The 72089-nt window shown below is 32.6% G+C and overlaps 1 protein-coding gene and 1 pseudogene across 1 annotated transcript; both read left to right on the top strand.

Moving 5' to 3' along the window:
• The first annotated feature begins 21299 nt into the window (after positions 1–21299).
• On the top strand, positions 21300–21947 carry LOC130447118 (uncharacterized; annotated as a pseudogene).
• Positions 21948–27711: 5764 nt separating this feature from the next.
• Positions 27712–57254, top strand: LOC130446340 (luciferin 4-monooxygenase-like). The gene is made up of 7 exons (XM_056782539.1): positions 27712–27868; positions 34302–34579; positions 38102–38365; positions 39678–39989; positions 42058–42412; positions 51721–51886; positions 53921–57254. Exons 1-7 carry the CDS (start codon positions 27752–27754, stop codon positions 54061–54063), a joined length of 1635 nt encoding a protein of 544 aa, XP_056638517.1. The 5' UTR covers positions 27712–27751; the 3' UTR covers positions 54064–57254.
• Positions 57255–72089: the final 14835 nt, after the last annotated feature.

Genomic DNA, 72089 nt, shown 5'->3' with positions numbered 1-72089 from the left:
TTGTGACACCCTCTATATGAGAAAATTTTTTTATCTGAAATAATATGACTAGTTAACTATCTTTTTCATTAGAGCTTCATATTCTCAAATAATAATTGGAAAAATCCTGATTACCAATATTTTATCTAATGTTTTCCCAATCAAATTTCTAAATCAATATCTGCAATCATAGTTATTTAACCATTTCACACCGTATACTATTTGTGAAATGAAAAAAAAATAAATGATTTCTATTTGTTATTTCTTTTTCCGATAAATTTCATTAATGTTTTCATGCGGAGGCGATAATAGCTTCTAGAGTTTGGAATGATGGTAACCAGTTTGATGGTACTTGAAAAAAGTTATCGTCTCATCTCAGAAATCAGGATAATCGTTAGTCCATTAGTGGAAGTACAGCTTTGAGCCCGGCTGTTACAATTTAGTTTGGGGCGAGATTCAACTTTGGCGAAATTATTTCGCACCAATGCATTTTAGGGATTCATCGTATAAATGTTCCGTGGACTGCGATCAGCCGTGAATTCAGCGAGTTGTTGATCGATTTTCATTCAAGATTATTCATTCCGATTAGAGATGGACATAGAGGAATTGAATTTTCAATATTTTGCTCCCATACGGATTTATAGTACAAGTTGAATGTTTAAATTTGTGAAGAGTTCTTTCACTATCTGTCCGAGGTTCATAGAAAATACTTCCAAATTAGCGAACTGGCTTCCAGCAATTGATAAAATTTGAAAAATGAGCAAGTGATTTATAATGAATTCAATGAATATTATTTTTTAAAATGCCCAGGAACGTTTATCGGTAGATATTAAGCGGAAATAAATTTCAGAGATATAGGTCAATATAGTTTAATCAACTTTAATACACTATATTCGAAACTCACAAATAATTGGAGATGAAAACAGAGGTATAGGCATACCTTCAAAAAAACATACCTCAACCTATCACCGATATCGCAAAGTACTATTTGTATTATCTGTATTTTCCCACACATCAAGAGAATGTGGAAAGATTCCTCACGTTTCGAAATCTGGGCGTTACATAATCTACTAAACCTAGTGTCTCGGCTCCTGTAGATTATTCCAACATCTGTTTTTTGTGTTTTTCTATCGATTTCCTATTCTAGTATTTTCTCTATTGTCCTGTAGCCTATTCCACAGAAAGGTTAAGGCCCTATGGTATCATACAAACTTCCAAAGTTTCTTGACGTACATATTCATTCCTGTTCCTTTTTAGACCCAATCTTGTACCATTGGATGATGATTTGATCCAAATTTACTTTTGCAGCTTATTTCTCACTTTCAGAGTTAAGTCTCTAATAACTACCTAACTAACTAATTTTTTTTAAATCTGTAAGTCTATGCTTTTTCTCTAAATTTTGCTCAGTCTGTTCTGTGGCTATATAGCCTAGTTAGTCTTGTATTTTGTACAGTATTGCTCTGTTTGGAAGCAATTATTAGCAAATTCCTTTTACAATCAAAAAGTCTAATAAATCAGGCAGTTTTCTTGAGTCGCTGGGCCAATAGGTAGGTAGACCAGAGCTGAGGTGGTTTGTCGCATTAGTTTCTATAGCTGCGAGTAGTTCTCTACCTCTGGTGTTTGCTACTCTGGAGCTCCACTGGGTATGTTTGGCGTTCCAATCTCCGGCAAATTGCGGAGGCTTGTAAGTTTTCTCTTTTGTATGCTTCGAGTTTGTGATGCTTAAGTTTTTGTTCAATACTCTTAATGGAGTACGATATATAAAGTCTGATAAGGAGAATTAGTACCACAAGTAACTAATTTTTTCTCTAACCCTGTACACATTCACTTAGATTAGAGAAGATGATGCTTGTTGTGAATCCTATTGTGGAAGTTAGTATCTTGATACTGTAGTTGTAGGTATTTGGATAGGTAGAGGGAACCCCTAAATTACACAGCTCTCAATACTGTTATGGATGTACTTGAAAGGTTTTTAGTAATAAAATTGACAAATTTTTTAGTACCAATAAGAAGGAATTTCGTTCAAAATCATTAGAATCCCCATCGCGTTTAGAATATTATAGGATAGTTAGTTCACAAAAACAATCACTTGATCATTTGTCTGTCATTCTTCAAGTTTATTGAATAATCAAATAATAAAGTGTCTTACATAAATATTTTTGACGTATAAACCTAATTTGGTGTTTGAAATTGATAAAACTAATGTAAGCATATGCAAGTAACAAAGTGCAGCCGTCGGCCATATTCCAGAAACGCTCATATTACAGCTGTAGGAAAAAAATACAACGAACTCAAGAAATACGTATTTAGAACTGATGTTTCTCTTATTTATTTATATGATTTATATTTATAGTGTTAATTGATAAACATTGTCTCTTACGTTCTTTATTTATTTACATGCTTTGAACTAAACCAAGTTATAATATAATTCACTTATCACTATTAGTTAACCAACTTAAATAATTTATTTAAATTTTCCGATTACTTTGCTAATTAGGTCTCGACTATTTATAGTAAACTGAACTGAACTACGCTACAGAAACACCTTAAATAACCAAAAATAATTCTTCAAAGATCTAGAAAAATGAAGGAACAAAACAAATAGATAAATAGGCATCCCTAGAAATTATTTGAAAGAAACAATGTAAATAAACCGCTTGCTATAAAAACTGAGCGGCACTTTATATACAATAATCGAATTTTTCATCAAATTCTGCGCATTTTTTATTTAACAAGTGGGTTGGTTCAGGAGCTTTGTTATAAAAAAATGCTTGTAAGTCGGGTTTTTCTTAACCGATTTTCATAACTATATGAATCCTAAGCAATTTGAACAGTAACGTGATTCCTAGAGGGCATTGTTTCAAAGATTTTTGATATTATAATTTATCTATCAAATTTTAAGAGAAGCATAAAAAAGTTGTTTCCAAAGTTAACTTAATAAACATTAAAACTGCATCTTGCTATATGTATTTTACCCTTTAGCAGTCAGCTTTGTAAATAAAAAATAGTCGGAAGGCTCCATATCAAGATATAGTAAGGAAAGAAAAGCAGTGTGTATTGGTTCTTTGCAATGAATCAAGCGTGTACGCCGACTGATTTAGCTGAGCCTTTTTTCAATAATTTTTTAACGCTAGGACCTTATAATTCAGAGTGATATGCCGCGTCTACGATTGAATTGAACGTACCGAAATATCGTACCCATCACTTTTTTGGCACTTTTCAGAACTTCAGCTTCTTGGCACCGGCTCTTCTTTCCTTTGTCACTCCATTGAATCTGAAATGTCGGATCATAGTCAAAGACCATAGTCTCATAACCTGTTATAATTAATCGAATTATTAATCTTCCCAGCAAATCTCTAAAATCTGCACACAGCATATCACTCGAAGCTATTTTTGTTATATTCAAATGTTCATGTAGAAATCTTGGAACACTTGTTCTGGAAATACTAGTATGTGCTGCATTTTTTTTTGTGTCTGGAGTAGTTACAATCACAGGACCTCCCGCACGACGATCATCTTCTAATGAGCACGTGGTTATCTTCTAGTCTTCTATCAGCGAAACAACTGAAACCAATTTTTAATTGTTAAAAATGATCGGCACAAGTCACTATGGAAAGCGTCAATTCTGGTTTTGATTTAATTAAGTTTGAGTTAATCTTCCCTTGATAAAAAAATTGACTGCGTGGTTTATCGAGCTCTACTATAATGAAATTCATAGAAATAGCAAGCTGAAATCTTGTATAAAGCTTGTCACTGACACGTGCATACATATTTTTGCGAAATCTCTCTATTTACTATACGATGCCAAGAACTTCTGGACCGCACTACTCTATAGCGTCAATGTTGAAATGAACATCTATATATGAAGCTTATTACTTATTTTTATATTTAAAGTCTCCTATAAAATTTTCGCTAAATAGAAGTGATTAACCAGAATTAATGACACAAGTACTAGTCGAGTCGATTCCTGATCAAATGTAAGAAATATTTCATTTGGTTAAAGGAGATCTGTTGATTTTGGGACAAATCCTCACGACAATTCATTATGCTAATAGAAATATATTTATAAGAGGTAAACCATTATTATATATTTCTTGACGTTGAGAAAGTTGGCTCATTAAGAAGTTCAATATTTATACTATATTTCATGTTAATATGTAACTTTCCTCAAAAATCGTTCCAGAAGTCTTAGAATGAATAAATCTATTCGCTTTAAACTTTCCAGAAACTTTTTGATCCTCAAGATATATATCTTTTCAAATATAGCCATTGTTTCTATATGACTTCGAAACTGAGAAATATCGAGTCAACGTTTTAATTTAAAGTCTCTGAATGCTTTCAAATACTTTTTGGTCTATTATGTATCATCTGTTTGTAGCTATTACCCGTTGGATTACGAGATCAGTAACTTTTCTAGATGCATTAAGAAGTTGGTTGTTTCGGTTAAATTTAGTTTCGAAAGCTAATGGATTTTATATATTTCGGCTTGTTTGTGTATCAAATTAAAAGCTTTTCATGTAGGCGATTCTAGAAGGAGAAAAAACTGGAAATGTCTATTATCATGAAAGCATATAATTTTAAATCCATTCATTTTTTAGATTTAAAAGTAATACGATTATCTGTGACTTGATTAACCTCGCATAATAGTCTTTCGTTTATGGTATCCTGTATCTTAAATGGGTTACTACAATCTAGGGTAGTTCCGCGATCCTTGCACCCCATATTCAAAACTATGATTAACTACTTATACCATCTAAAAGGTAATAAATTGTTCATAGAAGGTCGGTTGGTCAGCGCTAGAGAATTTTTTATTATTAGTTAAAGGTTTTTTTGAAAAATTCTAGTGCCTTATTCGCGAAAATACAAAGACAGAAAATTACACTTATGCGCGATTAAGTTGCATTCGCTGATAATGAGTCAGCTTAAATGAATATTTGGTCAGTTTAAATCAATAATAAAAAAATAAATAGAAAAGTCATTTTAGTGACGCGGGCCGGTTAATTGTATCAGGGCAGTGAGCACTTAGCACGGCTCTTTACTATGAACCGGCGGAAGTAGGGGAAATGTGTTTTATATTTTTTACAATAGGACATGTACTACTATCAAATATATGTTAATGGAGAGGATAATACGTAAAGGTCCAAGTGTATCCATGGGATTTGGGAAATGATTGTTAACTATATTTCACTGACATGAAAAATAATTATAATTCAATTTTTTCAATCGAATCTATTTCTATAAATACTACTCTATTCTTATCATCTTCATTGGTTCATTTCTCTCAGCTGTATCCCTCTTAACCTTCCATTAGGCGCGCGGGTATTTCTAACGTATTTGGTCGCGTTGTATCTAGCAGATACATATATCAAATAAATTTTTTTATATTAAATTATTTTTTTTTTATTATTATTTTTAATATATTAATACAGCAAATTTTATATGAATACTTCTTTTCTCCACTTTTAATTTAACATTTTTGCAAGTAAAAAAAATAATTATTTTATATGTAAAATGTGTAAAATTTTAATTAGGTTATCGCCAGAACTAGGTTTAAAGTTATATTATTTATTCAAAATATTTTACAAACTTATAATATTAATCGGAGTAACCACCTTTTCAATTTCTTTATTATAACATTTATTACAAATCATATTCGTATGAAGTTTTATACATAAATGATTTCCACATTTTTTACAACAATATGCAGACACTGACGTTTTCTTATTTTCTACATAGCATGGTTCGCATCGCTCTCTTTTACTTGGTCCAGCTGTTGCCTCTTGAACTTCTTGTTGTACTTCCAAGGTTTTGTAATTTTTGAGCAAATATTTGGTTTGTTGTGGAAGACTTTTTATTTGGGCCCTCACTTTTAGTTGTTCGTCTAGCAAGGCTAGTCCTAATTTTTTCAAATATTTTCTTTTTGTGACAAACGTATTTTTGTTTCCAAGAAATATCACCGGCGAGTTGATTCCAGCTACTTTCAGTAAATGGTAAAAAATTACCACATGTCGACCACATCAACACCGGATTTTGTGTCGTTATAAAATGATATTATTTCTGGCTTTTTTGAAGCATCTTCTTCCACTTCGTTCGACGCCACATGCAAACTGGGAATAAGGACTACGGTTTTTCCTTTTTTCGGGACATATGAAACTAACGTTTCATTTTTTGTATATCCATATATCCAAATAAACAAATAAACACTTAAAAACAATAAAATTTTCGTTTGAATAATTACAAAACTTCAAAATGAACGAGAACTTATCCCAACTGAATATAAACTGCCGCTTTTGGTCGCGCTGTATCTAGAAGATACAAATCCGGCGGTCGAACGGGTTTAAGGTGACCAGGGAATGTAAAAGTGAAATCAGCCGATTGTACTTCTAGGAAAGACTTCGAGATACATCTGCCGAGAACTACTGCAAATCTCCATTTTCTAGAGCTATTACATAAATAAATATTTAGCAAAAAGTTAGCCATGTATCTCGTGGATACACGCGCGACTAATGGAAGTTTAATGGGAATTGTAGCTTTCGGGGTAATCGTAGGATCATGTGTGATTCCCACTTCTTCAGTTGATAAATCATTATGGAGCTGCCATTGTTGATTGCTTCTCCTGTAGAAAGCAACAAATAAATTTAAAAATGGTTAACGTTGATAACATTTAGAACATCATTCAATTACCTAAATGTCTTATCATTAACTGACAATTCAATACAATTTTCGAATTCTGATAGTTTGTAGATCATTAATTGACTAGTTCTATTTTCACAATTCCATCCTTTGTAGTTTCTTCTTCAATTGGCTTTGTAAAATCATTATTTTCTTTTTTTTTTCGTTCTGCCAATTGTTTCATGAATTTTATTGTTTTATTTTTACAGATGTAGTCTGTTTGAACTATCGGAGAAACTTCTGCATTACTTTGTTCCAATTGTTTCTCTTCTATTTGAAAATTATTCAGTAATTTAGAGTCCAATCGTACAAATATAAATATATCTCGTTCAGAAAATTCATGTTTATATAAGATAATTATAAACTTAACGATGATTCCCCAAATCCCATTTTGACTTTCACATAGTTGAAAAAAACATTTCTTTCTATACTTCTTGTTCTATTGTATATTATTACATCACTCGAAGAGTCATGTAACTGACAGAGAGATGACAGATGACGTTGTCATTGTCATATTCATATGACGATTATAAAGTACCAGCTTTCAAATGGCTAAGTGTAGAATTTTATCACATTTTGATTAGACAGAAAAAAGTGATAGTCATTTGAGTGAAGCTACTTTTGTTATTTTGAAAAAAAGGATTCGAATCAATTTTGTGTTTTCATTTATTATTGTTTCTTAATGAAAAAAATATTGTACAAGTTCAAAAATAGCTTCAAAGTGTTATTCGACTACATCAAAAAGAACCATTTGTTATTGGTTTGCTGAATTTAAACGTGTTTGTACAGACATCGATGATGGTGAATGTTCTTGTCATCCAATCTGGGTGGTTACTCCAGAAAACATCAAAAAGTCCACAAATCAGTTATATCTTATCGTAAACTGAAATTGAATGAGATAGCTGAGGCCGTGAAGACATAAGCAGTGTGTTTATAATTATGCATGATCATTTGACCATGAGGAAGCTTTTTTCAAAGTGGGTTGTGCGTTTACTTACAGTCGATCAAAAACAACAATGTGTTGATGGTTCGGAGCAGAGCCATGTTTACACATAATAAATTATATTTTTTGAGTCGATTTGAGGCAGATTGAGTCCTTGGAATTATCCCAAAGAGGTGATTTCTTAGGTGGAGTTAGTGAATTGAGACCTCGAAATCGAATCTGAGACTATTTCACGCTTCAAGAAAAAATTTTTTGTCACGTCGTATCCGAGTACGAATACAGATTACCGAATTTCAACAAAAAGTTCCAAATTCGCCGCTACCAAATCGTTAAACAATACCAGAAATTCTTGAAAACGGGCTCTGTTGCCGATATATTTCGTTCTTGATCATTGGTATCTGTAACAAGTAACGAAAATATGGAGATAATTGAGCAGTCGAACCAATATGCAGATCAGCCCTCCAGAGAACTTCAAACAATTGATCGTTCTTTACGAAGAATGCTGAAACACATCCACTATTGAGTTTACCATCCTCGTCTCCTCTACGCACTTCACGAAGATGATTTCGATCGCAGATTAAAATATTGCCAGTGGTACCTTGGATGCAGGATGATCCGCAGTTCCAGCATTTCATTTTGTGGTCGGATGATGCATCTTTTAAACTGTATGTGTGAATGTGAGTGTGGGTAGGTATCCATACGGGAGGTCTTGTGGATTCGTATTTTTCTAATAATCACTTGACGGGCCAAAATTGTCTGGAATAGCTCTAAGATTCTCGCTTAGCTTTCTCAGGCTTTCTCAAGGACCACATTTTTGCAAGAAAGCCACGTACTATTCCTGACCTTGAAACTGCAATTGGAGAAGAATTCGTAACTCGCCTCTCCATTGACAAACGTTGCCGTAAATGCTTTGATCAATATAGACATTAATCCGAACACTTACAGTAACCCCCTTTTTCTATTTCTTTTAATAAATTCATTTTGCGCTGCATTTTTTCTCTTAATGCAAATTTACTGCCGACTTTTGCCGACCTCTATGCTACTTTTGACAGAATGCTTCAGTTTTTATTGATTTTTGTGGCAAATACTCTCCTCTTACGAAATATAACTTCATTTCATGTTCGTTTCGAAATTTGAATGATACGCTTATGTATTATTTTATTTGAACAAACAGTATACATATGGAAAAATAATTGTTTGTCTTGTACATATTTGATTATTTCAGGAATGTCTGTTTTATCTAATCTTTCTCAATGTTGAAATTCACCATTGCTTTAAATCAAAGAAGCTTTGTATAAATGTAAACTTTACAACACTTGGCCCGTATAATTATTCGTTTGCTGCTACTCCATAAAAGGAATTCTTAACTGAATTGTGAATTCCCCGAGACTACATGAGTCAAAGGATTCGAAATGAAATTGAGGCAGACGTAAGTGAACACTTTAAACAAATATTATTGAACTGATAGCTTTGATGCCCCTGGCAACGACGAATGGGGTGACATATTTATTGAAGTTGAATCAATGTGTGTGATAATATTTTCACAGTATTGGGAATTTGTATGATCGTACAAATACTGAGTGAAATTTTGTGTTGCTGGAATTAGCTGAATAGAAATAAGTTATATCAATATTTTATTCCAATTATCGAATTGATTGTCATAACGTAACGTGGAAGTGAAACTTTTATTTCAAGGTAATTATTTTTGAAATTCATTCATTTTCATGTTTATATTGATTCGAATAACAATCTTATCTAAGGACGGAATTAATTGGGTAGGCAACCATCCTCACATATACAACCCCTTATAACTTTTCGTATCTTACAACTGCGCATGGTTCCAGAAGAGTGCTCTTCTCTACTCGAATAAACGAAAATTCAAAATTCACTATTCTGTATGGACAGTTATTCTAATTAATTACGTGATAAAAATTATCAAGGTGTAGTGCACAAAATTAAGTCATCGTTCACATAACGTGTACTCTTTATATATTTCAACGAAATAAGATTTAAATACAAAGCAATTTGCGTTTTAATCAAACTACCCTTATAACGTTAAATTTTAACTCTCACACCACAAATTTTTTTGGCGTTTACCTCTAAGTAGCTTTCTATTTTGTTTTATTTCAAGTGGCAAATCAATAGTAATAATACAAGATATTCATATCTTGAATTATATGTATTTCGATGTCTTTGAGGCTTCGTATGTAAACGTCACAAAGCTTGGAAGTCATTATGGCTAGTTCCCTTACAAATATTTACTTCAATGACCCATTTCAAAAAAATTACAACGCAATGGATTAACAATATAAAAGACAAAAGCATTCATATTGAAGATGAATGAAATGTATATCTAGAAAATATGCATGATTCAGAGGTGTTGGTAGTTCCGGAGTTAATTTGTGAAAATGAGGATGGAACTAAAAATAGAATGGAATGTAGACTCTGAAGATGATGTGAACAGTGAAGAGGACGTAGAAGACGCAAATGTGGTAGGAGAATATTATACATGAGAGAAGAAGGAGAATTATTTTTATAGAAAACTGGGGCTACACGAAGTTTTCGCATTCCAGCTTCTAACATTTTACGTCTATGATTAACAAATTCAACTGTTGATGAAGATAATAATCCTTTAAAGTTATTTTTATTGAAGATGAGTTATTTCATAAAGAAATGGAGAAACAAAATACTGGAAGTGATGCGAAGAAACTATCAATGGGGAAACAAACCACTAGAATTTACAGATATCATCATAGAATTGCAAAGTCTTGTAGGAATACTACTATTCGATGAACGTTTCTTGCCAGATCTTCATAAAATAGTAGATCTTAAAGTATTATTTCTGAATTGAAAAACCTTTTTTTAATGGTTTTGAAAATATCACAAATTAAAATTGAGATATGCATAAGTTTTGATTTAAAAATAGTCGGAAATCACGAAATATCGTGTTTTTAGGATACAATCCGCAACTTAAGACGTGGAATTAATTAAACGGAATTGGATCTAATTATTTTTTTGGATGCATTAAGGACACTTTCAAAAACACTTTTTGCACTATAAGATAAGATTAGATTTATTGGTTAGGTTAGGTTAGATCTTCTGTGCGATTTCCGCGCTATTAGAATTGTATTGCAGAAAAAATGTGTTTTCTATCTACCCTAATATACACCCGATATATTCATTATATTTATACAAATGCTATTTCGTACAAAAATACTAAAGGTATAACTTGAAAAAATACTTCAATTGTCTACTAGTGATACGCCTATGGATTATGAATGTTTCATCATTTTATTACTCTTCAGATTTTCAACTAAATGAGACTCTCAACTTGACAGTTGTGAGTTTAAAACCTACATTGGGCTGGCTAACACAGAAGTGATTACTGCGCTACAATAATTTATTAACGAAATAGGAGACGCATTATCAACAAATAATCAAAAGGCTAGAAAGATATATAATACCCCAAAATTAAATTATATAGCATAAAGAAATCAAATTTATTGGAGTTTAATCAGAATCAATCAATTGTTCAGTTTTGGAAGAATCAAATATATGCCTAAATGTATTAACGTCCTTTTTTTATCTTTGCTAAAGATATTTCAGTATTGCCCGGAAATTACTGACCGGTAAATGACTAGTTCGAGACGGGCAACTTAATAACGAGAATAGAGAAGGTTGTGGTGAAATAAATGTCCATCCAGCTTGGGAGTTTCTACTAATTACCCCAGTAACTCATCCTCTGAGCTCATGGTCATGAATATATATATCTACTAATGTGAATCTACGGGCTCAAGATGATTACTTTGATCGAAACATATTTGTCGATTTTCAATCGAAGCGAGAACTGCAGTAATTTGTCAATATCAATTAATTGAATTAATCTTTACTAATTACCATCGTTTAACCCCCATGAAAACACATATATTCAAGAAGTGGTTAACTGTGATAAAAAATTATTGAGTATTTGATATTATCGACAAAAAAAAATATCTACAGGGTATAACTGTTTGACAAGATAAGATCATTATACAGAGCGTATCAGCAATGGCTTCCTCTAACTCTTCTTATGCTAGGCTATCGTCTTAGTCCAAGCAAATAGCTTGAAATCGAAATAATATGTGACAAAATATGATTTTGGTTTTGTTGAGGTGTCGTTTGTGTATAAGTACGTTATCATGAACAGTTGCGGAATTTATATTTTTCTCTTTGTAATATCATACATATGAAATTTGTTTCTAAAATCATTTCAATGTTCCAGCATGGCTGTTTTTCCAGGTATATACATTTGTTGCTAAGATTTCCAACCTTTCCACATTGGGCGTGTACGTACGTCCTCGTCTGATCAAAATCTCTCACCTGAAAGTGAAAATCTTACCTTAGGGTGTAATAAAAAGTTTCTGGAAGCCAGATCAGATGAATACGATAATTCGAGTGAGAGAACGTGCGTTGTTCTAACGGAAAAGCAATTATTTTTCTTCAAATGCTTGCAGGTTCTCTTTCCACCTTGTCAAGCAATGCTGGGTAATAATCCATAATTATTGTTCCACATTTTTGAGGAAAATGTATGAACATGTTCCCGCGAATGAAACCGTCTTTCCTATTCTTAGGAGCTAGTTCGCCCTTCTCAATCCACAGTTTTCACTGTTTTCCGTTTCGTATTTAGTTGTGGCTCCAGGTTCCATGTACAGTTAAAAATCGATATAAAAATCTTTCCCCATTCGGCATGAACCGCGTTAGTAAGGCCTGGGAAATATTTATTTGAATACGTTTTTAGTACAATGTTATCGTGGATAGCCTACGTATGCTTTATTCTGTAGTCTACTACTACTTCTAACTTCAATTTCACAGTCGATTATATTGCTATTTGTTGCAGTTTTTTTAGTCTTCAAATTAGTAGATCGACATTCATTAGGTACTTCCTAGGATACATAGAATATAAGGCTCATAATTTTTCGTATAATAAATTGAGCTTCTGAAATAAGAGCCTGAGACATTAATATAGTGTATTCATCACACATTTTGAATCTGAAATTAACGTTAGACATGATTAATAAAATTCGACTTAGTTTCTAAATCGATATTTTCTATGAATTATTCCTCTCTTTTTACCTACTATCATTTCATCAATATTGTCACCTGCAATGTAGCTTTGACCTTAGAAATTTTAGACTTTGTAAATACCGCTGCAAGGTTCACGTAAGGGACTACAGGACTACACACTGTTCCCTTTAAAATTTACTGTAATGTAACTTTGAATTTGTTCGAGAGATCATATTATACTCTAATTATATTGGTACCCTGTATAACAAATTGTATTTCATTTTTATAAATGAAATAGTAATTATGAATTACATAATAAATATCAGTATCAACTAAATTGTCCATGAAAGAGATAGTATGGAATTTTTAGGTTAATTGACTCTTAACTCTTACAAAATTAATAACTGAGATAAGTAATAAGAAATATTATATTATCAAAATCACGTTTCCTTTCTATATGATCAGGAATACTCGTTTCCTTCGATATATGGAATATAATGACCATATGAACGTTCTGCTGATAATGATATACAAGGCGAGATATTTAAATTAGGGATTGTATACTTGAAAAAACTATTTCTCGCAGCTATTCTCCAGTTTTTCTATATCATATTCCTTCAATAATATGGTAGAAAACTGATGTTTATATGTCTTTATATGCGTTGAAAATAGACAGAAAAATAACTTATCAATTTTCCAACTAAAATATAAAAGGGTTTAGAGATGAAAATCATTTTATAAGAAACAACTATATTCATGAAAAGAGTTTTACTATATGATTCCCTGTTTTTATTATACATTTTTCCTACCATTATCGACATTTTTACATTTCTTTTGCATGTTTCTGCTTGATGTTGCCTCCACGTAATACTTTGAGAGGTTCAACAATGTGACAATCACAAAATAGTAAGTGTGAACTGTAAAGTGGTTGATCAAGTGTGTTGTAGTTCCTTTTGATCAGTTTCATTTGAGTTGCAGATGCTAAAGATGTTAAAGGCCTGGAATTGTGGAGGAGCAATACCTCACGGATAGGCCTACTTTGTCAACAATGAAGCTTAAGTCGATCCAAGGGACCGCAGTGGTACGTTACTTTGATAATTTGACATCCTTGTATGAAATCTATACCCAACACTTTCCCTGAAGACATGTGAGCTTTTATTTTTACGCGGTTCTTTTCGCCTTTTCCCTCCAATACTAGCGTGGGTGTTTTGGTGCACCCATGCATCAAAACAGGTGAAAATTCCATACAAAAAGCGTCTTTTTCAAAACTTGAGAGATATGTCCTCTGTGCGGGTTTTTAATCATCATCAAGCAATCTCAAAATTCATGATATTAGGATTTTTCTAGAGTCCAACAGAATTCTAATAATTATTCAGCTGATACCATGCTTTTCTGACCTTTCTTGGACAGAAAATCATCGGTCCAATTCGATGAGTGTGAGAACGACGGGAATGCCATTAATTTGCAACACGGTCGTGCTTGAATTCGTTGAACCAAATCATCACTCTTAACCATAAGAAGGTAGCTGTTACAAACTATATAATTTTGTACTTTCCTTGCTTGTGAAATTTTTTCTTGTGTTCAATTACTGTAATCTGAATAAGCACAATACCCAAAGGAATATCAAATAGCCACTGGGATAGAGAGAGAGGGAGAGAGTGAGAAATGCTTTATTGTCAAAAAATTGTTGCAATTTGTTATCCAAAGCTAAAAACCAAACAATCACACATGAAAATAACTAAATAAAAGAAAATTTCAATAAATAGAAGAAAACTACAATGAGTAACACAATTATAGGTAATAGTAATAGGTAATAATTAGTATATATATAGCAAAAATTAAACCAATTATGCAGCATCCCCGGAATTAAATATTATTATTAGAATAGAACTCGTTTACAGAGTAGAAGGCACTTTCCAGTAAATATGCCCTCAAATTATGGCGAGAAAAGATGATATCGATTCGATTTCAATTGGCAAGCGATTATGCATTTTTTTTGCATTGTAAAATATTGAGCCCTTAACTAATTCTGAACTTGAAGTAGGTGGGTAAAGGTCGTGCTCCGCGTTCCAAAGTGGATAGCCGTGCAACGATCTTTCTGAAATCGAGAAACGTGCTTACGAATTAAGCAAACGGATTCAATGATGAAAATTTAGGGTGAGATTGTTTTAATTTTGTTCTAGCATTGTCCAAGAGAGATGTTGTTTTTCATATGTCTTCAATTTGTTTCGCTACAGTTTCAGGTACTCCAACAACTAATGGATTTAAAAAATAGTTTCAATGATTGAAATACTGTTATACAAACAAAGAACGAAGAAACACTAAACCGAAAACTCGAATTGCGCAATCAAATAATAAAAAATACACCATGAACATAAACATAGATATAAGCAAGACGATGATCATATGCACAGAAACAAAGACACACGAAATAAGAATAGACAAATAGAACAAATTGGAACAAATATCTTGGTTAAATGATAACAGGAGATAGAGAATTACAGAAAGAAAGAACAGAAAAACCATTAAACGCGGGAAAACTATTTAACGAAACAATGAAATGTCTGAGGGAATAAGAGTTGGAATTTATAGAAGAGCTGTTATACTCATATGGACAACGACCAAAAGACACAGATCATGAAAATGAGATTACTCCAGAATAGTTGCACCAAATCAAAAACGACAAATATTAAAAACAAAACCTGCAGAAAAATATATAGAAGAAAATAAACCAAGATGATTTGGACATGTGAAAAGGGTGAGAGAGGAAAGGCTTACAAGAAGTACACTCAAAACCCGTATGAGCTAGAAACAAATTAAGACCAAGGAAGACCTGAATGGATGGAATCAACAAAGCGATTGAGAACAGAGGGAAGAACCTACATGAGATACTACCACGAACAAAACACCGCAGACATGGAAATAATCTTGGAAGAAAGACCCTTTGAAAAAAGAGACTCAATACCACATCTTACACTCGTAAGTGTATATATACATAATAATGAAGTGAGTGAGTAAGTATAACAACCAACTACATTTAACATTTTCATCAATATACACATTATTTTGACGTTCAGCTGCTCCATATTTACTCTGTACTTTGTTTTTACAGTCACCTCGGCAACACCGCCTGTAAATAGATCCGAAATTAGTGATCCTGATGTACATTTGTTGACTTTTTTGTTTCATTGTTTTTAAGATTCGTGCATCCGATTTTGCTCTCCGTTAAGCGTGCCAATTAAACATTTTTAATTGTAAATTAGCCGTATAAGTTTCTTTGGGCTGTATTCTGTTGATAGTATAGAAAGCGTAATGTGCAAAATGTTAAATAGACAAAAACAACTCACACCCTCTAATATAATCAACACATCGTTGCCAAGTATTTATTTCATAGGTCTCCATCTTTTCCACAAAAGTGGTTTTTAAAATTTCAACAACAGAAAAATAAACTCGATTACAATATCGATCTACTGAGACTGTTTAATTTATACAGTGTGTTTATGAAGTGACGGTATACAATTCACAGTTCAATTTGATAATTGTTTTTTGTCTTGTACATAATACTTCATAGGTATCTTTATAAAATGAGATTGAAAAGGAAAGATTGAACGGGAAGTCAGCACATCCTCAATTCATGTTAGCAGTGTATTGAACTGTTCATAGGTTAATTCGTTTGAAGGGTAGTTTAACGGATCTCACGCCAGCCCTCTACAGGCCGCCAAAGTGTGGTGACCGTAGTGGCCTCTAAAAAAGAGTCTTTGGTGAGTTCAGACACTAGCTTTAAATAGATAGGGCGATATGCAAATCAAACAAAAAGAGAGATATAACATTAAGATATACACCCGCGACCTTTTCTGTCCTTTATGAGGAAAGGGGCATAATAGTCAACACCTGTAGTGTAAAACGGAGAAACATGACTAACTCGATGCTTTGGGAAGATTCCAATTTTGGCTCTTTGGTTTTGGATTTTGTTCTAAAACACTTTACGTATTGGTGAACAGCTTTTCTGGATGAATTATCACAAAGTATACAAGCAGTTAGCTGTAATTTTGTGCTTTCCTTGTTTGTGAAATCTTTATTGTGATCAATTACTATAATCCAAACAGGCATAATACACAAATGAAGATCAAATAGCAACTGTGAGATTGTTTTAGCATTATCCAAGGGGGGTATTTTTGTTGATATATCTTTAATTTGCTTCGCTAAAGTTTCAGCTACTCCAACAACTGATGGATTGAGAAAATAGTTTCATCGATTGAAATGCTGTTATATAAACAAAGAATGAAGAAACTCTGAACAAAAATTTCGAATTGCGCAAACAAAAATAAAAAATACAGTATGAACATAAACATAAATAAAAGCAACACTATGATCAAATCCATGGAAACAAAGGCACACGAAATAAAAACAGACAAATAGAACAAATTGAAATTTTACGAAAATATTGGCTTGATCATTGCAAGATATTGAAAATAATTGAATAAAAGCAAACCCATGAAAAACGGCTTTCCCACGAAACTATGAAATGCTTGAGAAAATAAGAGCTGGAATGTTTAAAAGAGTAGTTAGACTCATACTGACATATGTTCCCGGAATATGGACAACGACCAAAAGACACAGGAATAAGATACAGATGACGAAAAAGAGATAACTCCAGAATATTCCAGACAAGAATAGGCCAGACTCCATCAAAAACAAAGAATACAGAAAAATATTAGAAGTATACATAGAAGAAAATCAATTAAGATGGTTTGGACATGTGAAAAGGATGAGTCTTCAAGAAGAATATTAAAATCCAGTATAAAATAGAAACAGATAAAGACCTGAATGGACGAAATTAATTGAGCGATTTAGAACGGGGGGAAGAACGTATGTAAAATACTACCACAAACAAAGCACCGGAAGACATGGCAAGAATCTTGGAAGAAAGACCCCTTGAAAAAAGAGACTCTAAATGGATGTCGCGAGCTGCAAAATCAACAAAGAGAGAGATATACCTTTCAAATATTCTACACCCGCGATATTTTCTATCTTTTGTGAGGAGAGTGGCACAATAGTCAACACCTGTAGTAGAAATGGAGAAACAGGACTAACTCGAAGATTTGGTAAATTTTCAATTGTTGGCTCTGTGGTTCTGGGTTGTGTTAGGATAATTTTTCTAAATAAATCACGAGCTGATGATGGCCAATAGCTTTCGCGAATTGAATATGAAGTTGCATATAACAGTCTAACGCGTATACTGAAATCTTAGTGATGCATTTCCATATTGACAGTAAGTGTGATTATAATAAAAAGAAAGTACAAAAAAAACAACAAATTTGTTGAATAGTTATCCCACTTCTGATTCTTAGGATCATCACAAGTTCCTTTACCATTACCGTAATTTATTAGTATCAGAAATATCATTATTTACTATTCGGTGAACATATTTAAATTTGAAAAAACATAAATGACAATTAGGAGTAATTTATTCAGTTATTCACTCATCCTATATCAAAGGTTATTTTGATAATTCAGTTGTTGTATGAAGAATATAAAATATATACAGGGTAGACTATTTAGAATTATAATAATTTAATTCATATGAACTGTGTAGCCTGTACATTCTCTGCTTGATAAATAGCGAAATTATAATATTTATTCGACTTACCACGTACGTAAATCATTACATTGAAAATATTTCCAAATATAACGTAAAAAATTGTAATTCCATCAGTTCCAATAAACCAGTTCACATTTTGACTAGATATATACTCTCTAGCTGCCCGTTTTATTTGTTCGAAATATTTTACTTTCAAATCCTAGCATAATTTCATGAGAATCCATCCCGAATATTTCATTTAACAACGAATGATTCAATTGAAGATTATGTGCAATTTCCCAGATACCAGAATTTGGTTCATTTCCATCATACGTCAATATATTAACAACATTTTCTTGATGTAACTCGACGTATTTTCCATTGCAACAGGTTGAACATTGCCAGAATCTCGCAATCTGCACGCCAATCTTGTGAATATTCATTTTCGACAATTCCTACATTTTGTAGACTCCGAAATACACAGTGAGTATATCAAACGCTTCTTCATTTGAATAATAAAGCCCTAGAAATGAGTGAGTTTGCATTCGAAAACGATCGCAAGCATTCAGAATATCCACTCAAATTTATTGCGCTGATGTTTTTACCTTTCTGAATTTGCGTTGTTTCAACATTCTTTTTATAAAAACGTTTTTATTTTTTAGTCGCATTATCAAAAATATTGAGGGTCAAATAATAAAAGAACAGTGACCTATTGAAATACTTGAGATAACCTTAAAAAACTGGATAAACGTAACAATTTCCAAAATGAATGTTTTGAACGAAACGCTGATTCAAACTAAGAGGTTTAGTGAAAAACCAGAATATACGAAGCAAAAAATATATAGAAAATAGAAGGCAGAAGGAAGTCCAGTGGATGATTGAACAAAATCAACAAAAGGATAAGCTGTGGCAAGTGATAAAATGACAATATTTTTTAGACTTTTCGACATTCGTAGAGGAAATGCCCACATATTCTATGAATCTATTAAGAAAACGAAGCAATTAGAGAACTTAAAGTCCATGAAATTATTATCTTATTGGTTACAATCACAATGATTAACTGGAAAGGAAAAAATATATCTAAGGATCACATTGAGAATATACGGAGCTAGATCACCATGAATCTATAAGAATGTGAATTTAAGCCAGAAGGTTTCCTATTTTACCAATACATAAAAATATAAGCATCTTGATTTGGAAGCACAACTTAAAGAATTGCTGTTTCTCAAATATGCGGTTCTATTCTTTGCTAATTTGAATATTCTATTATAAAGGAATAAGTAGAATTTGAATGACACGCACGAAACAGTTATGAAAAATTGTGTTAAATTTCCATAAGACAGAAACGCTTCGTACGTCATTGAGGACTCCCTGCTTGAATCAGATAAGAAAGTCTTCAGAAGAACCGATGTTGAGATGAATCTCTTATGGCAAGTCACGTACGTAGGTAAGGTTGAGTCAAAAAACACGATTGCAAGGGAACAGAAATTGATGAGCACATTAAATTACTTGACATATTAATTGTTAATTTCAACATACTATGACCTTACTACATGTAATTAGAGAATATTTTAAAAACTGGAGTTGATAATTTTTATGTCATTTTTAATACCGATACTCTAGCATTGAAGTTGAAACACTTGTAGAGAAATTAACGTTATAAAATGAAAGATAATTTTGTGATAAGTGGTCCGCCGCCAGTAGAACCTCTGCAAAACAAAACCTTGGGACAGGTGTTCCTGGAAATACTGTCGAAAAATGATCTTGCTTATGGAATTATGGTATGTCAACTCAAATAACATATTTAGCTTTTTATAGATAAAATCATCCAGAGACTCTATTTCAAATCAGTGCTGACTGATTTTTGATACATTTTTTCTGAGATTTTTGTACAAGAGTTTTAAGCAAATATTTATACAGAACTGCAAAACAACTACAACTTTGGTAATGATGGTTGTAACTTGTTCTAAAACCGTTGCAGCCTTTAATGCTTTCAATTGGTAGCTGTACTCCATAGCTCTATTCCGTAACCGAATATTAGCTTTAATGCAGCTTTGTAAATCGGCAGCTTATTTTCCAGATTAAATTGGGCTTGTATCCCAATTAACCAATAGTATTGTCTTAGTTTCCTCTTTAACTGTTCCTTTTTCTAAAATAAGCGAGTTTTTCGTGTTTTTCTTCGATCTAAGAGCATTACAATATATTTCATTTTTCCGTTCGAGGGTTTGATTGTTGTACATGAATCTTTCTTTAGGGAGAAAAGTACATTTACATTTTCACATTTTGTTGAATTGAAAAAAAAAATAATGCCATTTTTTTATGTTAAGCTTATCAAACTAGAAAAAATGACGTAGATGATGTAGTCAGCATTTTTTGGGCTAAGTTTAAAGATACAAACAGTGTAAACCTAATGGAAGGAACTATTTGATACACGCAATTTGATATTTCTAGCAGTAAATTTTAATAGTTTTAATGCTAAACAGGAGCTTATATTATAGTTTTATCTCATTTTCGAAAACTCCCATTTAGTCGAGTCCATACTTTCGTGACAATAAAAATAGGAAACATTATTAAAAAGAGTTATCTTTTCCATAATAATAATAACATAATAAGTGATGCATTCATTCCCTAAGATACCGAAAGCGATAAATTCTCGTTCCATTTTCACTTTTTTTGAACTTTTGAATCATATCGAAACGTACCCTTCATCAGTGTCAAACTAGTATGTAAGCGTTTGGTATATCATTTTTTTAAAATAAGCCAAGCATCAAGTTTCATAATGGCTACATGCCAGTTACTGTTTAATATATTGTGTTCGAAACTTCATTACTCACTATAGACACAACAACTTCACATGTGTCAAGAAAATAAGTTCTCTGGATAACTTAAACGTTAACGTTTCAATAACGTAGTGAAATCAATCGAGAGTGTAAGAAAGTGGTTCATCTTTTGGAACATTTATGATATATTTTACTTACTTTGTATATGTTACAGACCATATATAAAATCAGATCGTATATATATGGCCTAGGTCGTATAAATACGGTCTAAATTGGGCAGACCGTATGTAAAAAATATGATATGCTCAATGGCAGTGTTTCCAAGCTCGTGGATAGTTTACCGCTTTTTTGCTGTTGTTTACAAAGTATTTTATCTGAAAATAACCCCAGCAAATCAAAAATTGGATTAAAAACTTCAAATATTTCATTAGAAGCTATAGATTGTGTAACAACTGAAGAAGACTTGGAAAATGTGATTAATTCCATTCATGCTGACATTTCTGGCAATACAGGAATCGAGCAATCGCATCAATCGGAGATAGAAATTGTTATAGAAACAGAAGAGGTCATAGAAGAGCAGCTGGAAGGAGTATTAGCGGAAAATCCTGATAATGGTCAAGAAATTTCATGTCCGATATGCAGTACTTGTTTCAATCCCGTGAATAAAGAAGGTTTCATTGCTGGAAACCCGTGTTCGGAATATATTTGCAGTTTTTGCACTAGAAACAGAAACATAGCAATGATAAGAAAAGCTGGTAACGATGGATTACAGCTACAGGCAAAACGAATGAAAGTAATATCAGATAGCACCCATCCAAAACCGAAAATCGGATCAACTGTAATAATTCCCGTTCCAGACGTCGATCGAGGCAGATGAGATTCTAGGTCAGTTTCAGTTGTAGTTCTGGAAGCCACAGAAGATGGGTTTTACCGATTAGGAACAAACTGAAATCTCCTGATTTGTATTCTTTGCGTATGTATTTTTATGTATAACTCATTTCTATAATAAATAAATAAAAAATTGTGTTTAAATATCTTGGAAATATACATATGGCGTAGGTACAGCTAGGCCGTATATAAATAGACTAGACCCGTGACGCCCAAAGTGGTCCAGGTGAAACGCCAGGTGTCCTCGAGAGACTTGACAAACAATGGGGGTCCAACAATCGTAACTGGCGTCCATGAAATTTTATTTGGTTTCGATAGTGAAGAACTAAAATGATATCTTGACTTGTGGTGTATGTGCGTGAACTTGTTTGATTCTTCACAAGATATTCTGTCGATATAACTACCACCATGGATCATGAATCTATTTGATGAAACGGAAGTGGAGGACTTACGCGAGCTTAGCACTAATAAGGAGCTGATAGTGATACTTAAAAGAGTGTATCAAAAATTTTGGCTGTCGGTAGAAATAGCCGTAAATATCCTGAACTGTGGGAAACTGTGCAAAACTTCATATATTGTCGAAAAAAGCTTTAGTGCCATTTCAAACTTAGTAACAAAAAAAAGAGCAGATTGAATATCACGCAACGGGGAGGTTATTCCTTACAAAACTTAAACTAAATATTGACAATTTGCTGTCAATCCATCAAGTACATCTTTCTCATTAAAATTATTTTTTTTTGTTATTACCAATGTAGAAGTAATTCATATATTTGAATAAATACCTGCAACACAAAAAAAATTACTATATCGCTTTCTACTACTCCGAATTGGAAGTTTTCTAAATAAAATTTGTGAGAATTAATTTACTCTTATGCAGTGTCACTGTAGACTTTAAAAAAGGAAAGTTGGATGGAGTCGCTTTTTCGATTGGCCAATTTTCCTTTATTAATATTCACTCACAGCACAATCAATTAACATTGAATCAAAAATTTGTTTAGTTGAATTTTTTATCAAATAATTAACCCTATCAAGCAATCAAACTTTTTTTTTTTCGAAAAATCGTCGTTCAAACTGAGCCACAACGCAAGTTTCCATCGATAGATCTAATCTTCACTTTGATTTGAAAATTGGTAGTAATGCTGCAGGTTATCCAATGGATCCAGCCAAATTTTGAAAGTGGTCTATGAAACAAAAAAGTTTGGGAACCAATGGACTAGACCTTTCACAAACGGACTGGGCAATTCATTAAAAGACAAGCTTTACACATATAGACTAATATCTTCAGTCCTTTTTTATACGGACTAGTATCTTTATATATGGTGTATTTTTCATAAAGAGTCTGTAACATATATAGTGGTCTGTGGACACTTATTATGGACAGAAGTAATCTTGCAGTTGAAGTTCTTATTGTAAATGATTCGAAACAACTTATGAAATTTTGTTGGAAAAATACTAATAACGGTAGTAAATGGAACACACAAATTTTTTACCTGTAATAGAACCCCGACATAATTCTATAGAGTTTTCGAAAACTATCAAATTATGTCTCTCGTCAAATGTTCATTTGAGAAAATTGTCGTGCTATAAGTTATCCCTATCAATTTGCAAAAACCTAATGGTTTTATCTGAAAAATACCTGATTTAGTCTTCAAAAGTTATTCAAGAGCCCTCATTGAAGGTGTCTCATAAAAAAGTAGGTTTCCAATATCCACTTTTTTATTAAATAATCATGAAAAAAGAGGGTCATGATATTCAAAGTGTAGCCTGTTGTATTCTATGGTTTTAGACAAAAGGTTATCAAGCATTTTGAGACCATTCTTTGGGCTAAGATCCAAACAAATTGTCACACTGCATTTTCAACATAACATTTGGATTTTGCCCCAATCTGACTAGATGGTAATCTGACATTGCAAGATTCAGAATAAATGCTGGATGTGGAGGGAGCTCAGTAACAATATAAAAAGCTACTGATTTTGAGTTTTATCACTCTTGGATGGTAATAGTTCAAGCGAAATAAGACGTGTATCTTATTTACTTGATTAACACCCTTCATGGATCAAGCTTTAACTAAAGAAAAGGAAATATCTTTCACTATCTATTTCATTGACGAAGTAAAACTATTATGAAAATAGAGTGATATCAAGTGATATGAATATTATTAGTATAATTAGTCATCATCAACTAAAATAGAAGTGGAAAAGTGCGTTAATACACCTTTTCCACAATTGATTTGATTTTTTAACTTACTTTCTAACTTATATTTAAATAAAGAAGTGAGGATGGTTATTTTGGTTACTTCTCTTAAATGAACTGTGAGTTCTACATGACTAAACAGATTTAAACGAACTTGATCCATAACGCTAAATCCCGATTTAGCTTCCACTCTATTACAAGGAGAAAGCTTATGTAGAGATTCTGTCTGTCCGTCCGTTTGCGTTTTGTATAACATTAACAGTGTAAGCTACAAGTCGTAGAAACAAGATAATCATATATTCGTAAGGAAAATAAAAAAACTGACTTAGAAAAAAAATTAGTTTTGGTTATAAAAACTTCCGGTACCTGATTTGAGGTTTAAGCTGATAGAGGATGTTTATTGGGTTCTTGATATCATTACTGTGAATTCTTTCCTTATTTTTTTGTTATATACAAATTTGGAGGATATACTATTGCACTAGTATAATGCATATTGCAATTTAAAACAAAATTGGTCAGCTACATGATTTTTATAAAAAAAATTTTTCCGATTCTATTTTTCATTATTTTAGCTCCTTGACACCTTCCATAATTTCTACCTACAATTAGTGGAATATGTATTTCCGCTTCTAAATATTTATGAGATATGAATATGTATTTGATAATTATTTTCCGATAATCATGTAATTATCATGGTTGATAAGAAATATAGTTTTGAATTTATTACTGTTGTAGGGAAAATAACACGATTAACTACGATTATTTTGGGGCAATTAGAACGGAATTTCAAATAGTAAGGAAATATTTTCCTTATCAGTATAGAATAAAGAAGTAAGAAGAAAAACTTCGATGCAAATGCTCGTACTTACTTCTATTAACGGAAAACAATGAAGATATATCTGTAAATACATAAAAAGAAACAGAAAGTAGGAGCTTTCTTGTATTAGAGTCAAAATATAGTCATCCAGAATGCTCTCATTATTTTGCACTCGATATTGTTGCTCAAAGTTCACCATATAACTTCCTCAAAACGTTCTCCTTGCTCTTCTGAATATCTCTACACTTTCTACAATGCTTATCAAGCATATTAGAAGTAAACTTTTTATAATTTGCAGTTTTTGTATCGCCAACGGAACCATGGATCATCGCTTCAAGGCTAAGCCATATTTGTTTTTCGTGAGCGTTCAGTAGCCCTGGAAATTCTCCAATCGACATTTTTCTTCAGCTAGGCTGAAAAATTAGAAAAGATACTTTTCACAGAATTTGCTAGGAATCTTCACAAACTACTGCTTGAGGCTTAATTTTATGTGTAACGGAAGCATCGAAATTTTATCACTTTTCGGAATCGGTTTATTCTCGACATTATGATTACCTATCTAAAACTTGAGCATTCCTGTAGGTGCATCATCGCTAGGTGGACGTAGTTACTAATGCTGCTGACACAAACCACAGCAGTAGTATGGTACATTTTTTTGGACATTGTAATTCCAGTCTCATCCATATTGTAGATCATTTACCTTCTGAGTTGTTTGTTCCAATTCTTGCTACTTTGCTACATCTTCTTTGTTGAAAGCTCTTGTTAGCGTTACTGATGTTGCATCTGGTACTCATAGTGTTAAGGTTGGATTTCTTGATATAAAAGTACGAAACTATCCATCTTTTTCTCTTTGCTAAATTGATGAGGCATACAACTGCAATTGAAAAATTCATGGGCAATGGTGCGGGCTTCAACTTGCGTCAAACCAAAACATTTCGTCACTTAGTCATCTTCTCAATCTTCCTAGGCTCTTTATTCCTTGATGAGCTGGTACGTTCTTATTTTGGCAGTGCCTTCGTAAGATTGGTTGAGGAACGTTAAATTCCTTTGAGGCTCTTAACCAGCCCAGTAGTCTTTTCGAAACTGCCTCTATTGCTTTTTGCACATCAGCCGTTGACCACGATTGGCGATTGGTCAACGGATTGTTGGATACCATTCTGAAATGAAGAGGTAATATAAAAAATACCTTGAGAAGACGGGGGCCAAACGATAATATTTTGCCTTACACAGATTTATGTCATTTTTCCTCTTAGTATCAATTTGCGATATTTTTTGTTTATATTTGAAAAAACAAAATACTTTTGCAGCTTCAGAACTTCAGAATAGTGAACTGAATTCCTTAATAGTTACAAAACTGCATTAAATGTGAATCTTTTAGTTCATAAATGACCTAAAAATACATAGAATCAATCAAATACCTTGATCTTGGACGTCGATATCGACATGTGGTGATAATAAGTTTCTCTCATGAGCACTAGTTCACCCTTTATTGACTCTACCATTCACTGAGGCTATTAGCACCTGTATAAACTTAAATACTATGCGTACCACGTTGACAGATTTATTTGAAATTCTATGTAATTTTGTCTCACCTTCTCTTAGTTAACAAAAAACACAATTTCAATTCATGTCGCAGATTTTTTTAAATATTTTATGATTATTCGATCATCACTAGTTGTTTAACTTCCTTTCTCTTCAGTTCTCGACAGATGTTCATGTGGAAAATTCGAAATTGGCGAAATTTGTCTTCTGCACGCTGGACATTAGTTAAAGCTTTAGGCCGCTCAATTTTTCGGAGATTTAAACATAGTATTTCTTGTTCACATTCACATTGTTTTATAAAAGTGTTTTGTCAACATCTACACTACATATGTACGTCAGAACTGGATCAAAATTTGAGAAATATTGAAATAAAATATGAAAATTTCATTACATTTTAAAATCCGTGCTTTCTATAGTAACTAGATACTTAGTTATTAAAATTTAATTGAGGGGACAAGATATTTGTTTAGAAAGCTTTTATTATAAACGTTTTACGTACTTGAACATAGTTGATAATTTTCTTAGAATTGTTCTGTTAACAATTTGTGATATTTTGGAAATTGAGGTACTTCACATTCAAGCAAAATACTCTTTTTAACATAACTCCTATATGAGTGAGAATACGAATATAGAGTACGATAACTAATAGCTACGATTTTGGTATTACACTATGAAGAACGTTTTATAAAGTTCAATTTTCTACCTTATGATAATAAAAAAATTCCTTATATATGTCTATATTGTACATAAAAAAATCAAATCAAGAATCTGCCTTCTATGCATTGTAAATTGAATTTATGCGTTATTTAAACAACAAAGAATCCCAATATAATTTTAACACCCTGTATAAGATCGACGAACATATTGCCAACGAATTTTGAGCTTTTCTAGGTTAGAAAAAAAATAAATTTTCCATCTTTACCAACAACAACGGTTATATTAGTAAAGTTGAATTCTTTACAGTTATTTCAATCACACTATAATTATTAGCTTGTTTCTTTTATTATAACATTAAAATGAATCGAAATTTGACCAAAAATAGAATGCAGCTTTTGGTATTATTTGTTAATGAAACTTATTTCAAAGACGATACAATAAATTTTTATGTGGTACATCGTAAACTAATTAAGAATATAATCTACGTTGAAAATTAATATCTGATTCAATTTTACTCCAATTTTGAACCCATCGTGACCTTATTACATTCAAATAAAAATGATAATTACTTATTTGATAATGCTTGTGTCAAATCGAAATTAGAAGCTGTAGAGTTGACATTGACTAACAACTGGCCGTGAACTTAACACCATATAATGGAAGACGATTTCGTGATTAACGGTCCGCCACCAACTGAACCTTTGCAGGATAGAACTCTAGGGCAAGTTTTTATGAAAATTCTCTTGGAAAATGAACCTGATACAAAAGTTATGGTATGTTTAATTTGTTGCTTTCTTATTAATCAATCAATTGGTCAATTTATTTAATATCTTTACACATTTTATTTTTAATATATAATTTTTGTAAGATTAGATTATAAAGTTAATTGAAAAATTGAATTTATAGAGTCAGAATATTAGAATATTGAATTGATATAATATAATTTTTTTAATAGGCAAATACGATTGATATGAAATTAAATTTGTCATATAAGTACGAAGCCTTACTAGAAAAAATATTTTTTGACAAATAATTTCATTGCATCACTCATTTTTATCCTCAAATTTCAAATAGATTGTTGTTTGTGTTATGAAAAGAAAATTCACTTAGAAAATTACATTTTTCCCGTTTTGTACATGACCAATGAAATTTTATGAAATGAAATTTTAAAATTCAATTTTGACCATGAGAGACCTCTACAATTTAAACAAAATGATAAAATTATTCTCTTGATGTCTCATTTCATAAAATCAACAATAATATGAAAACAGAATAGTATATAGAACCGAGCTAGCCCTAAAGATATTTAGTCAATTCATGTTATTTCATGACACAAAAAAGATCACTGATTAGTATGGCTGATAGAGCTATTCAACTATCAGAGTTTAAAGACGCATAATTAGCTAAGAAACAATAACAGTATTGAGAAAAAACAATTACTCTACAGAATGATAAATAACATATTTAAGAGAAGGATAAACAAATACTTTATTTAATTGGAGAACAAAACAGAACCTAACCATCAAAGTGTTGGACTAGTTTTTTAACTAAATGTACAAGGAGACTTCCAATATTGAAAACAGTTGTTGTCACTCAAATTTTTAATATCTCTTTAAAAATAATGTTTCGTTACAAAAAGCAAGGACGAAAACGAAATGACACCAGCAACAATCCTGAAATTTTCTTCTACATAAATGAATGTGAGTTCTGTTGTTAGCCTATTTTTATCCAAAGTCAGTTAATATTATACTCCTACAACTGATTACTCTAATTCTTGAATTATATTTTCCATTTGGTTGTAAATCTTTTCTATTTTCCAAATTTGACAAATACCGTTTTACTCTAACTGTTCTGTTCTTGATTTTGGAAATATTGAGAATTTATTATGTATAATTTTATTAATAATTGTCAACCGAAAGAAAAGTTCATAATTTAACTAAGTCAATACGCACTGGAAGGTTTCATGTTAAATGTTTATATGAGGTCATCAAAACCTGTAAGTCAATAAATTCCTTTCTTGATTTGTGAACAGTTCACTTTTCTTCAATGGAAAATTCACCACAAGCCACAGTACAAAAAAATATCTACCAACAAGCTGCAATTGCAAGAGCTGTTTAAGTACGTGGACGCCAATACCAATATCACCAATACAAACCATTTTAGATTTAAATTAACAGCTTTTTTCATAGTAAATACTGAAAAATTGTTGTTAGGCATGCTAAACATGTCAATTTTACGATAGTTAAGATGATGAAAACCACTATTATGATTCTTATTGTTTGTATATAACCTGCAAGATTATGTAGTTTCATTGTCCAATAAAATACATGAGGAACTTTAGCTTTCCAATACTCTAAACATTTGATGTATGTTGATTACTAGCAACTAAATTTTTAGCTTTTCTCGATATATGGGAATATATTTTTGGACACCTGTCTGGTATGTCGGACTCGTTTCCCCTACCAAGAAAAAAATTCTTCCTCTCTCTTCGACCTATGTTTCTCTCGCGGCACTGTCTTTAGGTATTTCTTCGTGGAGAAAGAACAGCGGAGTTTTTTGAGGACCTCAGTCGCGAAAGAGTTTGTCTCTTCCCAGTCTCCAAAAAAAGCAGGGTGCTCACCATGGTCTCTACTTTAACACAGTTTCCCAAATACTGCAGAATGACTCAGAATGCTAGAACGCAAAAAATACATGCTCAGCATCTTCGTTTACACCAGCGCAAGACAGACACTCGGGAGACGTGTCGTCTTTAAAACGGTACAGATATTCCCGGAAGCCCCCATGTCCTGATCTCATCTGCATCAAGTAAACATTGATCTCTCCATGGTCAGGGTTCACCCGGGTGTCTATTTGTGAGATAAGTCGGTAAGTCTATCAGCCATTTTCCGAGAATATCCACTGTTTTTGCCCATCGTTATAGGCTGTTTTCCCTTCCCTTCCCTTTCCTCTTCATCTAGAAGCTCTGCTTGGGTTGATTCTGTGGAAGCTTTTCTTCACCAAATAATCTAATAGGTAGCATTGTGACACCGTGCGGAAAGCGCTTGCCTCTCTTAAGGCACTTATTCGATATACTGCCATTACTTTCCTCCGTGATTCCTCAAATCGGAATGACATAAATGAGTACAGAGATCACTATTACTATAGATGATAGTAGTTTCCTCTTTTTTTGCTTTGTACGTTCTACGTTAAGTATTAGCCATGCTAAGGTCGCTCGGACCAGCCGCTATGTCGCTCAAGTGAAATTATTTTAATTATTATTTAATTATTATATACAATTAAATATTTTTAGTGTACTCACATACTGAAATTATCCCAAATTATGAAGAGTCATGGTGACTCATACCTACGTCATAAAGTCAATGTCGAGGTCATTTAACTCTTTGCCAATTCTGGGTTAAGAAGAAGACTTAGATCAGCTAATTACTTAAGTTTCTTTAGTGCAAAAGTAGAGCTTGTGAATGTATGTTAAACGTGCAATCCATACTATACAACCTAACGTACTCTGATTAGTATACCTCAACTTTAGTTTCGATTTCCAAATTTTATTAAGTTGAGTCAAAATTTAATTCCTCATTGGTCACTGTTGACCAGATTGTGATATGCTAAATTCATCCAATATCGGAAATGAAGCTGTTAATAAATGAAGTGGTGACTGCTAATTCCACCCCTATATTATGTAATAGGGATGTTAAAAAATAAGGAACTTACAAAATTTAAACTCTCTGCCTTCGATTGAATTTGCAGTAAGGAAAGAATTGAAAACCAATTCTATTCACCTCGTAAGAGTGATATATCCGAATAGAATGAGTGAGAGAGTTTAGTTATGAAAACAAGTTTTGTATATATCATATTCCAATATAAATCCAAGCTTATAAGGTGATCTTACAGGTCACCTGAAATTATTCGTCAGTTAAACAGATTACTCACTTATCGGATAACATTGTTGAGTTAAATTAGTTTTAAACCCCTGGCAATATGCCTTTTACGTTAGAAATCATTGTATAAGCCAAATTCAACGATTTCGATATATGAATTTGCTTTTGATTACGTTATTCCAATAAACTAAAGGGAATTGATTACAAGTCGAATCATGTACGTTGTGGAATAAATTAACTTGTGTTTAGATTTATAATGATATATCACATGAATAAATCACTCTATAAATCCCAATTATGGGAGGAAAAACTCATTGAACGATAGAGTTTCGAAGCCTTCCTACACATTTTGAAAACACATTTAGGAAACGTTATCTTAATCAAATGCAACCACTGAAAAACACCGATGTGAACATGTCGAATCCGACATTGCCAAATGAAGTTTGACATTTTTGATGATGAACGAACTCAGAACGAGTGCTATTTGAATTGTTTACAAATACTTCATACATTTATCTTTGTCAAAAAATGGAATTTAATCGCGAACATTTTCGTGCGATGATTTTCTATGAGTTTCGTGGATTAGACCAACAGTAGTGTGCCGCCGATCAACACTCTTCGACTTTTGGTGATGAAGCACCATCTCGAGCCACCGTTTTTCGCGTGTTTTTCGTGGTCGCACTTCGCTACAGGATGGATTTCATAAAGATCGTCCAAAATCGGTTGTTGTGCAGAAAACATAGATGATGTCGTGAACTGACATACCGTGTTGAGTTGAAGCAAATTTATTTCCTGTGGCCAACATTCAATATAGCATGAACATCGACTGTCAAAAAGGTTTGCTCGCGTTGGATAAAGCATAATTTGAAAATCTCTCATAAAAACCTCGTGTAGATTGGTACAAATAAATATTGAAAAACTTCTATCAGATCGTGAGAAATGACGATTCATGTATCTATGCATATGAATCGGAAACAAAACAACAATCGACGGTATTCCGAAACAAGCCAAATCCATAAAAAGTTATTCGCGCACGAAGCACTTAGCAGCAAATGGTCGCCTGGTTGTTTGCCAAAAATGTTCGACAAAATCAGAGAAATCAATCACAGACGACAAATTATTGTCCAACACGATAATGCGTGTTCTCACACATCAGTCCAACAAAAACGTTTTCCAACGATCAAAATATCGAATTAATGGGTCATCGCTGTCCTTGGTTGGCACCCAATTAATTCTTCTTATTCTTGTAGATAAAAAATAAATTGTCTAAGCCTGAAGAAGTGGTTGATGCGTTCAAATCACATATTTTGGAGGTACCTTAATCGGAATGGGAAAAATGTATACAGTGTTTCTCAGAATAATAGAATTAATTTCTTATGTTTCTAAAAACATTGCATGGTTGGGAGTTATCTCATGAAATAAAATCCCCTTGTATTCAATAACTAATTTTTCTACGCGCCACTGAAAATTTTCACTTTTTGTCTGTAGTTTTCTCTTTATTACCACAATTTATTCACTTAAACTGTTCATAAGAAATTTTCTGATCAAATTTCCAAAAACCTTCCATCAATTTCTTAACTTGATATTTTGTATATCAATAAGATGATTTCAAATGAAGTCATGAAACTATATTAATAAGATATTTCCCATTTTCTCACAAAAACAAATATTCAGGAGAAAAATTATGAAATCGGATTATGTTTCGATTTTCTGGAGCTTAAAACTAGAGTAACAATTTGAATCAGACTGGAATAGCATCTGAAATAGATCGTCAAATGAAAAATCGATCATCAGAACGCTTGGAAAAAGAAGTGAACGTGGATTATTGTATTTAAACAATAGGCGTGAAATAAGGGAACCTAAATTCCTCTATTAGGAAAGTTAAAAGCACGCGTAATAGTAATTTGTTAACAAATCTCCGAATTATAATCAATAAAGGCGATATTTGAGATCGATTACTATCGAATTTGGCTGAGTCTTGAAAATTAATTCACAAAACTGAGATTGCAAAAAACGTTAATATATATCAAGTTATCCCTTTAAGGGACATTACAATTACGATCTGATCAAAATAGATCAATGAGTAATTCGATTCTAACTTAATTTAAAACTTGCAAACTTAACTAAGGTCTGTGTCTTTAGCAATCCTTAGGTTCTAGCAATTATTAACACTAATTTTATCGTGTACTCTAGCCGAAGCATGCTTCGCTTTTCCACTGACACTATACACTAAACTAGCTCGAAAGGTTTGATCTTGTTGAGTCTTCTGTTCAAGTTCACATTGTCCAGAAGCTGGATTGCCTCATCGTTGTTGTGGTGTAGAAGTAGTTGTTTGTGGCTTCTGCGAATCTTTTGATGGTTCCACTAACAGTTTCTAATTCCAAGTCCCTGTGGAAATCACTGTTTCTGTAGAACCAAGGGGCGTTAACTATGCTCCTTCATTCATTCATTCTGGAAGCTCCGTATTATGTTCTTTTTGGCACATCCCCAAAGTTGTAAGCTATATTTCCAAATTGGCTTATATATTTGTACAAGAGCACTTTATTGTATATGGTCAGAGCAGAGTTACGTCCGAGTAGCCGATACATTTTTCTAAATTTTATATCCAGTTCTTCTCTTTTCTTCTTGACCTGAGGCAGATATTTTGCTGCGTTGGATTGGGGTATTTGGGTAGTATTTAAGCTGATGGGAATTTGTTGATTCTATATTTGTGAAGTTCCCATGGGTAGATTTTGCTTCGTTCAGTTTTATTCCCCACTGTTTTGTTCATTCCTTAATTTTGTGAACAGGGGCTTGCAGGTTTCTTGCCACTTCATTATGGTCATTATCTACTGCTGTAAAGTGTAAAGTAGGTACAGGACAGGTCCCAGTACACTTCCTTGTGGTATCCCCACATCAATTTCTTTTAATTCAGAGTAAGCGTCTTCTTGTTATTCTAAACACTCTGTGTGTGATATAAATATGAAATTCTCTGTCAAATCCCTACCTTACATACCTAACCTAACCAAAAAACACGTTAAAAAAATTTAGCTGCCTCTAGAATCATTATTATGGAGCCCGATGAAAAAAAATGTACAAAAAACGTTTATGGGTTATATCTATCATATCTCTAAACAAGACGGTAACTTTATTTGTCTTCCTTTTTATATATACTAGCCCTTGGAAGGGAAAAAGTTGTGAGATAAACAATTTTGGGAATAGCACGATTTGCAATAGAACTGAGAGTGAAGTAGCTAAACATTGTTTAGTTATGTCGCGATGAGGATCTCATTACATTTGATCTCAAATACCGTACACTATAACACTTTCAAATAATGATTTTTCTTTTTAGGTCGATTCCAATACAGGAGAAATCCTAACTTCCAAACAACTCCTGGAAGAATCTTTTAAGTTAGCTCAAGCTCTAATACAGTACGGCTGTAGTTCGAACACGACAATTTCTATCGGAAGTGAGAATAATTTACAATTTTTCATTCCTGTCATGGGCTCAATTTTCGCTGGCACGATAATGGCACCTTTGAATTGCAACTATACAGAAAAGGAACTTGAACACACCCTCAATATTACGATGCCGAAAATTGTTTTTTGTTCGAAAGCTCTTGCTTGCAAGTAAGATATTTACCTATGAGAGTTTGGTGCTTTATTCGACAACCCATTTTACAGTTTTTTGTTTAGTTTGATAACACATTTCATTATAAATAGACTCAAACCAGAGCAAAGACTTTCATCAAAATAAGTTTATGTTTGTCAAACTTAGTGCACTTTTTCTGTTTTATGACGTACATCGTTCTTCAAAGCAAATAATTCTTATAATTCGGACAAAGTTCACTGTTAATGTGAATTTGGTAAACAGTACTCTAAATAAGCTGTAGCCGCTGTAAAGGAAAGTAATGAAGAATATCAAAATAATCAATTTGTCACAGTTCTTAGATATGAGGTTGTACTATTCCATTTTATGGAAGAATCTATGAAAGAATACGGAAATCAAATCTTTCAAAAGTCAATTTGTACATGAATCGAACATTATATGCGATGCTAATTCGGCTAATAGGCTGAAGTATGAATTGATATTGATATCCAATCATCATCAAAATTTCTGTTTACGTGGTTATTCAAATAAACAGAGCAGATACCTTTCAAGTGAGGATGATATACAAGCTTTCCTTAAAACACCATCAAATCCATAGAGCTTTATTATTTAGTATGCTTTATGGGTAGAATGTTAGAATGTTAGTAGAATGCTACTATTATTTGTGGTATTTGAGATATTATTCCATACCTCAATTAGCTCCAATTATTTTCCTTGCATTTTGTTCAAACAGACCCTAGCCACCACGCGTTAAAAATTAGATTATTTTTTCTACTTCGTGTTATATTAAGTCACATGTCGCCGTCGTTAAGAATTCGAAGTGGTATAGGCGGGATACGGCCGCATACTGTGCTGCAAAAAGTTTATGAAAATTGATGTTGAAGATTGCTTGTGCATGCCAGCTATAGTTTTCTATCCAATGAAACCTGTTTTATTGTTATTAGGCACAGGGTGTTTCTAAGTTCATGCGATAAAATTTAGGAGGTGATTGCTAGTATAAAATTCAGATGGGTCTTTTTCATAACAAAGATCAGCTCACCCTATTGCAAAGTATTATTCTCAAAGAGTGGTGAATGAAATTGATCTAAATTTTCAGTGAAGCTAGAAACTTGAATTTGTTCAACTTTCCTTCACTCACCAAATACTAACCACCAAAGTTCTATGAAATGAAATTAAAAGTTAAAAACCTCGATTTTATTTTGAAATATTTCTTATATCTGAATTTGTTCCCAAAACCAGTAGCTGCAGAGAAAAAAAATAAGCACAATCAATCCTTTTTTTTAAATTGAGTTGAAAATATTAAATATGTGAAATGAAACAAAGATTTAAGTTATAATTTTATTTCATAAAACTCCATCTTGAAAAAGTTTTGATATGAAAATATCCTTGGTTAGTACTTTGCGAATGCACGAAAATAGCAGAGTATAGAATTACTGAAATTACTGAAATTAAGAAAAAACAATTAGAAACACAATTTCAGTAACCAAATTTAAGGGTGATATTTCGGAAAGGGGTGGGACGAGGAAATATTGTTACAGGAAAGACACCTACTTGCAGCTGCAAAAAACACGCCTTTCTTTACACTACTAATTGTATATGTAGTGATTTATGATTGATTGCTCTGATCTAAGGGTTGGCGACAAAGTAATTTCGGTTTTGTAGTATAAAATAGAACCAATTTTTCCTAAAAAAGAATAGTTTTTAATCAATTATATATTTTTCATTATAATCAATGCCCTTCTGCCATCTCTCCTTCAGCTTCATAATTCCGCGCTTATAAAATTTCTGACCCTTATCAACAAAAAAACTGAACCAGGTATGATTGAAGGTTATAGTCATTTGTGAAAGTTTGTCCATACAGAAAATTCTGCAAACTTCGAAATATATGGTTATCAGATAGAGCCAGATCAGAGCTGTATAGGAGATGTAGCGTCCTTTCCAGCCAAGCTCCAATAGTTTCTCACGAGTTGCCAAAAATGTATGAGGCATTTCATTATCATAGTGGAACAATAAACCTTTCCGATTTGACAATTCTGGCCGTTTTTCTTTGATTACTTCATCCAGTTTCATTAATTGTGACAGTAAACATCAGAATTGGTCGTTTAGTTTCTTGGAAGCAGCTCAAAAAGCACCTTTTTAATCTCACCTCACTGACAGCATCAGCGTTTTTTGTTGTTTTTCAGCTTTCGTGATTTGTGCTGGTTCATTGTGTTTGCTCCATGATCGTTTTTGGACAATGTTACTGTACATGACCCATTTTTCATCACCAATGCTGATTCTTCTCAAGAAGGGGTCGTTTTCATTTAGGTGCATATTGCAAATGTTGATTCTTTTTGTTAAATGAATTTCTTTTAATTCGTGGGGTACCTAAGACATTTTGAGTATTTTTCTATTGTTGTATGCGATACATACAATACGATACAACCTCGCGCAAAAGTTATATGACGATCCTCTTCAATTATGACTTTGATTTGGTCATCATCAACTTCAGTAGGCCGATCAAAACGCTTCACATCTTTGAGGGAAGAATCTCCGGAACGGAATTTTTTATACCAATCTTGACACGTCTGTTAAGCAATCGGCACCATGAACTTCACATATTTCTTTGTGATCTGCAACAGCTTTCTTTTCTTTACCGAAATAAAATTAACCCACAACTAATAGCTTTATTAAAAATCACACATTACTTGCTTCTAAAGTTACATAAATATGATCTGTATCACATGACAAATAGCAAAGTACAGCACTAACATAACTTATTAAAAAAATGAAGAAGGATCCTATCAGTAAAAAGCGAATATATTTAGTGGCTAACCTTTATATAATTGTAAATATCTTAGAATCCACACTGGCTGGATAGAAGAAGTTTCTTATATAATTTCAGTTCTAGAATTCTAAGAATTTGTAAGTTTTCAAACAAGCTATTCTACTCTCGAGTGAAATGTCTTTTATGCAGCAAAAATAACAAAAAGTTATTGAAATAAAATGTTCAGAATCAATAATCGGATCCCCGCAACAAACTTCGAAGTCATAGGTCAACTATAATTCTCATTTTTTTTTAAATTTACCTCTTAAATCATTATGAACAAATATTTCTCAAAGTGCTTGCCGTGGAAAATAAAGTTGTATCCACAAGAATATTAATTCTTTAAAATGAACTGTCAAACTCAAACTGCTTTTCAATACAATGTTGAGATCAGAGGGTGAAGTGAAGAAAAATTATAACCATATAAAAGAATGGAGTAGGGGAGTTTGAGCAATTCATAAGATATAATGGTATCAGCGAAAAGCTATAGCTAGCTAGATAAAAATATGTCCAATAAAAAAGAAATAGAGAATGAAGAAATTATTGAGGGTAGAGAGAAAACAGAGTTGAAAGGAATGAAACATTCCGTTTAAGTACTAAGAGAGTTTCATTTATGATATATTCTGAATATATGTTCACATAATTATATTGTAATTTATTGATGTGATACGACTTGTGATATCTTTGGTCAAATTCTTTTTTTTTTGTAGTGAAGCTAATTTTTTCCATATTTCAGGTATTTGAAACTTAAAAATAAGTTGACGTTTATTGAACAAATAGTTGTCATTGATTCTAATGAAGAAATTACTGGAACAAAAAGTATTAATAAGTTTGTAAGCGATATTTTGAAAGGAAAAACGCTTTCGAATCACTCGTTACCATTTGATGGAGATCCCAAGGAAAGTATTGCATTTATTTTGTCCTCTTCTGGTACTACAGGACTACCAAAAGGAGTGATGTTGACTCATTTTAATCTTGTTACAAGAATGCTTCAATCAAGGTAATTCATTGTTCAATTTAATAATAATTTAAGTTTCTTCTTCAAAGAAATACAACCATGTTTAATGCAGCTCTTCAGGGAATCTAAGTGCAATTTTTATTGTTCTTGATCATTTTCATTCTGTGCCGTCTCTTCTCACCTTACCGTTTTGAAACCAAGAAGTTTTTCATCATTATTTCTCTCAAAAGTCCACCATTATGCCCGTACAAACATTGGATTTAAAATGTATGGTCAAATTATTATTGATTATAGTACTGAGAATCTATAATGTAAAGAAATAGTTAGTTATGAATCATATAAACAATATTTTGCCCAATATGAACGATTGATTTTTGTAATGAAGCAAAATTAAGACCCAAACAAATGTAATGGAAACTTCGTTAATTTATAATGCTGCTGCTTTTTACTACAACTTTTAGGCATCGGGAAAACCTATTTATGCAGATTCTTGCATCTTTTTTTGGGATTATGCTATGATAAATTTCCAGGTTCTGATGTCAGGGAAACTTTCCGGCCAGTGATGTTGTTGTAAGGTCGAAAAGCAGTTATAATATAGTCATAATTTCGGCAAACATTTTTTTATAGATCAGCTACTTGTCTGTTTCCCAAACTATACCAAAAGTAGTGGTATTCCCATCACATTTCCTCATCTGATCCGCTTCCAGAGGCTTGTTTTTCTAAATTTTTTCTCAAGTCTTTCAAAGACACACTTCGAAATACAAGCAATACTTGCTATTTCTCAATGTGAATGTGTGGAATGAAAATGTAATGATTATATTTCCCTACATTTTCTTGAAAATGTGTCTGAAATCTTACCTATTATAAATAAAAACAGTTGATTTCACCTCAAGAGCCTTCAAATATATGTAATTTAGTCCTCATAGTTGGAAAAGTAATCTGTTAACAAACTGAAATGAAACAAAATCTCACTCATTTCATAACTGACGCAGACTGTCAGTGATACCACTCATCAACAATAAAAATAATACTGATACAAACATCAATACTGAGTAAAACAACACCAAGAAAGTAGATTTATTCACTCAAAAAAGTATTCACATGAGAAAATACATAAATTGAATTATTGTCTCTTATATTTTCATTTTTATAAAACATTATTGAGTTGTTCAATTTGTTACTAACTAATAAACTATACCTTTATTTTCATATTCTTTTCATCAATATCAAGCACTATTAACTTTTACGTGCTTTCTGTGAATCTGCATAACGCTTTTTTAGTGTAGAGCACTGATACAAGAGCTGTTGAATATTCATTAAGTTGTTTATCCAAATAAATTTTCACGTGTTTCAGATATCCAGATTATCTCTCACACCATTCGACAGTTTTGGGTTTAATGCCATTCTCTCTTTCGTATGGCCTATTTTTTGGACTCACTTCAATTTTCAATCGGCATTTAACTGTTATGATGAACAAATTCACAGAAGATTCATTCCTAAAAACGATACAAGATTACAAAGTTTCCGTAGTTCGACTAGCACCACCTCTAGCAATTTTTTTAGCAAAAAGTTCTAAAGTCAATGATTACAATTTGTCATGTATTGCAGAAGTATTTTCCGCCGGAGCTCCGCTTAGTGGAAAAACAGAGGAAACTTTGAAAGCAAGGTAATAAAATTGAGAATGAAATATTAATTGATGCTTTTGTACTTTTATTTTGTTAAGTTGAAGTAGCAAACTCTAAAAGAAGATCAATCATTATTTTTATTTTGTATAATCAATTATAATGAATTAATGAGAAAGTCTTTGTACTAAGAAATGATGAAAAAACAGGAAATATCGTAACTATCGGATATTTTTTAAAAATTGAGGCCATCTGGATAAGTGACATGGAAGTATAGTGTATGCAAGATAAACCATTAACATATTTTTTGTATGCAACACACTGTATATACTTCCACTTTTTCATAATATCTTAAATTTTGAATTTAACTGTCAAAGACCCCATAATTCTTTATTTATCCCACAGTTATGAGAAGACATAATTTACGCTTATCTTAAAAAAATAATCAAACCACAAACATTAATCTCATTTTATTAGATATCGAAACTGTCTTAATTTTTCTATTTGACAGTATCTAAGTCTTTTTTTAAAAGCTGATATGGAATTACGCAATTGTCGATTTGTTTTTTGACGAACTGTTATCAATATTCTAAGTATCATTTCACATTATTTCTAAATATTCTCAGAAAAAAAGTCTAGAGGTTATGAAGTGGGCCATCTTAATGTGATTGTTTCTGAAATACAATATTATTCACAATGTTTAGCAGATAATACAAAAAAAATGTTTTAATACGAATACAGAAGATCTAATTAACCACTCTATTCCATTTTTTGTTCAAGTAATTAAGAACAGCAACACTAATTTGTAGGGATGCAACTTCTTCGTAAAAGTTATCGTTAGAATTATTATCTATTGCATTAATTGTTGTAGAAATACTTTGGTTCAGTCAAATTGTTCTCTCATCAATCTGCATCTACTTTTTCATTTTTTGGTCTTGTTCCTTAGATAACTATTCTATAGTTAATATATTTGAAGCCTATATAGCAAATATAATAGGCCAAAAAATGCATCTATTTTGATTTTATTAGTCTATTAGACTATTAGACTGGTAGTGATAAGGATCTTGCTTTGTATGCTTCTTCAACGTTATATACTGTTCTTTCATGATCCTAATTTTTTCATTTGTGTGCAAAATAATCTTTTCAATTATAGAGTCTATGCTAACAAGCCTATAAGATTCTAGCTCTGATAAGGGAGGACTCTAACGAGCAGGACCTTCTAAGTCCGGAAGTATTCTATTAATATTAAATTTTCTCATTTTTCCTCCAGCTGAGGAAAGCTGACTGATTAGAATTATCCTTTCATACTATGATATTCTTCATCTTTCTCATTATTTTCACTGCCTGATGATGACTCCAATTAGTCGAGTTGTGTTTTCTCAGGTGAATTTTTTTATCGGTGTCGTGTACACTACACTATATTCTTGTATACTACACTATATTCTTCAGAGTAAATTTCGTTCTTATAGCTCTTGTCTCCCTCATTGAAAATAAGCTCAAATGCATCACGTCTGTCGTCAATATGATTTGTGCTGGTGGTGGGTGGTTCATTCCAAGTGAATCAAGTTTTTCCAGGCTAGTTTCTAGACTCCAGAGCTTCCTATGAAGAATTATCTTCCACTATTTGTAATAATTTGGTACCAGAGAGTATTATTTTTGCCATAATCTGATAACAAAATAGAATATACAAATATTATACAGAGACTTATGAAAAATATCATCAACAAACGTTCATCCATGGGTCGATTTGACCCACAACTATAAACGCAGCTACTGAGACACTTCATATTCCTGTGTTCGCCATAGCGCTCCCCTAGAACACCAGATACAGCACAAGTGAATGTGCCTTGGGTCATTTTGACCAGTTTGTAGTAGTTAAGTGCTAATGAGATTACTAATCCTAAAAAAACAATTTTCAATCTCCCCAATTTCAAAGCGACTGTAATTTTGGAAGTTCTGTGAGAAAAATGAAGAAATTTTCACTTTTGTATTAGCATTTTGATATATTACAACGAACTGTTTGAAGAAAAAACTTCAAGAAGTTATTAATAAGTACAACATTTTTTCTGTTAAGCGATAAATCAACTTATGAACATACTGTACATATTTCAGACTCAAAATAGAAGCAGTCCATCAAGCTTACGGTTGCACTGAAGGTACACTTGCATTAACAATAATGAATAAAGACCAGTATAGGCCTGGTTCATGTGGAAAAGTGATAACTTATATGCAGTGTAAAGTAAGAGATCCTGATACTGGAAAATCGTTAGGACCAAATACGGTCGGTGAACTTTGTTTCAAAGGTCCCACTATCATGAAAGGTTATTGCAACAATCCTGATGCTACCAAGGAATCTTTCACGGAAGATGGTTGGCTGAGGACTGGTGATCTTGGGTATTATGACGATGAGCAGTATTTCTATATTGTTGATAGGTTGAAGGAATTGATTAAATACAACGGATATCAGGTACGCAACATTTACTTTTCTTGTACTGGTGATTATATTATAATATGATTCATGCATAATTTTTATTAGTTGAGGATAAACAATTTTGAATTCAGAGCATGTTGTTTTGAAAAGTTATTAAAAAATGTAATTTATAAACAGTCATTTACAATCCAGACAAAACTTATCCGAGGGACAGTGACTGAACTGAAATCGAATTCTCTTCTTCTTTAAAAGCTGCTCTCACCATCGTAGAAACAAACCAAAGGCTAACTCTATTATTAACCAGGTATTTTTCAATAGACTCCATGTACGAAGAATATTCTTATTATGGATAACGATGAAGATAAAGTTGATATAGTCCAGTGAACAATGGTAAAAATATGGTATCACCTCTGAATTCCATCAAGACACATGGGTTTGCGTGAAATTTTAGAGTTAGGTGCTATTTACTATCCACTTCAAAATCTACCCTATGATAATATGTGTGAGGGGTAAAAACTACCCCGTACTTTCAATATTCAATAAAATAAAGTTAAGATATTTGGAAACTTAAAAAAACATTTGTAGAATTGAAATAGAGATAGCATGATATTTTAGGATACTATTGAAGTTTTTCAACCTTCAATCGATGTATTATATCCATGTATATGTAGAAAGTCTCCTTCCACCGAAGCAGACGTTTCCAAAGCCAAATCCGTTTTTTTCATCATGTTTATACACATACTCCAAAATTTTTTTGCCCTGAAATTGGAAAAAATGTATTAGTTTGTTTAAGGTATAATTTTTTCAATTTCTAGGCTAGGTAGTCAGTTAAAAAAAACATTTTGTAGGAAAATTCTTGATCTATTAGGCTGAAAAGGTTTGGAATATATTGAATCTTCCATTTTAAAAGTAAAATATTCAAACGGCTCCAAAACGCTACCACTCACATGCTAATGTGAACTTTTGTCCACAAATTTTAACAATTTATTGACAATAAAGCATTTCTCTCTCTCTCTCTCTCTCTTTCTTTGAAAGACTATACCTCGGTTAAGTTGAAAAAAAAATTGTTCTCTAGCAATTTTAACATATCTTGCAGTTTTTTAAGTTATTTCTAATAAAAGACAATTCTTTAAAAGAATTAAAAAACACTTTCACCATTGTAAGTTTTTTCATAGTCGAGTTCTCCAAACCATTCTTCTTCTTCTTCTTGATCCTATTCAATTGGAGTGATTTGCAAATTTATAACATTTTATTTCAATTAGAGAGGCAATATCAAGGGTAGACATTTCGTTTCTTTTCATGAAATTAATGGATTCTATCTTATTTTCGTCATAACTTCCTTATTTTATGTATGACAAATTCTTATAGTCTTATTTCACACAGGGATTTTCAAAAAGTTCGATACTTTGTTTATGATAAGTATCGTCACGCTCCTCGAAATAGCCATTAACTTACGACACCACCTCCTTATTGTTGGAAAATCTTTGACAACCGAGCCATTTTTCCAAGTCTGAGAACAGACAATAATCCGATGGAGCTAAATAGAATAGATGAATTCAAGTTTTAATTCATTAATATTGGTCATTGAAATATTGAATTTGTGAGCTGGTGTATTGTCTTGATAAAACAACACTCTATTTTTAACCAAATGCGTCCATTTATGCTTGATTTGTTCGCTGCAATATTGCAATAAGTTCGCATAATACTAGCCGTTAATAGTTTCTCCACGCGCATTTCAAAAAACCCCATGACCTTACCTGCATATGGAGTAGTCTTTGCCTTCTTTAGAGCCAGTTCTCCGTTTTCAATCCATTGTTTTGATTGTTCTTTTGTTTCGGGTGTGAAGTGATGGACCCACATTTCATTTATAGTTATGAAACAGTGCAAAATTCCTCTTCATTTTTGTGAAACATCGCCAAACACTCGATGGAAACATCTTCACGACCTGTTTTTATTCCATTGTGAGCATCCGCGGCACCCATCTTGCGCACAGCTCTCTCATGTCCAAATACCCTATTGATGGCTGCCCAACAAATATTAAACAAGGTTTGTATCAAATATAACAAAGAAAAAAACATTCCTTACATTTTTTTAAGCTTCATTGAACCTCCTCACAGTTTGTCCGATAAAATCTAAGCCAATGAGTTTTTGGTGAAAAATCGATTGAAAAAAAGGCGTTTATTTTGTAAAAAAATTCAAAACTTCATTCACGAAATGTCAAGAAGTATTGACTTCTCGAAAATAACTCCATAGAGTAATATGTTCTTAGATTGCTTCTTATATTGATTTCTACCTACGGTTTGTTTTAACAAAAAAATTAGCACCCACTAGTTAGGGTGGTATCAACCTCCACAGTAAAAGCACATATTGGCACCGGCTGGACCTTTTTGTTTTGTTTTTGTTTTTGTTTTTGAAGGTATTTACTATCTACTGTTGAAATTTCCACCAAATCGATGCGTTTCGATGGACATCTGAAGTGAAAACCATTGTTCACTGGACTAATAAGAAGTAATTAGCTAAATATCATTTTATCAAGTCTATTTTTAAACGAATTTTTGGAAAATGTAGAACAATTTGACATTGAATCAAGTCGAATCGTCTATTTTATACAAAAAATCACATGATAAATATTTCTAGTGTTCCAAATACCAACATCTATGATCTCTTGCCATGAAACCTCCCATAATGGTGCAGTCCTCCTCATATTATTTAAACAAATCATAGCCATAACAATTTTTATTCTATGATTCTGAAATGAAAAACAGCCAAAATATCTTGAATGAGTAACTCAATGTGCAAACAGGGATGATTTACCTTTACCTTGAAGGTCAAACCATTAATTTAGCTGACTACTTATGTTTTCGCTAAAATTCATAGATGATAAAAAAACGATCAAATTGGGTGAGGATCAGCCATGGTAATCACACTCAGAAAATGCGTCGACTTATTCCTCATTATCTGTCAAGAGGTTTCTAGCCAAATTCATCTTTCCACTTTAGATGCTGGATCTTGCACCGTTAGATTTATATCTGTTTCTTGAGGTGAAATTTGTATTTGAAGAAAGGTCCATTGAAGCTGTGAAAGAGAAAATGTCGCGTGTTCTGAAAATTTGATTGGAGTAATATCCAGCACTGTTTGAAATATGTTGTTGAAGGTGTAGAGAGTAAGTTAAAATATACGATTTGAAATAAATTAATTCACAGCACCAGCCCCGTTATTGAATAACCACACCTCGTATCATTATAAAATGTATTTTGATATCTGGGGGTTATTAGGTATCCACATTATCAGCTAAGTTCGAGGGAAGTTAAGTTGGCCATTCTCTAAAGGAGAGATCAAAAGGAATCCGTATAGCTTTTCTTGGAGCTATTTTCAATAGGATTTTGTAGCTAGCGAGGATACCATTTTAACCGAATTTATTTCATAATACGTTTCAGATAAATATTGAACAAACTATAAAACGATTGAAACGTGACTTTCCAAAAGCACCCCTGAATAATATACAGTCTCGAGTTGACGTGCTTACACACAAATTTGATGATTGTTCACGATCACTTCTATAAAGTATGGCATCGGTTTCTATCGATTTGAATCACCTGAATACTTCCTTACCAGAGATGGAAACAATTCAAATTAATAAACTGGTGTGAGCAAAATATGTATAACAAAAGTAAATGAAACAGAATTTTCCCGAAAAGTGGAACGGGATAAAAATAAAAGTAATAGGGTTATTAAGAAATTTTAACGATTCTTTTCTAAAACATAAATTCTGTCCAGAAAAACATTGATCCTTATGCGTATATTGTTTAATTAAGTATGCTCAACGGTTTTTATTCGTAAAGTTATATCATCTTTTATCTTCTATTTTAGGAGCAACCCACTGTATATTATCAGTTTTTTGATACTTCAGATAATTTAAGACATAATCCATCTACAATCTTCTGAAACTATTGAAGTTAACATTACAAAAAGAAAATGATTCAATTTCTCAATTGGCTACATTACGCTAAAAACATAATAAGAATCATTTTTCAATAATGTGAAAAAAATGAAAAAACATCAATGTCATTATTAGATATGTTCAAAATGTTCGCCGCGAACGTCTTGGAAACCGTTATATTCAACATCTCAGGAGTGATCTAATGGCATCCGCTATTCGTCTTTTAGAATTATCTAAATGGAGTTGCTTAGTTTTGTATACAAGACGTATATTAATAGACTAATAAAAACTTTTTTTGTACTTATTCAAACTTCAAATTAGTGAAAAGAAACGCTGAAACACACATGTGAGAGTGATAAGTCCTGTCTCTCTTAGAATCCACTCCCGGATAAATACGCCAGTGGATACGAAGAAGAACCTCCCAACACCTCGTTATTTTGACAGGTTCTCAACCTCATCCACGTCGCAGTATCACGCGTAGACTCCTTCCTCTCCCCGGACTTCTATGGGAGATTCTTGTAACTTTTATTTTTTTTTTAAGAGTTGGCCTGTTGGCTATACACTCTTGTCTTTTTGGTCTGGACGTCTTAATGTGTGTGTGTTTTAGCTGCCTCCGGTAAACCCTTTCCAGCCTTCTTCGTAAATCTGAGTGGTCCTTCGCCTTCTCTACAACTGTATCCGATGTATAGCTCGGCACTTGGTTATGAAATGTTATGTTTTTTGTATATTTTGTGTTTTTCTTAGTTTTTAGAACCGCGGATATACTTACTTTCTCAATATCAAGAGCTAAATGGGAAATAAATATTTAGTGTGATGCATCACTTGTATACTTTTTTCAAACAATATATAAAAATTCAAATCGACGTGTCCAACTATTTTGCCTAGTATACTCTACTTCGTTTATTAACGAGTTTATTCAATTTGGCTGAGAATGGGATGTCCAATGGAAACATATGCAAACAGATGTTTGTATATGGTGCGTTGAATGGAAGTTAGCTTTACCAGTTTGCGAAGTTTGCAACAAAAGTATAGAGAGATTGATGGTGAATGATATCTTTGGTGTAACCATGTAACCATGGTGACCATCGAAAGCACAAGTATCGTCCTATCAATGCGAAAAGAAATTTTTGATCCTAAGTTAAGAGTTTGGAAAATAAAAATTAATAGCATTTAGCTTGTTACGGGATAGATAATGTGATGAAGTCATCTTATACAAATGTGTATGAAATTGCTACTGATTTCATGAAGGTATATCCAAATAAATTTTTTGAAATTTAGGTGTCTGTTGTGAAACACATAGTAACAGTTTATAAAATTCTGGCAATCCTAGTAACAAAGTGCTAAAAGGGTTAACTTTTTTCAAAATTTCTGCTTAGTAATACTTTGAAAACGGGCAAATAAATAATATTATAATTGTTAACGATATGGAAGTGAATCAAATAAAAATTTGGAGGAATTAAAATCAATACGAAAAAACTATATAAATTGTTGATAACCATAACGACTAATGATTTTGATATCAGTTCAGTTTATTTGATGGATTTGATGTTATTTTATATCGCTAACCAAAATAATGTTATCATTAGGTTTCAATGATATATGAATAGAATTTCTGATTATGCATTGCTAATAATAAACCAAATTAGTGTCTGAATTATAAACTTATAAAATCATTTGTTTGTTTCTGTTGATAAAAGTATATCATTTAACGAGCGGTGATGTAGGTCATAACTAAAATCTACTATCTTCGTCGCCTGATATTTTTTATCAGCAGGTTCGTTGATGAAATTATCAAGTTGTTATGGCGAAAATATTTAGCGTTTTTGGTTATATGAACTCCATGGAAAAGATGCTTAATATTGATGATTTTTGTTTACATCTTGGTTTTTGGATTTAACATGTTTAATGTTAAATTTTTGCGCGTCTTGTATCTATTTGCTTACGTCCATTTACAGGGTTTATCTCTGCACCAATACGATGCATAATACGATGAATAATATTATTTTGATGAGGTTTACTAGTTGTCACTTAATCTGCTTCAATTAAGAATTAAACTCTTTCCATGTAACCATGGACTTAGGTCCTACCTACTTGATCTTTTACACAAATAGAGTGGACAAAAACAGAACAATTTTTCCTCGTTACAGGTCGGACTGAGTAGTTTTATCAGATACAATAATTATTTTTCCAGTACTTCACTCTCGCTTCCTCAATGAGTTATTATAAGCTTCTGCACTCCTGCTGTTGGTGGTTGGAAACTTATCGATGAACCTTCTGAAAGGTTATAGCCGCTCCATGCCCAATTTTTGTGAATATTTCAATTTTAATAGAATATTTCGATGTTCAGTTATCATTTTTTGTTTAGTTCAACAATATTGACGTAACCTCAACTTCTTTTGTAAAATAATATACAATTTTTGAATTATTAGAAACATTCTCAAATTATTTACCTAGCCTTGAATAGATTTTAGTTAGGTATACATCGAAGGTCGCTAGAAACCTTTTCAGATATATTAGCAATGTGCGCAGCAATATCTTGGAACTCGGAAGGAGTGATTTCATCCAGAGAATTCTTTCTACTAGAAAATTGACTGGGTTTGGTGAAATTCATTATTCAAGAAGTTGAGGCATAGAAAATGAAGACCTTGCAAAATTCCGAAAATGACGTACCTACAATTACTTGCTGTTTTGTGATCTTCGTCATCAAAAGCATATTTATTCACTGGATGAATACCAAATCTTTCAATAACAACGTAAGACTAGCTGATTTCATGGTTTTCGTGGTTCTATGATAGAAGAAGTATATTTTTTTCAAAGATAAGTCGAGCAGCCACAAAAAATTGGCAATGATTTAGAGTACAGATTTCCTTAGTCCCGGGAAGTGTACCATCAAGAACTTTCAAAGATGGGAGTAATGAACCAGCGATATTACAGCGATCAATGACATTTCTTAATTGACTATATTGTAGATTGGTAATTATGACCAGACGTGTCTTTTTTATTAGGTACTGATAACATTTTAGAAGGCTTGTTGGTAGTTGTAGATATACAACAACAATATTCCCCAACATTAAGAACAAAAATTCTGGAAAACTGATCAATAATCATTTACGAAAACACAAATCAAAATTCTGTGTAGGGCACGCGACGTGGCTTCTGTTCTACTTTTTGACATATACTAAACCAAAGTAACTGAATATTAGAAGATGGAGTATCGAATGACAAACTAATAATTGAGGTGTATAAGGGAATATTCGCTTCTCCCGTTCTTCTCCAATTCGATGATTTTTCTTATGATGTGACATAAAGAAATTTAAATAATAATTATCATCTTTTTCATATACTCTAGGAAAACTTGTATAACTTTAGTGGAAAGCAGCAACAAATATCAGAATAATGATAAAATATGTGTAGATCAGTTAATTTTAACACATCAGCTGTTATAATTTCATTTCAGTTTATTGAGTTTCAATTTGTCCTCAAAATTCATTTCTTTCATTTTTGTATATTCATAAACATTCAATTTTCGTATATTCTGTTTCTGTCTCTACCGAATGCGTTGAAGTGGATTTTGAAAAGATATTCTTAACGAATATAAAATTTTGATTGATCAATGCGACCACTAAGTTAATAACTTGTTTTGTTCGTTAGTAACACACTGGATTAGAAAAAAAGGGAGGTCATAGCGATCACATTGCGATAATTGGTAATTTCAAACATTTTATTTTTCTGTAATGTTCAAAATGACCTTAAACGGCTCTTACTGGTTGCTATGAGGTTAATAAAAGAATCAGATGTGGCAAACGATACACAATTTTCTTCTTATTACTTCAGATAAGTCACTTGTAGCTTATAAAAAAGATAATTTGTAATGATCAAAATAAGAAGTTCATGCGTTATTTAAAATGATTGTAATGATCAAAATAAGAAGTTCATGCGTTATTTAAAAAACCCATCTAATTGTTGCAGTTAATTGAGACTACTACGGAAATTATATAGAATACTACAGGGTTTTATAATAATTAGGTTTCGTATACCAATTTTAATTCTATAATGTTCTAAAATCGCAGTAAATCTGCTGCATAAGGCAAATGTGCAAAATTAAATAAGAGAGAGAGAGAAAGAGAGAAAGCGAGAAAGAAAGAGAGAGGGAGAAAGAGAGAGAAAGCGAGAAAGAAAGAGAGAGGGAGAAAGAGAGAGAAAGCGAGAAGGAAAGAGAGAGGGAGAAAGAGAGAGAAAGCGAGAAAGAAAGAGAGAAATATGATTCATTCAAGTTGTAGACAAAAGCTTGTAAAAAACTAAGAAAGAAACACATAAATAACTGAATAAAGACACATAGAAAATACAGGAAGTAACGATAATTGGACATTGAAAATGTTTATATGTAATATACATTGCGTGTATACATTGTGAAAACAAAACAGATGAAATGATGTAAATAAAACAGATAACAAAATTGAATATACAGCAATCCCAGAATATGTGATAATTTGAAATCAATATTAGCTGCTTTCGAATTTATTGAGCACATTGTACACGAAACCCATGATCAATCAATCATTTGGTAAAAAGTTGTGTGTCGAGTGTCCAATTGAATATAAAATACTAATACCATGGAAGCATTTGTTTGAAACTCTACTTTTTACTATATATACCTTTTCAGAAACTCTTATAGACTTTTTTATTAAGTATTAATACATATTCTTGATTTCTCTCTGAACCCAATAATATAAGAAAATTTTGTACCAAGTAAATGCAAATGTAAATTTGAATATATTGGAATAAATTTGAAATAAATAACGTCAATTATACAGTTTGTATTTAAAACACAATTTTGAAGCTCACGGAGCCCAAAAATTTAAATCGGCTTATTCATTGCAATTTTTTTTGCACCAATGTGCAGAAATGATGTTTTACCTTATCACTTATTACTTAGTAGACATATTCCAAAAACTGATATCAAAGAATATTCAAACTGTCTCATTAGGTCAGCGCCCCAATCACCCCTTTTCTTTGAAGTGCTCTATCCATTTACTGAATGACAACAATTTTGATGAGGTGGTTCGGGGTTTATTCTATTTCTTTTGTTTTTCAGACAACATTTCTGAATAAATTACATTAGTAACTTTCCTTCTTTGCTCAAGTATGTTCAGTAGTTCTCTTTGTCTCCTTATCTGGTTTAATACCTTAGTGTTGAACATCTATATCTCGAAGGTATCAAGGTTGTTCATCATATTGCACTTCATCGTTCAAGTCTTCTCTTTCATGTAGCAGTCCTAGGTAAATGTAGAAAAAAGTTATCGTGTTGTTGAAATTAATCTTTTTCCACTAGAGAACTTGAAGATATAGTGAACAGTATTACTGTTTAGCGCTTTAAGTATCCCATTCAATTTGGATATTTTAGGTAGCTCCAGCAGAATTAGAAGCTATTCTGGTCAATCATCCAAAAGTATTCGAAGCAGCTGTTGTTGGTATGCCAAACGAAAAATCTGGAGAGCTGCCTCTAGCGTTTGTTGTTAAAGAATTTGGACAGCATGTGACCGAAAAAGAACTTCAAGATTATGTTGCAGGTAATAATCTTACTTAGGTAATAATGAAAATATATAGAAAAACATTACAACAATGTGATGTAGCTTTGTATTTGCTCTTGGTAACTTGAGCAATTTTTTTTCCAAAAATTGAGTATGCTTGACAGGTCTCCTTCATTCTACGTTTATAATCACATCCCTTAACACGCCGGGTCAGCTAATGGCTATATAAAACTTACTACAAAAAAAATTCTCAAAACAAAATTATTAATAATACCCTGTAAGTATTTTGTCAATTATCTCATCATAATTCGACAACAGACAAATCGAAAATGTTAACTATTCCTAAATTCGTTCCCTTATTACTTAAAACGCAGATAAAAATGCGAAAATGTATATACTGAGATCAATCAGAAAAAATAAGCATCCTGAAAACTACAAATGGTAAAGAAAGAAGAAAACGAAATATCAGACAGATAAAAAGAACACTTACTAACAGCGAGACATAAAGAAGCAGAAGAGACGAATAACAATCAGAAATGGAAGTCGGATATACAACAGCAATAACCTGTGCAGAGCCAGGACCAGAAAAGGTACAGAATTATTATACAGAATGTTATTGGTAGCATGGAATACACAAGCAGTACTAGAGGAGTGGAGAATATCAATTAAAGCACCCCATCCACAAAAAAGGAAGTTATAACGATTTCTTAAATTATAGAAGGATATCTTTTCTCTGTACTACTTACAAGCTCTTAAACTTATAACTGAAAACAGACTAGGAGAGAAGATAGAAAATACATTAAATGACACACAGGCAACGTTGAAAACCAATAGATCTACGCAAGATTGGTATGCTCTTTGAGGCAAATAAAAGAAAAATTAACAGATGCAGACCATGGGATTCATGTTGCAACAGTTGATATAGACGAAAACTTCGATATTATAAACAAAGAAAATATATGGTAAGTAATGAAGAATATGAAAGTTAGTAAATAACTAATAAACATAGTTAAGAAAACAGAGAATGTGGTACGAGTTAGCGAGAAGATGACAAGCATTTTTGTAACCTTTGGATAAGTGAGATGAAGAGTCATTTCAAGCCTGTTATTGATTCTCTAGTCATGGACGAACTAGCTGAGGAAGCGAGAAAATAATAAAAGGTAACACATATAACATACAACAGATTGACAGATTGAGACCAATATACACAAAGTAATATATGGGGACGACCTACTAAGGAAAACAAACGAAGAGCTGCAAAATCGAATTCAGAAGTGAAGTAATGAAAGGGAAGAAAACGGACTGCAGAAACATTCAAAAGACATAAGTAATAAAAATGTCGTACAAAACAGAAGAAATTGCTGTGCAAATATAAGAACTAGAAAATAACAGCGTTGACAGGGGGTGAAAAGATAAGGAACGACTTAATTACATGCTAATTAAACGTGATTATTGCACTGCAAAAAATCGAAAAACAATAATTGAGATAGTTTGGACACATAGTGAGAATGAAGGAAGACAGAACAGTAAAAGTGATATGGGAAACCGAAAGAAAGAAAAAGAATGGAAAAATAGAAAGAAGAGGACTGGATTGGAGATGAGCTAAGCAGGAAGCAAAGATATAATTAAATGGAGAAGAAATATCACTTCTACACTTTTGATAGGAGAAGCTGCGGATAAATAAGTAAGTAAGCATTGGAGCAGTTTCAACTACTGTTGCATTTTGGGTCGTGACCTCGATACGTTAGAGCAGAGGTGCTTTACTTACTAATTTTTTCCAATTATACGCACTTTTTATGCAGACAAAAGTATGAATTTTGTACATACACATTAATTTTGCTGTTTCTTCTTATGACTCTTACACGGCATCCTTATTTTTATCAGATTCCGCACGCCACTGCGGACTAAATGGCATACTAACAAATTCAGTACACAAAACTTTGAAACTTTCTCATTACTTTCTCGTCTAAAGTCAATAATAGTATAATAAGACTGAGTAATCCAGTAAATTGCCCTGTATATTTTAATAATGCGGAAGATTGTGGCTTTTTTGTTAACAGAATAAATTTTCAGAGAGAGTTTCGCACCCCAAAAAATTGAGAGGAGGAGTTATATTTGTAAAGGATATTCCTAAAACTCAAAGTGGAAAAATTATGAGAAAACAATTGAGGAATAAATTGAAGGAATATCAAAAAGTGGTGCAATCGAAGTTGTAGAAACGACGAGTCCATCTACTAGCCGAAATTAGAAAAATTTAAATAGATAAATAATATCATTGTAAGTTTAAAGCTGGCTAAATTAACTTAGATTAGACTCTATATTTGTTCAATAGCTTTCTTCTTCTTCTAGCTTTAATCAGTTAATTTTTGAATTGTGCACAAAAAACATTTTTTTGTGTGTATTATTGTGTTATTATTGTAATAAATACAATATTTCTCCATTAGCCTCTAATGAAATTTCTGGAGCCGTTTATGATATTTATACTGAACATACTGTTCACACTGACTGACGCGTTTCGATAACTAAGTTATCGTCGTCAACGACTGAAGGTGAATTGAAACCTATTAATTTGACCTACCTATTTCATTATAAATTTTCAATGAGCTTCCTCCGGAAGAAAATTGCAGGAAAACTTCTTCGGCGGAACATTTCACATCCATTCCTCAGCTGCTACATATTTTTATTTTGGAAATAAGAATGAAAACTGGGGAAAGTTTGTTCTGGTACCTTCAAATTCTGTTTATACAAATGGATGGGAACGAATTTTCACCTGAGATGGTTTGAAATTGGTTTATAAATCCAACAATACATTAAAACAACCCCAAAGATAAAATGCAAGATTTGGAAAGGATTGGTGTATATGAAATTAACTGTACTGTGACGCCAAGTATAGCGGACAGACTAAGAGATCAGTTAATGTCCGGTTTAAAGAGCACATAGCCCATTGAAAATATGGACGGACCGAAAAATTGATATTGCCGATCACGATGTTAGTCATAATCTTAAGATGAATATAAATAGTGTAAAATTGTTTTGGAGGCACTGAGATCGTTAAATGTAAGAATAGTTTAAAAAGAGGACAAAAGGCTTATTCCTTCTCAGCTAACCATATTCTCTCTCTTCGTATTTGGGAGTGAATTTTTTTCCCAGGAATTTATTTTTTGCAACAGAAAGTTCATTGGTCAGAAAATTTAGTTTGAAATAGGTAAGTCAAGTAAATTGGTTTTAGTTTACCTTTAGTCCCTGAAGATAATAACTTGGTTATGGAAACGCGCGCTTCAGACAGTATAATTGTGAGTGTGGAAGTAATAGTAGAGTAAATAGTGTGTTCCGCATTCTCCCTCACCCTAATACTTAATTTCTTTCTCGTGTCGCCTTTACTTGTAAAATCTCCTTACAAATCCTGATTGCCCGCTTCGTGAGTATTTGTTTTATTATAATTTTATGTTATGTCAATATTTTTTTTATCTAATATTATCAGTGTTTCTCTTCAATCCCGATTATTTCAGCTCTGCTAATTCCCACTGCATAATATTTTTTTAGATGATTATCACTTTGAGCGTGGACTCTCGTTTATTGTTCTCCCCCAAATTTTCGGTGTTTTTCTCTTACTATCATTATTTTGAGTTATATAAATATATATGTTGACTGGGAACTTTGTAGTCTAGTCCTATTTCTATACTGTACTTCATATTTTGTCTTGAGTTCAAAATACAATTTATTTTATGCTGATTTTTTGAGTTTTTGTTTGTGTCTTGTATATTGTATATATTGTTATGACGCAATAAGAAAAATAAGCTAATGTAATGAGTTGTCCGTTAATCCTATCGTCTGTGTGGGTTTTGTAACTTTTTTTGTTGACTGTATCACTGTCTCAGTAACTACTGTCTAGAATCTCCTTCTTCGATCTCATCTTTCCTTTCCATATAACAACTTCCAGTTTTATATTGTCAGCCCTTGATTTGGTTATATCTCTATCATCGTGATTTTTTTCTTTAGTACAATCATTTGCTCCGTTACATTCAATAAACGGTTTTATAAGTCTGGTTCAAAAATCCCATTTCATTCAGAACCTGACTTGGACCACCGAAAACTTTGATTTTGATTTAGTTCAATTCGGAATGGCATCTAGAACAAACTCTCAAAATTCCATGAGGAGCTGAACAAAAACAAATGCAAAAGTTACAGACAATGATGTGAGATGAAAAATGAGGATTTGGCTTTTTTAAATGTTTCACCTCTTAAAACTGTACCAATAATGCTCATAATTTCAATTAAGCTATTGAGATAAGGGTAAAACCGCTTGGTTTGGTAAAATAATATAAATCACATAATAAATAATGATTTTTAAAGAAATGGTTCCGTTATAGTAATATTTAATAATTGAGAGAAGTACTTTTTATATTAAAATTATTTTTTTTGAACGATTTTCTTAACTATTATTTTCATCAAGGATAAAATTCAAAAAGAAGAAAATTTCAAATATCTTATGAACAATTTATTTATTTATAACAATTATTTGAATGAAGTTAAAAGTGAAAAAAATATTGTTTCATGTATTTCATTATAAAAAATCTAAATATTGAGAACAATTTCCTGATGGCTTTACTCATATAAATAGTTTTTTAATATATTCGATTGTAAATAATGAAGTGAAAAATCTAAATTTTTTGAATTAGTTTAACTAGGATTTTTCTGAACCCTTTTAATATCAACTTCATAAAATAAAAAAATTCTAGATTTCCAGTTTTGAATTAATCAGCTTTTTCAAATGGTGACAATGAACTAATAATCAAAAGCATATTAATAAAAAAATTGTAATCGAAATTTTTCACGGATTATTGTTTCATAATATTGCTACTTGGTACTTAAATTTTTTTATTTTCTAAAATTAATATTCAATCAGTTAAATTAATTTTTTTAGTGCATTGGGGCGATGCACTCGCCAACTTAACCACGCGTTTTCACCTTTACTGTCGCCGCTAAATTAAAATTATAAGCATTTTCGGTGCAGTTCCAGGAGAAAAGACTTTTTCTAGGAAATTTTCTGTTCTTCAAGGATATTTTTTCAAAATTTGATTATGGAATAGTTGTTCAATATCCAAACCCTTATTTGTATTTCACTTTATATTTAATAACTTATGTACTTTTTTCGTTCATTCTTTCTTGGCATTTTGATAGTTTGTTCTAGATGCCATAGTTTATTCTAGATGTTCTATATCATTCCGAATCGAATCATTTTCGGTAGGCTCAATTCCGTATATATTAAGGGTTGAAAACATGACTCCATGGTTTGAAGAAATATAATTTATTAATTTATATTTTCTTATTAGATTTAGTCAGCTAATTACTATTTATTTCTTTATTCACTCTATTCTAATTCACGAAATAAAAATGTTGAAGTATATCTTGTATTTTATTCTGTTTCCTATGAAAGATGTGATTTTTCCTGTTCATTGGTAAGCCCTGTAAAAATTAATCTAACGCGACACCTCCTATTCTTATTTATGTTTTAAATTTTTTGAGTATTGATGGAGGATGGTCCATGTATTCTCAACATATGTTCTTGTTAATCAAAATAACAAATTTCAGTTTATAAAAATCTGTGCAATGCTCTTATTCAAAGTGAATATAATACAGCTGATTTGAATGTAATATTCAAAATATATTTCTCTATTCCATTATTTTGAATGTTGACTTGACTATTATCACTAACCATAATACAAAAAGTGATGATGGTGAAACTGCTTCAATCATCTTAAACCAAGATGTGAATGTTCCTGCTCTATGTTTAGGATAATATAAATATAATTGGTCAAATATATTTCGATTAAATCATGATATGACAACTCATACTCCTCAGAATTTATTGCAGATTTGATGCTAAAAATATGTATGAAAAAAATTCAATGATTGAAAACCTTCCTGTGAAAAGAAACTTTCTGATTCAATCCGCAAGTATGCAAAAAAACTTTTTTTAATTATATGGATGTAATTGAGCTAGAAGCGTACTTTAAATTATTCTAGTTACCAGTTCCAAATCAAAACTTTTATTTTCTTTTAAACTGTTTTCTCTTGATGAACGATAACGGTCAATTCTTGCAAATGTACTATCGAATCAGTTTACGGTTAAAATCGTCATTCAATAAAAGGATGCGTTGATACGTTAACTCATGCAAATGGATTTTATTCACCCCTTCAAATAACTATTATTTTCGAAACTGTGATTCAGTCATTTAGATTACTTCCGAGAATTAAATACCGTCCAAATTCACAGTTAATCGCTTCATATCAACTGGAATCAATAATTGGTTAAATACAACACTGATATGACTTGCTATAATTTACACAGTGGAATTGTAGATGTATTCCCTGCTAGTGGTCACATAGTAACTCCCAGATCCATAAATAATGTCAATATGGTTTATCAACGATATTATTTGCAACCTTAAAGTGAAATTTTCTCTTTTAAAAATTTAAAAGTACCAATAATAATGATGACTGAAAATGGAAGAGATACACTTTGAAGACATCATAACCGCTAGAAATTGATTTTGGTACTATCTATATAATAATAGGAAAATTGATAACATATCAGACAGGAAGTTTTATATTAGACAGTACGGAGGTAAGGCTTCTGAAGAAACATGACTAACCGCCATCCAAACATCAGGGAACGGCTATTCTATTTAATCCTGGATCAAATAAGACGTACTCGGACATAATACGGAAGATACTCGCAACTGTAGACCCAACGAAGAATGAAGTGCAGGTGATGACTCTCAGAACAAAAACGGATTCTGCCTCTTGAAAATTCGGACAAACACAGAAGAAGGAAGAGACGATTTCCAATGCGCAGTTCAAAATCGCCGTTGGTAATGCTGGTAATGTCAGGACCGTGTCATAATCGTGAAATATATCAAATAGACATTAAAATAGGTAACGGGACGAGGCAGGGACTATAACATCCAGATTTTCGGTCTTAAGCGCGCCGAACAGTACATGGCGATATACGAATTCGAGTCAGGAGTCAAGAGGCTGCCACGTCCGAAAGCGACTGACACTGTCGAAGTGTCACAGGTGCCTGGAATTCGGTCACGTCAAGGCAAACTGTAACAATATAGACCGGATAAAAATCTGTAGAAAATGCGGCGAAACTAGACAGATTGTGAAAACGAGGCAACCTGTCCCCTGTGCGCCGATGCCGGGCATGGCGACGTGACACACCTTGCGGGTATCGAAGGGTGTGCAGTTCTCCGGACAGTGCTGGAGGAGCGCAGGAGATAGGCGGGATGATGGTCCAGATAATTCAAAGAAATTTGAATTTTATTTATTCTAATTTATCACATTTCTAATAATGTGGTTGGAAGATCGGCAAAACTCAAAGATCTTGGTGTTACCGTTAATAGTAGATTGAACTGCAATGAGCATATTACTATTATCATTGCCAACTGCATACTGGATCGTAACTGGGAAGAAAGAGTGATACTAGAAAGAATATTACAATTTATGCTCTTAAAAAAAACTGCCTAGACAGTAATGATAACCGATTGGGAAGGGGGCAAGGACTTGGCAACGGAAGAAATAGGAAAGGGGAGAGAAATGGTGCTGACTGAAAAGTCAGCAAGGGCATCACATCAGGCCTAAGGCCTCCGAGTGGATCTCGGCTGAAAAGTGGAGATCACTCTGTTAACCTAACCTAACGATCACCGCAGAGGTATTGCGAAACTTTTCTCTATAGAGAAAAAAAGGAGGGAGCAGCAAAAAAAGAGGAGAGAAAAAAATAAAACGGAAGATATGTGAAAAAGAAGATCCTTCACCTGCGAAGTAGTACCCTCCGGGGCTTCCGCGAAGCGAATAGAGGACGTGGATAAATGAGGTTATTTAGTCGGTATGGAAAATGTACTTTGTCCGATATATCAGGTAGAACACTAATTCTTCAGAACATTTAAAAGTATTCTCCACCCAAAAAATATGGTAAAGAATCTGGCGTTTTTATTAAGAGTTCAGGAATTGGGATTACACGTTATTTTTCTTAGCTTTTGTAATGTTATCACTGAATATTTTGTATATTACATGTAGAATAATTGTTTGTTGGTACATAAAAATTGGATGACACTAACTTCAATTCTTTCGGTTGAAAAATTACGCGACGATATCAGTTTCATTCTCAAAAATGACGAATAGTTGAGGTATCACAATATGAATAATTACATTAATATTCATATAATTGTGTGGAGTCAAAAAATTGAGTGCGAAATGAGATTTTAGAGAAAAGCGAGGAGGACAGACAGAAAGATACTTAGCGGCTAATTCTCGTGATTAAAAAAAATAGTATAACGATTCGTTCCCATGATGACTGTTGAACTATTCATCATTCTCAGCATATTGCTCCACTGTCTCCCCATTTTCGAATGTCGAAGGTCACCCAAACTTTTCTTGTTGTTAACGAACTTATTTCCACTTTCAAGTTACTCATATATTTTTATACTGAAGTTGTCCTGCAATAGAACACAAAAAACTTTCTGTTCAAATATGATTCGAGAATTTGTCAGTGTTACCACAACATAAAAAAAATTTAAACTTTCAAAAAATGTATTCAACTTCTTTTTCACAAACAACTATTTATCTGCCACTATTCGTAGCCGAGTAACTCCACTCGACAATAATTCGTATAATAAACTTATTTTGTTAATGGAAGTTAAATCGTCCAAACGAATTAAAGTTTGATTGAGTAAATTGCTACTATTCCCTCCATCGTTTTGGCGAAATGATAAAATGAACCATTTCACTAAAGCGGAAAATTCAATTAGATGATTAAATGAACTTACATTCATAAATTATACTTGTGTTCTAATACTGTTGATTGCAAGAGCCATCTTGTTATACAGCGTGTGAGCGAGGAATATACACAGTTCATAATTGTAACTAGTATGAGTTCTGAATCCGTTTGAAATAATTAAGAAAACTGATCATATGAAATCTTTGAAAATTATATTCCAAAGTTTAATTAATTCATTTTGGCGTATAAGCACGTGATAATAGATACTCACATTTCTTGTGTTGCTTGGTTTCTCATCAATTCTGCCTATATTTGTACAGTTAGCTACAGGGAAGATTATTTATAAACTTCATTGAAAATTGATGAAAAATTTTTACAAGCAAAATAATCATTAAGACGTTTGAATATAATTTCATATTCTTTGTAATTTGTTAGTTGAGATGAAATTTTCTCAAAAATTTACCGAAGATTGTGCCTTCGATTCAACGTTGCGAATCAATTGTTTATGCCGATTCACTGCAAACGAATGTTTTTGGACATTCGGATATATTAGAGGAAGGAAAAAATACTAAAATTTTATTATTTTATTGAGCACAAAGAAAAAAGGTAACCTAAAATTCACATTTCTTCCACCTCTTAGAACTTCTTGATAAATCGTTTTGATTTTAGTTCCATTTCAATTGAAATTGAGTTACTTAAACCAATTTCCAATCAGAAGATTATTGAAATCCAAAAAATTCGATTCAATCTTTAAAGTACTGCCGTTCCAACCAGAAGAGACTAAACGATTTACCAACAAAAAAATTTATCTTTGGCTACTAACCGTGGCTAGCAATGTACTTAGCCCAAGCTTCTTTCGAAATTTCCCTATTCTGCTTTGTTGTGGCCTTCTTATTGTCAATGTTTGATTTTCAATTCAAGGCAGACGGAAAGACAGACAGGTAAGGCCTTATGATTCAAAAAAAATGTGTCTCCCGATACATTAGCAAAGAGAACACCCAAACTGTTATCGTTATTAACTGACCCATTTCCACTTCCAATCTGCTCATACTTTTGAAATAAATATAAAATTTTGTTCAACTTGAAATGAAATTTAATGTTAATGGATTCTACAAGATTCTTCAATTTAACAAGTTTTTTCGACAGAGCTCGATATTCAACTGAATCACTCAATATCAAAAAAAAAAACATTGCTGTTTAAATCGTAATGAAATATAATGAACAAGATAATTATTGTTCTTCTAGAATATCTGTTCTAAATATGGGATTACTTTAGATTTCTAAGTTATTTCTAGGAAGTAGTATACACCTAATTCTAAAAAGACCCAATAACATAAAACCTATCTACAAGCCGAGTAGCTTACAATACGATCGAGCAGTTTGAATGTGATTTGGAAGTATAGACGCTAGCAAATATGCTATAAGTGGTTGGGGTATGTATTTTTTATTAAGCTGTTGAATGGTTGAAACGAGTCATCAATAGGTATATTATCCTCATTAAAAAAATTTTCTATTTTTCTGAAAACTACACTTTTTTCAGAATTTTTGTTCATCCACGTCCCTATTGAAATCCAATCTACCATATATAGAATTGTGAGTTGCGCTAAAGAACCATCGACTAATACACTATGTTCAACCCCAAAATTTCCCGTTTCAATTGGGCAAACAACAAATATTCTTCATTCTAGACATGTCAATCAAGTTCACGTGACCATTTTTGGGATAATATATGTCTGAAACATTCTTAACCAGACCAATCCTGTGAGAAGCCGCCTATCTGGGAGTGAAATTCACTTACAGGCGGCCGATCTGAATGATATCCTATACAGAGTACCTACGAAGGCGAGTCTGTCGCATCAAGTCGCTCGGAGGAGAATTTGGACGTACCCACCCTTCACCTCACTTCATACGTACAAAACAAAAATCGAATATACAGCAAACACCTACAGCAGCTTATGCGATCATCTCCTAAAAAACTCCTGACCTGTGAGCAATATAGACATAACCCTCATCCGAAGCCGTCTAAATGACTTCCAAGACTGCTATGTGAGTGGAACCATGGAATCAAACAACTCCGCTGCAAAAGAAACCCTTCTTATCCCCTGGGTCCCCGATAGACGGCCCCTCGCCCCAAAGCCCAAATGGAAACTCTCTTATCCGCCCCTCAGGCTGCTAGCAACAGCATACGAAAATCTCCCTGAATTCCATCATCTTCCTAAGCAATTCTTCTATATCCATTAGATAAAGCACTACCACAGACACTTCGTAGATCGTCGGTTTTGCTGGTTATCCGCGGTTTCCTTGTGGTCTGATGAGAGGGTTCTCCAACCAAATTGCCGACGCTAGGGAATAATGCAGCCAGGCCCGCCCTAAATTAGGAAAAAAATTTCCAAAACCTAAAAAATTTATCCCCAAATCGAGAAGTACCGTTTTCACTTGCACCATAGTTCTCTTTTCGTTTTCCTCTTTTTTCTGGCCAATGGTCGTTTGCTTTTCTACCTTCTCAGCCAGGAAAGTAATCACAACCCCACGAAACCTCCACAACCCCACCCCAGCAAAGCAGCATATCAGGGCCAACTCCAACAAACCTTCCTCTTATAAAAAATTTCCCTAATCCTGCCTAAAAATTATCCAAAGAATCTTTCTCTCTCTCTCTCGCTCTCTCTCTCTCTCTCGCGATCTCTCTCTCTCTCTCTCTCTCTCTCTCTCTCTCTCTTAATAAGACTAAATTGATGAGAAAGTTTTTAACAACACGAGACAGACTTTTTGGAGACGGTATATAACAAAAAATCACGGTTTGATTCAGAAACAGTCTCTAAAAGAAAATGACGGGTTGTTATATAACGTACTATAAATCCTTAACGACGATTGATGGTTTGCTTTTGACAACGACAGTCTCTAACGAAAAATGCAGGTTTGTTTTTAAAGAACACAGTCTCTAAATTCAAATATATCTAATAAACAAAGAGGATTTGTTCATAGGAAGGACAGTCCCTAACGAAAATCATGATTGATAGTTTGTTTATTGAAAAGACAAACTGTAACAACAATTTACGGCTCATTTTACAAGACCACATGCTCCAACGGGAAACCACGATTCATTTTTATAAAAGTTTTTATCCACGATTGACGGTTGGATTTGACAAAAACAGTCTAACGACAAATGCAAATTTCTTTTTGAAGAAGAAAATCTCAAAATTGTGATAGTTGTTTTTTGTGACAGATACAATCTCTAACAACGAGAAAGGGTTTGTATTTGGAAAAGACAGTCTCTAACCACAAACCACGATTCATTTCTATGAATGACTGTCTTTAACGATGATTGATGATTGGTTTTTGAAAAAGACAGTCTCTATGGACAAATGAAGGTTTGTTTTTAAGGGAGACAATTTCTAAATTAAAATAGTGAATTTTTTCATGACAGAGCCAATATCTAAGAAAGTAAGAGAATTTTTTTATAGGAAGGACAGTATGTAACAAATAATGATGATATGTTGTGATAATAGTCGGTTACTAACGACGATTGATGGTTTGTTTGTTGAAAAGACAAACTGTGACAACAATTGACGCTCATTTTTCTGTTAAAGACAATCTTTAACGTTGATGGATGATTAGTTTTTGACAAAAACAGTCTCTAGCGAAAAATGAAGGTTTGTTTTTGAGGAAGACATTTTCTAAATTCAAATAGTGGTTTTTTCGTGACAAGCTCTAATAACGAAAGAGGATTTGTTTATAGAAAGGACAGTCTCTGACGAAACATGATGGTTTGTTTTTATAAAAGACACTAACCAACGACGATTGGTGGTTTGTTTGTGGAAAAGAAAAACTGTAATAACAATTGACGGTTTATTTCTCAATACTATAGTCTCCAATGACAAACGATTGCAGTACTGTTTTTGGAAAACCGTCTCTAAATTCAAATGGTTGTTGATTTGTGACAGAGACGATCTTTATCAAACGAAATAGGGTTTGTGAAAGAAGGGACAGCCTCTTACGACAAATGAGTGTTTATTTTTGTGAATTACAGTACTTAACAACAATTGACAGTATTTATCCAAAATAGCTAATCTCTGACAACAAACTACGAATTGGTTCTGTAACAGACAGTTTCCAGCGACAAGTGACGATTTCTTTTCACGAAAATGCAGTCTCTTACGTTAAAAAAGAGTTAGTTTTTGAAGCAAACAATCTTCAAAGATGGAGATCGGTTTGTTTTGTGAGCGAAAGTGTCCAATGACGTACAACAGATTGCCTTCAATCTAACTTTGATAGTTCCTAGCTTATTTGTTATATGCAAACATTCTATCGTTGATGATCCTCTGATCTCAATTTGAATTGTGGTGAACTATTTATGATTTTACTAGTACACAATATATGTTTCTTGATGTGTATAATTTTTCTCAGCTTTTTATTGAAGTTGTATTCAAGAATAAACCCGTTTGCGTTAATAAAATAATACGATTGGTAGTTAGACAGCATTCGTGGCGCCTATTTTTATAGATTTCTCTGTATGCGCATTATAGAACTTCCAGCTGAATTTATTAAACATCAATTTTCCACGAAATCTTCTCCTTACGAACGACTGTAGAAATTTCAATTCAGGAATCTCAAAAACAATTTCCAACTAACGAATTCTTTCTTTAGGAGTAATAAAAAGTTAAGTATTTAGAATTTTTGCTGGCAGGGGAGAAAAGAGCGAAAAGAGTTCAGAAACGGTCGTCTCCAAAGCAAGAAACTTCCGTTCTCCGGAGTCTGTCTGACGAGAAACTTTATTTTCCTTGACTAGTGCCCCAATGCCGGTAGTGAGACAAATTAAAATTTAAAAACCTCGACTCCAGTAAAACTCCAACTTTTAATCCTCTTCATTATTGTCTATCCTATTAAAAATGTTGAATAATGTTTTTATATCTTCTTCTTTCAAGCATATTTTTAATTCAGAAATACTAGAACTTTTATACTAAATGGTGTTTTTAATAGCTGCAAGTTAGGTTCGTAACTATATTTATATTCTTTTGTTCTAATGAAAAAAGGGAAAAAAATGATATGCTACGAGGAGAATTCAGTGCCCAGAACACTGTCTACGATATATTTTTTTCAGGAGAATCTACATAAAAGATAAAGAGAATAAAAACCAAAAAAATTTTTACCACATCTCCGTTTATTAGATTTGAAAGACTGAATATTATCAACTTCTATTATGATAACCAAACTATTGATCTTGTCTTCACAATAAGAAATAAATCTAGTTAATGTATCTGTAATTTGTTAAGAAACTTGCAAACAAACAATTACCTTGTACTCTGTATTAAGTCTCGACTACTATATCTATACACAAATTAAATCAAATTACAACGGTAGCCAACAAAATAAGTTTCGTCGGCCTCCACGTGTTGATCACGCATGAATTAGAGTATATCCAAAGCTCTGTCCACAATATGTGTGGACACGTCGCCGATTTTCTCGAGCCATGTTGTGACGAGTCAAATCGAACCCGAATCAGGTCGGTCCAGATCAATGGCAGATCAATGACTTTTGCTAAAAATGTGTTTAAGTGACTAATTTGTTACTTTTACTTATATAAATTGAAATTTTTGAATCCTGCATCACATCCGTATTCCAAATTGAGCTCCTCTACATTATTGAACTCCTCAGTGTACTTTCTCGAACATGGCTCGTAACCAAAACCGCCTTGGGTGACTTCGGCGGTCCAGCTGGCTACCAATTGTGGTAATGATTATTGTAGTAGCAGCTGCCACAGCATCTTCTTCATCACTCATTTTTTTAAATCATAAGTAAATTAAAAGCACTCCACCTAACTATTAGATGAATGTCGGTTGACATGGCCAGGCCGAAAGTGAGGACACAACTTAACACTTTTCTTTTTGTAAAAGTGGGATATTTTTGTTGGAGACAGCGGACAAACAGTCTCAAAGCGCAACAATCCCTCCGCAACCGGGTATATTCTCAAAATATAAACAACTGATTCTCTTAGTAATTAGGAGAGTGTTTGAATGAAATATCAATACATAACTATTTGCAACGATTTTCTCTGATATTCACACGATTTTAAGAACAAAAATGTCTTATTTTGCCTCCCTATCAACTAATAATTTGTCTGAGAAAATAATCCAAAATAGAATGTATATAAAGTTAGGATCATACTAAAGCGCTAATTTAATACAAATATAATAATTATTTAGAACGGAACAATCGAAAAAATACTAACCATTACGGCTTTTGAAAAGGTATACCACCGATTAAGGGACACTCATATGAGGTAAGCTATTACATTCTGGGTCTTGGAAATTATGGTCCATATATGGTCCAAGAAAATAGATTCTCAAGTGCGAGTCTAAAGTAAACTCCTGAGTTGTCAATAGAAGTTACTTTTAAGTGCACCGAATAGATTTATCTAAATTTTTTAGATCCATCCTCTCGAGTACGGATATGAAAGATTCACGCAAACTGTGTTTTCGGAATAAAAGTTTTTTTATGTTTAACAGTGAACATTAGGAGACTTGATCTTCGGATCAAAGCTGCAGAACTTCTAATTTCACACATAAATGATTCTCTCTTACGCTCAATTTGAATATTGAAATTTGAAGTTGATGAATCTACTATTTTCATAAAATGAATAAAATTTATTACACCGGAATTCTTAACTAATTGATTCCCAGACGATGAATACATAAGTATTTGAAATTTACCAGGAATGCCACCACATAAATGCGATTGGAAATTCATCTTTCATTTTGCTTCGGAATTTGGATTACCTAAGTTACGCAACTGTATTACGAACAAAATGATGTATCTACAATTTTGAAGCAAAGTTGAAGGTAAAGTTGATCTCCTGCCACGAATCTCAATAATCCCTTCAGACTCACCCATTCTTCTAGACACCCGCAATTTTCGATTTGCCATGACTATTGATAAGTTACAAGGTCAAACAATGTCGATTTGTGGGTTGGATCTAGAAAATCCGGTCTTTTCACATAGCCAATCATATAAGAAAGAATCGTTCTTAGAAATAATGATATTTTTTCAAAATAAAGATTAATGGAGTCATAATATTATATCTTCCATTTCATACTTTTTTTAATATTCTTATAGCTTAAAAGATTATGCAGGATAACGTCTGTCGTTTCTGCTAGTATAAACTTTGTACGAGGATTGCTATAAAATTTTTGAGATATGATAACACTGATGTAAATATATCAAATATTACATTGCCATCTACAGTCTGCCATTTTTAATAATAAAAAATGGAATTGAATCTCCAAAATTTTCGTACGATTATATTCTATGACTTTCGACGTAGATTAACCCAACAGAAGTGTGCCGATAAACTCACTTTGACTTTCGGTGATGAACCACCATCTCAAGCCACTGTGTTTTACTCGTTTTCCAAATTCAAACGTAGCTGCACTTCGCTAGAGAATGAATTTCGGAAGAAAATATCGATACAGTATGTAAACTGATGAGATCTATAAGATCTTGACAGGCGACGAATCATGGATCTGCGCATATGAACTAATTAAACAACAATCGACTGTATGGGTCTTTCAAGGCATTGCAAATCCAATAAAAGTTGTTTGCGGACGAAGCACTTCGAAGCAAATGGTCACCTGGAATTGTTGTCACCGTTCTATTAAAGTAACGCAGAATGGTATGAATTCTGAATGGTACACCAGCATTTGTTTGCCAAAAGTACTGAAAAAATCAGGGAAACCAATCGCAAGAGACGAATCATTTCCAACAATTCCCAATCATAACAATGCGAGCTCTTACACATCAGTTCCAACAAAACCGTTTTTGAACAGTCCAAGCAGCAAATTGATGGGTCATCTACCGTACAATCCTTGTTTGGCACCCAATAATTCTCACAGAAGCGATAATTGGTTCAAACGCATGCAAAATTGTATTGATCTTAGTGGAGAATATTTTGAGAAGCAACAAACCCATATCAAAGTATAAATATTTGTTTTTTGTTTGTCTATCTCAAAATTTGAGTAGCAACCATAAAATTTATAGAATAACAAAATTTCTGGATACTATACTGATGAAAACACAGTCATCTAGTTAATACTTATCCATATTCATATTTATATTTATGTCTATATCTCTGTTAATGCTTGGGTTTATATTTTTGTTGAAATTTTTGCTATCACTTAGAATACGGCGGCTTTGTTTATCCTAATTGTCTAGGTAATCCCTCCCAAAATCCCAAATTGATGAATCCTTCAGGCTACGCTGGCTTCCAAGTACCTCTATATAGGTTTGAACAGACAGATTTCTTACAATAAAAATGCGTCCTCTTTGATTAGAAAACGAAATGCTCCAATACTTTTCAAAAATGCAATGATTACTTCTAAATATTGAGGTGGACTGTTTTCTTTTGTCCACTCTGTATAAACGAAAAAATATTCCATATCTACATTGTTATCTTTTTTCTTATAAAAGTTGTTTATATTTTGGAGGTTTGAAGAAAAGACATTTGCTGACAATTTCGTCATTTTTCTTTAGGCGTTGTCCTTCTTTTTCGTTGAAGAAAAAAGTGTTTATTATCAAAATGAATAGACGGCATAAATAACTTTAAGTGCTCTTTTATATACAATTAATATTTGAAAACATTCAAACGAGGAGATATCGAGAGGAAAAAATTGACCTCTATTCAATTTCCAAACCTCTCACATAAATATTGAGAATGGAAAGAGATAATAAGCTATTACAATATTATGAAAAGCATATTCATCATCAATTGAATTAATTTGGTGAAAGCATCCCTATATTGAATCAACTGAAAAGCCATGAAATGAAAAATAAATATCACAAATAAAATGTTTATGTTCAGTATATCTTATAATATGTCGTAATAGGAGGCATATTTTTTAAGTAAGTACCGTTGTTGAATTAAAAAAAGAAGTGCAAAGATATCGCAATAATTTTATTTTTACATAAAAGCCTGTACCTTAATCTACTTTTCTACATAATTTCCGTGAATATCCGTCAGGCACTTGTCATAACGTGGCACCAGTTTTTGAATACCCTCCTCATAAAATTCTGCCGCCTGACTTGTTAACCACTGTATCACAACTGTTTTGACTTCGTTATCGTCTTGAAGACGCTGTCCGCCCAGGTATTTCTTCAAGTGCAGGAACAAATGGTAGTCGCTGGACGCAAGATCAGGGCTGTAGGGAGGATGATCTAGAGTTTCCATTGAAAAGATTTGATGAGATCTTTGGTCCGATTAGCCACATGTGGACGGGCATTGTCATGCAGCAAAACGATACCCTTACATAAATTGCAACGTCTTCTGTTCTAGATTGCACGACGCAGATTGTTCAATGTCTCACAATAAGACGCTGCATTGATTGTCTCATTACGAGGCCGAAACTCCACTAGCAATACTCCTTTTCTGTCCCAAAAAACTGTGCACATGATTTTCCGGGCAAAAATTGTTTGCTTAAACTTCACTTTTTTGGGTGATGATGAATGTCGCCATTCCATGGATTGTTGTTTCGATTCTGGTGTGACGTAGGCCACCCATGTTTCGTTACCAGTAACTGTCACAATGCGATACAAAACACTACGAGAATATTGAGGAAAGTATTCGCACAATGATGAAATTGTAAAGCGTCTGTTTTCTCTCACCTTTTCGTCCACTTTCTGCACCAAATCTTCATTAATGACCGAAGGACGCCCACTCCGTTCTTCATCATGCACATTTGTGCGGCCATCTTTAAATGCTCTCATCCATTTCCTTACCATTCCATCACTCATATAGTTTTGTTCATAAACTTCACAGATCTCACGATGAATATCGATCGGTTTTAATCCTTTAGCCCTAAGAAATCGTATAACGGTCCGTACTTCACAATCGGCGGGACTCACGATTGTCGGAGGCATCTTAAACACTCAGTAAACAACGTACACAATGAAGAATCAGACTGTAATGGCGTCAGTGCGTAGACAAGAGATGAGGGTAACAAGCGCGAATGTGCGGAACGCCGACCTTGTGGTTACGGCGGCGGAATCGCAAAACGGTACTTACTTAAAAAATATGCCTCGTAAAAACAGTTTCCTATTGAAGACAAATTTATTATTATATACATATAATAACGTGAGATTTCACCAATGAAACTGATCTTCAGATTTAGCAGTGAACATTTTAACGGAAATGTTGGGTATACTGTAATTAAAAATGACAATTCACTATATTCCAGACCCTAGTACGGCCATTTTGAGTATTATTACACAATAATTGAAATAATTCCAAAAATTTTTATTAATGTACCTGAGTTAATACAAATTTTTTTCATGTGAAAAACAATAGAAAAAGGTTTGAACTGGTCAAAAGCCCTGTGTATTGAAGATTACATAGTCGTATTATCAGATCTACAAGCACCTAATAAAAGCTAGAAATTTTCTTTTATTTGAATTCCAAGAATTTTTCTCCGACAAATTTCACCGAAAATACGATTTCAGATGTTTCCATATCGTAGTAATCAGGTCCAAATTAAGTAACCTTAAGAGTTTAGTTTAGATGCAACTTGTAAAGTACATTGTGCAATCTATTGTGATTGTGGACAATTTTGAAGGTCTGTGTAAATGCCCAAAATATTTTCTTTTAATCATTTACAGATGAACATTTAAGTAAAAGTGTTGATGACGCAGTGGAATCAGTTCGTAATAAGCTTGATGTTGAGAAATACAAGATTTACAAAGTTATTAAGGAAGAGAATGTATGTACCTACTAAAGAAAATGACATTGAGTATCTCAATAGATCGGAACTATATTGTAAGAGAAGAAATCCATCTATTATAGATGAAAGCTGCCTAAATGAAGGTTATGCAAACTATTGAGCCTATAGAGATGCATTTCTTGAAGGATTGTCCAGAGGTTTGAAAAATCCATCTAGAAAAGACAAACGTTTAATAATCTTTCATGCGAGGTCTGAGCATGAATGTGTTAAAAATGTATCGCAAATTTTTTAAGAAAAAAAAATGGAGATTATTATGAGGATACGGTTAAATTTGTATTTGAAAAAAATGCAAAAGTGGTTACAATCTAAGAATATACAATTTGATAAGATTATGGTTCAATCTGAACATAATATATTTGAAGTAAAAAGTGGAGGGACAGTCAAAAATAATACTTTCAAATTAAAAGATGTAAAGGATCTTCTAATGCAAGTTTTGGAAAATGTAACTGTCACTGTCACTGGAAAAGTTGTGTTACACAACACGAAGATGAAATATTCAAGTTAGATGAAATTGTGGATGATCTTATGAAACCAATGATCATTTCTTCTTCTTGTTGAAGATTCTCAGTGAATAACTATTTACATATTTATAAAAACTTATTTGGTGTTTCTTTAGTTAACCAATTAGAGGAAATATGTACATTTTACTTTGTTTATTTTTTCATTTCATCAGGCATCTTTGAAAAACACTTATTAT

The sequence above is a fragment of the Diorhabda sublineata genome, chromosome 7, assembly GCF_026230105.1.
Source record: "Diorhabda sublineata isolate icDioSubl1.1 chromosome 7, icDioSubl1.1, whole genome shotgun sequence".
NCBI classification, from domain to species: domain Eukaryota; kingdom Metazoa; phylum Arthropoda; class Insecta; order Coleoptera; family Chrysomelidae; genus Diorhabda; species Diorhabda sublineata.
The sequence above is the reverse complement of the archived record's forward strand: the minus strand, read 5'-3'. Positions and strand labels throughout refer to the sequence as shown.

What these genes read in the sequence shown, in the direction of transcription:
- LOC130446340 (XM_056782539.1), top strand. Translation starts at nt 27,752, where the DNA reads ATGGAAGACGATTTCGTGATTAACGGTCCGCCACCAACTGAACCTTTG. An exon ending in ACAAGAATGCTTCAATCAAG is followed by an intron (nt 38,366 to 39,677) that starts GTAATTCATTGT and finishes CACGTGTTTCAG; the next exon opens with ATATCCAGATTATCTCTCAC. An exon ending in GAGGAAACTTTGAAAGCAAG is followed by an intron (nt 39,990 to 42,057) that starts GTAATAAAATTG and finishes TACATATTTCAG; the next exon opens with ACTCAAAATAGAAGCAGTCC.